Source organism: Nycticebus coucang, chromosome 9, assembly GCF_027406575.1.
Source record: "Nycticebus coucang isolate mNycCou1 chromosome 9, mNycCou1.pri, whole genome shotgun sequence".
NCBI classification, from domain to species: Eukaryota; Metazoa; Chordata; class Mammalia; order Primates; family Lorisidae; genus Nycticebus; species Nycticebus coucang.
Genome location: NC_069788.1, coordinates 30,525,256 through 30,597,344, shown reverse-complemented (window position 1 = coordinate 30,597,344; position 72,089 = coordinate 30,525,256). Strand labels below are relative to the sequence as shown.

The 72,089-nt window shown below is 38.6% G+C and overlaps 2 protein-coding genes and 1 pseudogene across 6 annotated transcripts in view; 1 reads left to right on the top strand and 2 right to left on the bottom strand.

Moving 5' to 3' along the window:
• C9H6orf141 (chromosome 9 C6orf141 homolog) overlaps nucleotides 1-4,526 on the top strand; it is a 9,624-nt gene extending 5,098 nt beyond the window's left edge. For all 5 annotated transcript variants that reach the window (XM_053603489.1, XM_053603488.1, XM_053603486.1 and 2 more), the window contains one exon: nucleotides 1-4,526. This exon is cut by the window's left edge and continues 1,371 nt beyond it. The gene's annotated coding sequence lies outside the window, so the exon portion shown is untranslated.
• A 25,935-nt stretch (nucleotides 4,527-30,461) lies between these two features.
• On the bottom strand, nucleotides 30,462-33,488 carry LOC128594651 (ubiquitin-conjugating enzyme E2 variant 1-like; annotated as a pseudogene).
• A 12,916-nt stretch (nucleotides 33,489-46,404) lies between these two features.
• Nucleotides 46,405-70,563, bottom strand: RHAG (Rh associated glycoprotein). The gene is made up of 10 exons (XM_053602253.1): nucleotides 70,341-70,563; nucleotides 59,098-59,281; nucleotides 57,571-57,721; nucleotides 54,641-54,788; nucleotides 54,246-54,412; nucleotides 52,191-52,328; nucleotides 51,193-51,314; nucleotides 47,665-47,738; nucleotides 47,383-47,456; nucleotides 46,405-46,532 (listed from the first exon to the last, which is right to left on the bottom strand). The coding sequence occupies exons 1-10, from the start codon at nucleotides 70,501-70,503 to the stop codon at nucleotides 46,458-46,460; spliced, it is 1,296 nt and encodes a 431-aa protein (XP_053458228.1). The 5' UTR covers nucleotides 70,504-70,563; the 3' UTR covers nucleotides 46,405-46,457.
• Between the last annotated feature and the right edge of the window lie 1,526 nt (nucleotides 70,564-72,089).

The window sequence follows — 72,089 nt, the reverse complement described above, 5'->3', positions numbered from 1 at the left end:
TATAATCTACATTTAGTAGGTTTCATATGAACCCTTGTAAGATGCACTGTAAGGTCTTTTTTAAAAGCCTATTATTTTAAATATTTTTCTAGTAAACCATTGATTTGTTATTAGATTCCAAACTATTTTAGAAATAAGGTTCTTTCATTATCTAAGAATATAAAGTAATACACTCTCAGAAAACTCCCATCAGAGAGTCATTAACGTATTGCACAAGGTCAGCCCCTTGCAGGCTGAGTGCAGACTTGTCAGGCGCCTATAATGAATTGTGAGGGGGCGGGGAAGAAAGAGAATTCAAATCAACTGATTCAGATAAGGAAACAAAAGGCTGTGACTTTTGGACACCCTGACATCTCTGTAGCTGCAATCAGTACTTTGCTCTTTAATTAGGGAGAGCAAATATTTGTGAATTCACTTCTCTAGATGTAGATAAAGTCCAGAGTACTTTGGAGAAAGTAAAGGGTTATGATCAGTAGTTAAGGCACTGTGCAGCCAAGTAGTCACCAACAAAAGGTTAAGGCAAAGTGAGGAATTAACTGAAGTCAAACTCAGATTTTTAAGTGTAAAACAAAGTAAGAATACAGTGAAGGGACCACAGTCTTCATAAAAATAGAACAGAGGTGGCTCGACACCCATATCTCAGTGGTTAGGGCGCCGGCCACATGCAGCCGGGCTGGTGGGTTTGAACCCAGCCCTGCGCTGCTAAACAACAATAACAACAAAAACAACAAAATAGCCCGGCATTGTGGTGGGCGCTTGTAGTCCCAGCTAGGCTGAGGCAAGAGAATTGCTTAAGCCCAACAGTTGGAGGTTGCTGTGAGCTATGGTAACAAGGTACTCTACCGAGGGCAGGGCGACATAATGAGATGCTGTCTCAAAAAAAAAAAAAATGTATATATATACATACACACGTACACACACAGACACACACAGAGGCTGTGGGTTCAGAGCTTGGAGTAAGGAAGCAAAGGCAAAAGAGTGCAATGGGAAAGTTTTATAGTGACCAAAATGATCTTAACATTTCCCTAGCTTGACTAAAGTTTAGATAGTCTCCTTTCTGACTATCCTGACCTCCCTTCTCTTTTGGAGCATTTACTCTCAGAAATGTGTAGTTGTAAATTCTTGATCTGTGCCTTTAAGATGTAAATCTTTCCCAAGCCTTTTGGTAATCTTAACAAGGTAGTAATGTCTGTGTTAAAGACCCAGAAGCCATCCCTTTGAAATGTAATCTTTTAGAAGGACAGGGCTTCCAAATCTTTGTGAGGGCACGAGCTCAACTTCTCTAAGTGTCAGTTAAATTTAGATGCCACAGTTATACACCAAAGTCCCCCAAACATTCTTCTCCAGTACTTTTCCACTAGCTCACCCCAGTACTTAAAACTTTCCCACCTCTTGTTTCGAAGGAGTTGAGTTCAATCTCTCTTCCATAATGCAGTATAGTCTGGAATAGTCTTCCTTGTTTACCCATGTCCCATGCAATATTTATTTGACAATAGTGAGAAGAGAAAGGCTTTAGAGCCTTTGATTGGAGCCTGTTGGCATGGGGAAGCTGGAGGCAGGCTATCAAGAAGGGTAGCTTCTTGCATGATTGGTTTAGAGCTTTCTCAGATGGTCCTGAGTTGGAAGGAGGGAAAGAGATGGAGAAGCCCAAAGTTCATTAACCAAGATCTTACCTCCTGAGCTGACTGCTACAGTGCTATGGTTTGGCTTCCCATGCTATAGGCACAGAAGCTGTAGGGGGGCATTCTGTAAGAAATAGAAATAGTGTCAACCACATAGGGGTTTTTTCCTAGAATTCAGCTAAATGAGAATTCTGAAATGTAATAAAAAATAAAAATTAGATATTATAATTAGTACTAGTAGTCATGGTTTGTTCTTCCTGTTTAGTTGTCTTTTCATCTTACCTGAGCTTTATTCTTGGTTTAATGACAAAGAACAAAGGCATATAAGACAAAGAAATGATATCAGATTCAAATCTGTGGTTTTTACTAAGATTCTTCTCAGTCTTTTTTCATATATTACCATCTATTGACATAGGAAACTGTCAGGCATTGTTTAGCTGAGTCAGGAAGTCTTGGACCTCTCTGATCAAAGTAGGATGGAGGACAGGACAAGTTCTAACTGGTTCCATCTGAGATGAGGGGGAGGAACGGACTGTTTCTTGACCTTGTAGCTTCATTATACCCTCATTACCACAAAAACTCTAAGGAAACCTCACACTCCCATCATGTACCTGATGCCAGGCCAGTTCCAGGTTGACTATATTTAGTCAAAAGGAGGGCTTCACCCTAATTCTGGGAAAACACTAGTCTTTTCCAAGAAATAACATGAATATTCCTCTTCTTGCTTAGCCTAGAATTAAGCCATTGCTTCCTTTTTATTTTAAGATTAATGTAAGGGTACATACAATTAAGTTGCGTTGTTTAAAGCCATTGCCTAAATAAAAGGACTCAAAGAACCATAAGGGCTGTTCTCTTCTGCAGGGAGAACTAACTAGCCTCTACTCTTGTCTGTGAAGAGATTTTCTATACTTCCTGAATAAAATTCATTTTCACCTCATCATGTCAGTTCAATCCTGTGTTCTTTCTCACATGAAAACCAAGGATGCACTTGCACTTGAAGGGATTTCTAGCATTGGGAATTACGTCCCTATAGGCAGTATGAGCATGGCCATTGTCCGTCGGTATATTAGCCCTTTCATTAGTGTTAGAGCAATCTTGAAGACAAAGTTAGGAACCAGAAGACCCAGCCACAGAATTCTTTTTTGGAGATACTGTATTACATTAGACTTACTTCTTAGAAACATCCAGATGCGGCATTGCAAGGAGTTTGTTTATGGGAGTGAAATACACATTGGCATAATTTAGTCCTGAATGTTGGCCCCCAAAATGCCATGTAATAGATTAGTGCTACCTTATTGAAAGCAAATTAAAGCCTACATAGAGTCCACCTATGCTTGGGGTGTTACCTAGTGGTCACTGAGGTTATAGGATACATGAGTCTAAGATTGCAAAACTTGCACCTAGCTCAAACCCCTGAGTGTTACAGCTGCTTTATGTGCCCATTGGATCATCCTTAGGCACATGTTCTACTTCCAGAAACTCTTGTGACTTTCCACTTATTTTGAAAGCCTCTGAGGTTCATGGGGAAATGAATACAATTGAATACCCCTAAGTCAAGTTGGTTGGGAGAGGATTAAGGAGGTATAAAGGGTCCCAGACACATATTTTGTTGTGTATAACACGTGCCTTTTATCCAAATTTTTGAGAGGAAAATAAGGATATGCATTATATATGAGTAGTTGGCTTGGAAACAGGGGAGTCCAGCAGACCTCCCAAGGTGGGTGCAGGGTTCCAGTTAGAAGGATCAGGATCTGGTGGACTGGCTGGAGTGGTCTTAGCTAAACAATGTGATGGGGGAGGGGGTGGTAGCAGGGCTAGTGAGTTAGACCATAGCCATGCAGGGCAAAGGCTGGGGCCCAGGGCCTGGCTGTGCAGAGGGGACCCTGAGTTCCACCCAAGCCCGAGGGACCCACCTGGCTGCCTGCAGAGTCGGTTCCCAGAGTCGGCAGCTGTGGGAGGGTGGTGTGATCTGCACATTTACTACGGGAATGTTAGCCCTCCCCAGATGTTTCTCTCCTTCTAAGAACCAGCCACTTCTTGAGGGGAATTTTCCCAAAAGTGTGGACAAAAAACATGGATGTGCATTATACATGGCAAAATGCAGTAATTTTCACCAAACTAGGACAACGTCTGTAAGGCCTTTCTCACCGTCGTCCACATGTCTCAGGGAAGCCCTAGCATTCTGTGCACTTCCCAAGCCAACCTCAGTGTCGACCCAGGTCCCTGAGGTTATGATGTTTAAGCCAGACAATCTTTTCATCCCAGCTAGGTAGAATCCAAATTTATAAATACAAAAGGTTTGAGACTTCTATAAACATATAAATTTTCCTTTCTTATCAGACTATCAAGAAAATAGACAATTTTTACCAACCCATGGATTTGGGAAACCAGAATGGCCTAGGTTAAAAAGTACAAATGTATATGAGTAAAAATATGTATGTAGTTACACGATATATAACTAGTAAAGACTTTGGAGTCACACTACAAAAGGGCCTTTTTTCACAGAATCATGAAACTTTGCCCATTGTATTGAGGCTAACACTCATGTATTTAATCCTGTGTTGCCCAGTCTTATGGGCATATTAAACTGCAACATCAAAATTAGACTTCCACTTTTTCAAACTACAGTAAACATTATTTTGGGGATATTAAGGAAAGAATGGGTAATTGTTACATTATAGGTGATTATTTGTAGTCTGTGTTAACATTTGAAAGCATTTGGTTCAAAAACACAAATGTGACTTAGATCCTTTAACTGATTTGCTTAAACCTTGGTGACCCAAAATTTGATGTGGCAATTGCTTATAGCTATTTACTAATTTGAGCATGTAAAACATGTAATTGTTCCTGCCTTCCAGTTAGCACAATCACATTTTTATAGTTAGAAATGTATTTTCTTGTCTAGTGTCATACCTAATTTTAGTTCTTGTTATTTGAAACACAATCAGCATTCTCCAGTTGTTAAACCAGTTGATAGATAAAATTGACTGCTATGACAATTTTCTATTTACTTTTCTGCTCAATATTTAAATATCCTGTAAAAGTGCCATCAAAATAATACTACACAGTAAAATTTAAATGGAAAAGAACAAAATCACACAAGTAACTATGGCATTGATATAAGATATTTATGGATTAGAATACAGTTTAGGAACATAATTGTAAAGATACAGCTTGATGTTATTTTATGCAAAAATGTTGGTAAATTTTAGTGATCATTTCTGAGATGCTTTCTCACCAAAAATCTGGGTTCTTAAATTTTTTTAAAAAACATTGATTTTCAGTGATTATTTCAAGCAACATTCTTGACAATCTCCAGCTAATTCTCCCATATGTCTCTTATAAGGAAAAGAAAGACACCAACCATGCACGCTTGTGGCCTAAGAATATTAATTTAAAACTACAAACATCTAACAATATACCTTTTAGTTTATTCATAGTTTTCTGGGTTTTTTTCCTTGAATTGGAAGATCTTTGACTATAAGAAATCACCGTGCTTACCAAAATCCAGGAAATTAGTACCAGGTGACACTAAGGAGATGTGAAAAACAGCGCTCATAAAGCAAGCAATCCCTGATTTGCTTTCTTAGAATAAAAGATTCTATCTTAGATAAGGCATTTCTACTTCTTATAAACGGATACAGATGATAATAGAATTCCATCTTCCAGATATCATTACAAATGCTTCTAGCATTTGATTAAGGGATCTTTAAGTCCCTCAGTTCTATTACAAAAGATTTGAGAAATAAAGAAGTTATGAAACAAGCCGCCAATTTCATGAAATTGTTCTGTGAACATGAAGTTGAATTGTATGCTTTTGTTTTTTGATTATAATTTCATGAATGAGTTTTAAGAGAAAATCAAAATTTGTCATAGTAGTTATGTAATATTGGAAGTCACTATCCTTTTAAACATTGTCAGAAATAGAACTTGTACTTTAAAAAATGTGGCATTGTTTAACATTCTAGATAAAGTTGTTTTTATTTGTATTGATAATAACTCTTTCCTTGTTAGTTAAAAAAAATCATATTCCTTATGTTAGGATAAAGTTGTTTATTCAAAAAAGTATTCAAAGTTCCAAATGAATTAATTTCTTTTTTTTTTTCTTTTATTTTTTGGAGACAGACTCTCACTCTGTCACCTTGGGTAGAGCGCTGTGGTGGTGTAACTCACAGCAACCTCAAACTCTTGGGCTCAAGTGATCCTCTTGCCTCAGCCTCTAACGTAGCTGGGAGTATAGGCACCTGCCACTACACCCAGCCAGTTTTTCTTTTTTAAAGTAGAGACATGGAATATTATGCAGCCTTAAAGAAAGATGGAGACTTTACCTCTTTCACATTTACATGGATGGAGCTGGAACATATTCTTCTTAGTAAAGTATCTCAAGAATGGAAGAGAAAGTACCCAATGTACTCAGCCCTACTATGAGACTAATTTAGGGTTTTCACATGAAAGCTATAACCCAGTTACAACCTAAGAATAGGGGGAAAGGGGAAAGGGAGGGGAGGGAGGGGGGAGGTGGGTAGAGGGAAGGGGATTGGTGGGATTACACCAGCTGTGCATCTTACAAGGGTATATGTGAAACTTGGTAAATGGTCTGTGAAGCTAGTGAATGATGCCCCATGATCATATCAATGTACACAGCTATGATTTAATAAAAAAAAAATAAAAATAAAAACCTACTCTGACACTTTCTGTCTTGCAATTGGTCAGATTAAAGTGATTGTTGATATCATGAAAAAAAATAAAGTAAATAAATAAATAAAAGAAAAAATAAATAAATAAATAAAGTAGAGACATGGTCTTGCTTTTGCTCAATCTGGTCTCCAACTCCAGAGCTTAAATGTTGCTCCCACCTTGGCCTCCCAGACTGCTAGAATTATAGGTGTGAGCAACAGTGCCCAACCCCAAATGAATTCATTCTTATAATCAAAATTGCTCCTATTCCTCCCCTGCTGGGATCACGTTGGCATGGAAGAAAGGAGATTGTGTGGTATATATGCTGTGGTCTGCCGAGGACTAGGTAGCGCATGGGGTTCACCCAAGACTGAACAATGAGCAGTGCACTGTCTTTACAGATTGTAAAACAGTGGAAAATCCAGACTAAAAGTTTATCTGCTATTTTTTATTGCCATGTCCTTAGTGACAAAATACACCTCTTTGAAAAAAATGTATTGTTAATCTAAATTAAGAAAAAAATCCCTGTGGTTACTATTTGAATTTTAATGAAACAGATGTAAACTTCAAATAAGCACACTTCTACCTTCTGATTGTTTATTTCTATTTTCTATTTCTATGTCCTGTTTTTTTTTCCCTTGTGGGGAAGATCATTTAAAAGACTCTCAGTGCTGCCCCCAATATCTCTCTCTCAGCCTGTCTGTCTCTACCATCTCTATTTTTCTTTGTCTCCTGTTTCTTTCTCTTTTGCTTCTCTGTTTCACACACATACACATGAAGACTGACCGACATGCATTAATTTTGAGACTGAATTCCTGAAGGTTCAGAATCTTTCAAGCTCATTTTGTGTGTACTTTGTGTCTGCAACCTCCACGTATTTCTTCATTTCAAGAGTGGATTGGATATAAACAATAGCACAGCAATTAGAGTGACTAAGGAAAAGATTTGGGTTACTTCATCCTTGACAGTATATGTCACTTACTATGTATAAAAGTTAAAATAGGAAATATAGCCATGTTTGTTTGATAAGTGCAAATGTACTTCACAGGTGACCTATGTTACTGGATTTGAATAACACCTTGAACATGAAATTTATTCTTTTTCATTGTTAATTTTTTAAGAAATGAATCAAGAAAATAAAACATTATATGAGTGATACAATTAAGTTATTGTCTTTTTTTTTTTTTTTTGAGACCAAGTTTCACTGTAGTGCCCAGACCTAGGGTGCCTTGGCATCACCCTAGCTCACAACAACGTCAGACTCCTGACTCAAGTGATCTTCCTGTTTCAGCCTTCCAAGTAGCTGGGACTGCAGGTGCCCATCACAACACACAGCTAAGTTTTCTATTTTTAGTAGAGATGGGTCTTGCTCTTGCTGAAGCTGGTCCAAATTCCTGAACTCAAGCCATCCTCCCACCTTGGCCTCCCAAAGTGTTAGGATTACAGGCATGAGCCAAGTTATTGCCTTAATCATTTCTTTGGTAGACTTTCAGGTTTATTAAGGTTTACCTATAATTTATATAAAATACTGTAATATCAGACTTAACTAAAGGATCAAAGCTTTATTTATTTTACTTTAGGATTATTACTAAATATCCTTTTGTCATGTTGGTATACAAATTGACTGCTTCTCATCATAAAGTCATAAAAATGGAAGACTGAAAGGGTTGGAGCTAAAACTCAGATTTCCTAATCTTTAATCAAAACTGTTTCTATTCCCTGTAAGAGAAAGAAGTTTAGTAATTAATTTTGACTTTGGATTCAAAATTAACTGCTTTATTATTTAATACCAATTATAAACTTAAGTGTAGCTTGGAAAATGCAACTACCCCATAATATGTTCAAACAATAAAGATTAATGGGTTCCACTTTTTTATCATTTAAAGATTAATGGTTCAACTGGGAAGTCAGAGAACCTGAGTATTTCCCAGTTGACTTATTCTAAAAAGGCTTTGTAGAAAACTTGTTGGGAAGATAAGGACAACTTAACATCCCTCTCAGCTTGACTAAACTTTAGACAAGTTTCTTTCTGACTTTAGGCCCAGATCTTCCTTTTAGAGCAGCAGTCCCCAACCTTTATGGCACCAGGGACCAGTTTGATGGTCCCTGTGGCAGGAGAGTTTTTCCATGGATTGGGGTGTGGGAATCAGTTAGATTCTTGTAAGGAGAGCACAATGTAGATCCTGTGCATGGGCAGTTTACAGTAGGGTTTGCGCTCCTATGAGAGAACAAAGCCACCACTAATGTGACAGGGGACGGAGCTCAGGCAGTGGGTGAGCAATGTGATATGAGTGATGGGGAATGGCTGTAAATACAGACGAAGCTTCACTTGCTCACCTGCCTCACCTCCTGCTGTGTGACCCAGGTCCTAACAGGCCAGTGACTAGACTGGTACCAGTCTTCCCCAGGGTTGGGACCATAGTTTTAGAGCATCTACTTGAGAAAACTTTCATTTGTAAATTCTTCCTCTGCCCCTTGGAGATGTAAAACTTGGAAAAGGATTTTTTTTTTTTTTTTTTTGCAGCTTTACCGCCCAGAAATGCCTTTCTCAGTAACTTAGGAGCCATCCCTTTGAAATACATTCATCAAGGTAGACTCCTACTTCATTTGGCAACAATTATCAAGCATAGATGGGTTGATCAAAAGGAAAATATCTGTAAATTCTGGGGCAACTCAATGTGCTGGATACATCCTATTGATCAGGTTCCCTCTAACCTCCTTTGGTTCTTTTCCATAACCCATCCTACCATTTAAAAACCTTTCAGACCTTTGTTTCAGCACAGTTGAGTGTACACTGAGTGCTGGACTCTCTTGCATATTGTAATAACCTTAAATAAAATCTTGCTTAACTTTGGCCAGCATAATTTTTTCTTTTACAGAAATTAAGAAAAAGCCAGGGAGAAGCATTTATGTTGATGAAGGGGAGAGACATGTGACTTCATAAAAGCCAAAGATGCTTCTGTCTCAGGGGAACTGATGATGATTGCTTATTTTGGACTGATAGCATCCCTTGCATATGCCTTGACTGAGATTTCAGAGCACGGAAGTCTCAGTGGTTGCCTGGGGTCTTCAAGTTCTGATTATGCTAGCAGCAGGAGCAAATACTTTCTGATCTCAGCAAGCTGACTTTACTCACAGCCAGTATCTGATTTTAACCAATGTTTTTTGGTCATTCACAGAATGAAACCAATGTCTCGTGTTTAGTGTGAGCATCACTTAAAAGTCAAATTTTCTTCATGCCAGTTTTTCTTCTTCTTCTCCTTCTCCTTCTTCTTCTTCTTTTTTTATTCCATTGTGGTGTTGAGAATGTCCATGATCCCAAGACAAAATGTTATACAGTATAGCCCACCCCACCCTCAAAGCACCATACAATTATAACTATCCATTGGTGATACTTAGATGTCTAATATACCTTGGAGGACCACAGCAGTTTCATGTTTGAAGGACAAAACCCCTAGATCTGAAGGTTCTATTTGTGTTATCTTGGAGAATGGCACTAGGAAGATTTGTACTATAACAGTTAGCATGGGAAATTCAGTCTGATGGGACGTGATAACTCTCTGCGAGGGTGTGGTTGCCTGGTGAAATAATCCTAAAATGCTTGCAAGAATATTGTACCTGCAAAATGCAGGAAGGGGGAACCTGAGCTAAGGACCACCAGGTAACATGGAACACTGGTGTACACACACAAAGCCTAGGCCCGAAGCAGAGCGCATATCTCATGTGGCATTGGTCGAGTGGTGAAGCCCATGTCTGGGGTTAGGTCCAGGTTCAGATGGCAGATTCCAGGGGGTGACTGGAAGGTGAACTTCTGCAAGAGGCTGGTGAAGAAGATGAAAAGCTCCATCTTGGCCAGTGATTCACCAGCACACATCCGGCGACCTGGAGAGATGGACATGTCAGAGGGTTAGAAGAAATATTGGCACAAAAATTTGAAAAAATATCTGGACAAAGACAAAAATAGTCCACATGTGATTTCTTCCACTTTGGACTGAGTCACTGAACCTCTTCTGAGCTTCACTAGCTCTGTCTCCCAGTATAAGCCCTGGAAGTAGGAAATTAATTAACAAATGTGAAATGTGAAAAATATTAACACAGGCAAATCTAAGTACAATAGAGGAGTATATAAAAAGCTACCTAATGTGGCTTAGAAGGTTAAAGAGGGATCATCCTTTGTACAAGAACTTTATATCTAGGCTCTTGTACAAAGGCCAAGAAAAATTAGCCACATAAATATGGGGAAGATGTGGAGGGGGTTGTGATGCATTTGAAAGCTGAAAGAAATTTGACTCAGGCTAGAGCAAAGCATGAGTAGGTTGTCTCAAACTTGAGGCCAGAGGAATAAGTAGGGATTCTTTTAATTGTTATTGTAGAGTTTTTAAGTTACTAGTGCATGTAATATTTTCTCAGGTGTCACATTCTCTCTCTCTCTTTTTCCTGGGGGTGGGGAGAGAGAATACATTAGGAGACTCTGTATCTCTGTGTTACTTGGTTATCAGTGGGTGGAGAAACCTATCCTTGGGGTGGCTACTGTTCACCTGTCACCCAGTGGGCATATGAAGCAACGTCTTAGCCGTTGTTTGTATAAGTAGAGGCCAAGATGACAAAGTGTCTGTGGTGCAGTTTGGGAAGTCTGCCAGGAACAGAGATCCAGACAGTTACGGAGTAAATTCTTTAGTTCTCTAATTTCAAAATTGACATTAGTGAAAAGCTTCTATTCCCACACCTCAAAGAAATCTTAAGAGAAGCTGTGGAATTTACACATATTAAAACAGCTTTCCTGGCTGGGGGAAGTAGACTGCCCATTGTCTCCCTGTTTAACTTTGTCCTCAAATTCCTGAGGCTCTACCCTAACCTCAGCCAAAAGGAAGCTTCATGGTTTCCCTCAGAAAATGCTGTTCCAGTGCCTCGTGTCCCACGGCTCTTTCCATTCTTCTACGCTCCTGAACTTACGTGCCCCATGAGAAAGTACCAAACCTCTAAGGCAGGGCCAGTCTCTCCAGAGTTTTCAAACCACATTTTCAAGTAAGAGACCTTACCCATTGAGAAGGGCATGAAAGCTTCCTTCTTGATAAACTTTCCCTCAGAGCTGAGGAAATGCTCAGGATTAAAAGCATCTGGTTTTTCCCACTGTGTTTGATCCCGGAGTACTGAGGTCAACAAGATGATGACCTCAGTGCCCTAGAAATAAAAACTTGATTAGTGATAGAGACTAAATTCCTGCCTAAAAAGGAAACCTCTCTAAAGATGTGCTGTGAATTTGGTTGGCAGTTCTTCAGAAGCAAGACTGGAAGGAAAAGAAATAGTGGGAAACAGCCAGGGCTTGGGACTCTGTGTGGACGATCCACGTACCCACGTTTTTATCCAGTACCTACTGAAAAGCATAAGCCTTGGACTCAGAACTGAGAACAAATTCTCAAGTGGTCCTGTAGTTGCTATGTGCCAACAGCTTGTTATTTAACTTTTGATAAACCCCACTTTCTAAATTTGCGTGATCAGAGTGAAGTGGCCTTCCTTTGGGAGGACAGTGAACCTCAGAGGAAAGGACACATACAAAAGACCCCGGCGCAGATCCTGACAGTTCTGTGGGCTTGGTGATGGTTTGCTGTGTTCTCTTCAGGGAGTATGGTGGTGGATGCTAAATCCAAGAAACCATCAGAAAAATTCCCCAAAATGAGCTTCCCTGCCTCCATAACTTGCCACATACTGTGTAATAATTTTCTTTCTTTCTTTTTTCCCCTTTCCCTCCCTCCCTCCCTTCTTTCTTTCTGTTTTTTTGAAACAGAGTCTCACTATGTCATCCTCGGTGGAGTGCTGTGGTGTCACAGTTCACAGCAACTTCAAACACTTGGGCTTCAGCAATTCTCTTGCCTCAGCCTCCCAAGTAGCTGGGACTATAAGTGCCCACCACAATGCCTGGCTATTTTTTAGAAACGGGGTCTCACTCTTGCTCAGACTGGTCTCAAACTCGTGAGCTCAGGCATTCCATCTTCCTCAGACTCCCAGGTGCTGGGATTACAGGTATGAGCCACTGTGTCCAGTGAAACCATTTTCTTAAAGGAAACAATAATTTTTAGTATGATATAGAAAAGGGTATTCTGAGGACTAAAATAATTAAAATAAAACAGTGATAAAAAAGAAACACCATCCCTAAAGTTTAGGATGATATTCATATTCACTACTTTATCTTGATTAATTGCAGATGCTCTATTTTTGTTGTTGTTTTTTTTCCCCCCTTTGACACAAGGTCTTGCTCTGTTACTAGGCTAGCATTCAGTAGCATCATCACAGCTCACAGCAACTGCAAATTCCTGGGCCCAGGCAATCCTCCTGCCCCAGCCTCTCGGGTAGCTGGGACTTATGGATGTGAGCCACCCACTGTATCAAGCCACAGTTGCCTCTTTGAGAAGGCTTTGTATTACTGTCTTCATGGTTAGTTGTTTTATCACATGAATCTGTATAGTTTTTGAGTCACTCAAGGCAAATGACTGTTTTAAAATAACCTATTTTAAAACTTTAGGCTGGGTGTGGTGGGGTTTGCCTATATTCCCAGTACTCTGTAGGCTGAGGCAGAAAGATGACTTAAGACCAGGAGTTTGAGACCAGCCTGGGCAACACATCAAGAACCTGTCTTTTAAAAAGATAATAATAAGGCCAGCCATGGTGGCTCAGGTCTAGCACTTTGGAAGGCCAAGACATGAGGCTTCTTTGAGCTCAAGGGTTTAAGATCAGGCTAAGCAAGAGTGAGACTCTGTCTCTACTAAAAACAGAAAAACTAGTTGGCTATGTGGAGGGCACCTGTAGTCCCAGCTACTCAGGAAGCTGAGGCAGGAGGATGGCTTGAGTCCAGGGGTTTGAGGTTGTGGTGAGCTAGGCTGATGCCATAGCACCCTAGCCTGGACAACAGAGGAATAATAGAATATATTATTCTGTCTAAAATTAAAAAAAAAGTCTTTGTTCATCTCTCTATCAATGAATAGTTATATGTACTTGAGCATCATACACAGAGTACCTCCTCCTCTTAGCAACTGCACTAGGTCATTTTCACTTCACAAGAGATGACTTGGCTTCAGTGCGACTGAGTGACCCAGGGCCCAGTAGCAGGTGGATCAGTTAGACCCCCTTTGCTTTCTAATGCACTGCTCTAATAGCAAGGTATGTGGCTGGAACTAAAATCCTGCCACTGTTACTTTCCTATGAGTCTCCTTTAAACAGCTTTTTTTTTTTTTTTTGACTAGTTTGTATTTGTTTTTCCACATCATTGCTAAACTGATTAATTTAGTCCAGCAGTGTATTTAATGTGTGCTGAGAAGAGAAACTCTAAAGATGAACATATTCTCCTTTCTCCCGCAGAATAAGAAGTGATAGTGTGGAGAGGGGTCTGCATAGCTGCCGGGGTCCCTCTCCAGGGGCAGAGTCCTTTAAGACCTGTGGTACTGTTAGGGATCCACTGAAGAAAAATAAAGTTCAAAGTGGCGAGAGATAAAGAGACAGGACATGCAGAAAAGAGTTTTCAAAGGTGGGAACACAGGAGAACATCCTCACTTTGGGGTTCCATTGAATGGCCCTCAGTGTTTTTGTTCCTCTCAGTTTTGATTGAAGTCTATTATCTCATGTAGCACAGAGGGTAAGCTGAGGAAGGGAATAAAAATGTCAGCAGTTTCTTTGAGTAAGCATGTTAGTTCTTATGCTATCTATAATCATTAACTTTAAAGGTCTGATCAGTCATGAGAAATCTGAAACCTGAGTCTTATGTGGGGGCAGCCTCCTGTCTGTGGTCACACACACAGATTCCTTGTGTGAGTGTGGGGGGGAGTTAATCCCCTTTGTCCACTGTGGAGTAGACACTTGCATCAGTCTCCTCTGAAGAATCAGTGGAGCAGAGGAATTTTCCTCTGATTTCCACCCCAGAGGCATCTTCCTCTGTTGTTTAGGGTATAAGTCCCCCTGCTCATATTTCAGGATTTGAGCTGTTCCCTTGATCTCTGCTCTGGCCATAATACAAATCCCCACAATGGGTGTTTGCTTTGACTATTGAATGGGCAGGGGAAGGCCTGGTTGATGTTCCTCCCCAGGGCTTGGATGCAGCTTTCTCTGTGGCCATTCTCTTTTTCAGAGTGTTGACAGACCCAGCAGGGGTGTTTGCAAGCTGTATCCTTTACAGGCCAGGCTTCTAGCAAAAGCAGGAACTGCTCAGATAAGTAATTTAGCTGCTGGTTTAAAAGTAAACTAGTAAATTCTTTTTATTCTGCCTTGCTCAGCTTATTTCTCTGTTTTTCTCTTTTTCTGGGGGTGTTTTCTCTTGCCAAGAATAGGGTCTTCGATCCCCTTTCTGCCTGCACATAACCAGTAGCCCTCTGGATTCATGCAAATATGGGCCTAGAAACAATGAACAGACTAGGTTTTCAGAAAAAGAATTAATGCCAGGAATTCATGCCAATTCCTGCATTCAGCTTATTTCCTCAGTTTACCAGTACAAATCATTTGGGTGTGTCTAGATTTGTCAATATTGGGAAACAGAGGGCATGAGCCCATTTTTTTATGAGGCCTGCCTGGGGAAGCACAGGGCTCTGATGGGGGGATACCTTACCTAGAATCTGGACTCCCTACTAACAACCTTGTATTCCTGACAAATGCTTAAACTCCCTGAGCCCTAGATTTTACAACTGTAACATAAAAATTAATGCTTTGTAAAGTTTCAGAGAAGAATTACCACCTGCCGCATACTCATCCATACGCAGACACTCACCTTTTGTCAAGCGGTAAGGAAGGAGGCAGAGAGAGGGAGAGGGGAAGAAAGGAAGCCAAGTGGAAAGGCAGGCCAGGCTTGTCTTTGACGGCTTATCTCAGTGTTTCTGCCACTGTAAGCATCTGAAGTTCCCTCCCCACAAATCCCCTTCTTAAACCCTTACCTTTGGAATATAGTAATTTTTAAATATAACATCTGTGGTTGTTGCCCGGGGCAAACCTGTGGGCAGAATGTTGGCAAATCTCTGTATTTCATGAAGGACGGCATCTGTGTATGGCATTTGAGTTCGGTGTGCGATTCGAGGCTGGGCAGCTCCAACAACTTTGGTGATCTCGTCACGAACCTTTTCTGGATAAAACAGCAATAGAGTGCTTAGAGTCTGGGCTGGGAGTGGGTGTTGGAACAGTCTTTCCTATTCCCTCTTGATGTGGAAGTCAAACCCAAGTGTTCTCCCAACTGTGACTCCTTCTTCCCTGAACTATTTCCACCCGCCTCCGTCTCTATTCCAGAGGCTCCTCTTGGATGGCTCAGTGCCTTCAGCCCATCTCAGGATCCATAAAGAACAAAATCTACTTTGTCATATTGAAGGGAAACTAATGATACAAAGTACAGGTACAAATGACAGGTGCCCTATGTGGTTTGTGAAATTCTGCATTGTCCAGTCCACGAGGTTCCTTGTTTCTGTCCTGCAGGCAATGCTCTGGCTCTCAGGAGACTTACTCTGGATCTCAGGATATCGCATCATGAGCAGAATTCCCCAGCGCAGCGTGGAGGCTGTGGTCTCTGTACCTGCCGCCAACAGATTAGTAACAAGTGCCACCAAATTTTCATCACTAAAATGGTCAGTAAATGTGTCTTTCTCCTGAAAGAGTAAAATGAATCAGTGATAAATAATTTTATAACGAATGATTATAACAAATAACTTCACATGGAATTTAGAAATAGAATGTTGCTTTCTTCCTTCAATGGAATGGAATTTCTTTTTTATTATACAAGTGTCATGGAGAATTTTAGAATAATGTGTATCCCAGCTGTAATAATGATAAATAATTCTAAAAATGCTGTTTGCCATTTTGGAAATTAGTTTTCATTATTAGACTATTCCCAGCACTGTTTCTTTAATAAAGATGAATTAAATAATGTCTTGGGTTTGCCAATTGAAACACATTTCTCAAGATATTGAAAAAACAAATAAAAAATTTAACACATGTGAAATCTTTTATATATCTTAATTTTTAAAATAGTGATATAAAATATGATGGGAAATATTTGAGAATACAAATGTCATAAATAACATTATTCAGAATGTAGATATTTACCATTAACTTGAGTCCAGTTGTCTTTCTTCTTTGAAAGGAATGTTTTTCTTCCCAACACTGTTCATCCAACTAAATGATAGGCAATAATTTAAGGAAATTTCTAAAGAAAAAGCTATTACCTCCTGCTGTCTGATCAAAAAGGCATCAATAAAACTTCGTGGGTCATTCTTGTCAAGTGTATGACGGTGATGTAGGAAGGTCATCCTTACAAAAGAAAATAATTCATCTCTATTTCTGAGTACTGTCTTATGGCTTTTTAGGAGGAAACCCAAAACAGGAAACATATTGAAAAGCTAGAAGAATAATAAAAAAGTAAATTAAATTTATGTGTGTACTGTGTGTGATAATGCAAATGACACCATTTGTAAAAGCATTATAGAAACAGTACCTTGAATTTTACCTCAACTAATAGTGGCAGACTGAAGTAGATGAGATATCCTCATTAACTGGAATTAAGTCACTTACACTGAATATTGATATGCCTTACAATAAGTTTTATATACTCAGAGTATTTTGTGTGTTATGCTTGTGCTTATAGCAGTAGATCTACTTAGAGTTTACATGAGACATGAAAATAATATTGGATTAGTGGTTGGGGCTATGAACCAAAGTTTATCTTACAAAATCCTTGATGATTCCAGGTAATTAATCAAACTTCTTTTTTTTTTTTCCTTTTTCAGAGACAGGTGCCGCGGACCGCCCTGCCGGTGGGCTTCAGTTTGAGGGAAAGCAGGGAGAAGGAACGAGGAAAGTTGAAAGGTCGACGCAGGAAAATGACAGTCTGCCACACAGCACTTGGTGAAGGAAGCAGCTGCAAAATTTACTGAGAGTATATGTTGGTATTTATACATTTTCTTTCCAAGGTTCAAACAATGCAATCTTTATTTTGCTTATGCTTATAAATTATCTTTGTGTCTGCATATGCGGTTTATCATGCATTACATGTTTTCAAGGTTTTTGCTTTCCGGAGGGAGGTGATTTATCAGTAACACCTGCTTACTCCTTTTTTTCTCAGGAATGTCAAGGTTTGCAACTTCTCTCAGTTCTGTAATTCTTTTCAGTTTCTTATGATCTTATTTTTAAAATAGTTGGACATATTCTTTTATGTATAATGCTTGACTACTTTTATATATATTTTTTATATATTTTTACTCTTATTAGTAATTATACTTTGATTCATAATTGATTGTTTGTTAAACATTAAACTACTCTATTGATTTGTATTACATATGAAAATTAGTGAAGCAAGATGTTTTTCTAAGTAAAGTTTTACTGCAGGTGGTGATAGTGCATGTCGTGTTGGAACATCTTGTTTAAACGTCTTGTTTGCTGTGCCTGCATTGTCTTAGCTCACTGACATTCATGGTGGGAACATGCTGTTGTGCAGGCTTACTTGGAGCCACTGAGTCTGGCACAGTCATACTTTTTGTGCTATATCTGGATCAGTAAACTATTGTGTTCCTTATTGCTTACTTTATCAGGACAAACAGACATTCAGCACGACATGAAGGTCTTTCTTAACGAAAAAGCCATACCCTTTGAGTTTTTGCGACAAAAACAGCATGCTAGGCAACATTTCTGTTGCTGTGCACACTGGGGGTGCTGGGGGCTTCGCTCCGGGGAGCACAGACCTCCTTTCCTTCGTTTTACAACGCGGACAGCACCACCTCGCTGCGGCATGGTGCCGAGGGTGCGGCAGACAGGGTCACTCTCTTGCCAAGGCTGGAGTACAGTGGTTAACCAGTGTTCTCTAGATCCTTCCAATTCTTGGGCTCAAGTGATCCTCTTGCCTTAGCCTTCTGGGACTACAGGAGTACACCACCATAGCTGGATAATTTTTTCTTTTCTTTTCTTTCTTTCTTTTTTCTTTTTTTTTTTTTTCTTTTGGAGATGGATCTCACTATGTTGCCTCACCTGGTCTCAACCTCTGGCCTTACCTTAACTGATTCTCTTGCCTTGGCCTCCCAAAGCACTGGGATTAGGGGTGTGAACCAGCTGAAAGTGGGACTATTTTACATAGCACAAGAAATGTACCACAACTGTTTTCCGTAGGATCACAGTAATTTTAAAATTTACAATAGCCTTACAGTCTGCAGGTGCTATAGAGCAGCAACACTTAACCTAATATTCACCAATCCTGAAAAAGTTAACAAAGGTTACCATTCCTAAATTTTGAGTTTGTTAGTATGTGGGTCATTACAAAAGTTTTGTGATACACAAAAATCAAGAAACATAAAATCCACATGAGTGGAAACAGATGAAGCCCTCCCAGCAACAGCAATAAGCCAAGCAAGGTGAAACTTGCCTGGGTGAATCAGAAAGGATGCTGTCAACTGTGTTTCCTGGAAGTGAAATAATGGACCATAACACAGTCTGTATCAAAACTTTTGTAGTGACCTACATATATTTATTTGGGGGCATAAGGGTCTGTATAATTAGTATATATCCTTAAAGGGGTTAATGACCCCTCAAATGTCTTAATAAATAAATAAACAGCAGAGATAAAAGGTCACACCCAAAATTAGATAGTATAATTACCTGTTCCAGTGTTCTTAAACCAACTCTATTTAGAGTAAAACTATATTTATAGTAACAGAGCCTAAATGATTCCAGAGTGAAATAATATGGCTGTCAGTGGTGCTACTGAAGATGAAAACTATTTGAAAAAGTTCTTTTTTTTCTAGATTCTATAAGATAGGGACTTTATAACTCACAATAAGAATTACCAGATATACTATCCAAGCAAGTTTGTCCAGAATGTTCCAGAAGTGTACATTTTTTGAAATAGCAGTTCTCTAATAAATACTTTTTCATGCTCTCTGAACAATCATATGTACTCCAGAACAATTAAAAGTGCATGGGAAAAAGATACAGTTACCGTTATTCGAGGACTGCCAAGGAGTTTCAGATTTTCACCAATCAAGCTTAAGAGTCGTAGGAACTGAGCATCATGGTAATCAAACCTTTTCCCAAGCAACACTGACACGATGACGTTAGCAACAGAAGCATTCAGAATCGTTTGGATCTCCATGGGTTTTCCTACAAGATAATTCATTAGCCAGGTTAGGGTTATTCATGTACACAGAATTAAACCAGTTCTGGACAGGCTGTGACAGATGATCAAGTAAAGGGTTTCATATACAAAAGGGGATTATTGGTGTCCATGCCTTCAAGGAAAGGTAAGACTTGAACAGGGCTTGAAATATATCCAGAATGTGTCCAAAAGATTACCACAAGCAACACGGAAAGTGTATGCCAAAGAAATGCTGCATTTGGTTTAGTTAAAGAAATAAAAAGGTGGCAAGCGAGGGGCACTGCAATGCCTGTGTTTGTGTGTGTTTGCAGCGTGTGCACAGGGGAGGGGGAATACATACTAGCTGGGAAAATAGCACTTAGACCTAACAGACCTCATTCAAGTTTAAAACAGGACATATGAGGGCTGTCCAGAAAGCTATGTAATATGAAACATAGAGACAAACGTGGCTGGATACTTTCTAGACAGCTCTTGTATAGCTGGTTTAAATCAGCGGTTCTCAACCTGTGGGAACTGTATTAAAGGGCTGTGGCATTAGGAAGGTTGAGAACCACTGGTTTAAGTGATTTCACTCTAAAGAACTTCATCCAGGGCATTCCTTATTTCACTCTCTTCTGCTGCTGCAACCTGTTTTTCTCAGTATGATCGACGATTACTTGGATTATTAAACATGTGCCAATGGATGGGCATTCATTTTTAAGTGATGAGCATTCTAGTGGCTGAAGTTCACTCTTAAAATCAGCATCTATGTTAAATGTGGAGGCTGAAAGCCTAGGGAATTCTAATGGAGAATATTTTTTTTCTTCAAAACAAATGGGAGACATTGGAGGGTGCTGTGTACAAAAAGCTGGGAGAAATTAGCTTGTATTAGGAACTTAATACTCAGAGAGGAATAATATTAAAGTTACTTTTAAAAAAAAAAGAAAGAATGAGCTCAGTTTAATAAAAAGTAAGACTTGATATGAAAATGAAGTTTCCTACATATTGATAAAAATAATATGTAGTTCTTTTTTTCATTCATTCTTTCTTTTTTTTTTTCTTTTTTAAACAGAGTCTCACTCTTTCACCTGGGCTCATAGGCTTGGCTTAGCTTACCACAATCTCAAACTCCTGGGCTCAAGAAATCCTCCTGCCTCAGCCTCTCCAGTGCTTGGGACTACAGGCACATGCCCCCACATTTGAACATTTTTTCTGATTTTTAGTAGAGATGGGGTCTTGCTTTGCTCAGGTTGGTCTGGAACTCCTGAGCTCAAACAATCTTCTGCTGTTGGCCAGAATGCTAGCATTATAGGTGTGAGCTGAGCCATAATACGGAATTCTAATGCAAGGGATCAGAAACACATTCATTACTAAGGAACTGTTCTATGAACTGCCTTGGTCCTGCCTTGAGCAATTGCCCTACTTAGGAAGAAGGACACAGGCAGCTCCACTTGGTCTTGGTGCTACACCACCTTAACCATGTCCTGAGAAACTCCCACACCTGGGGAAAGGAGGCAAGCCTATAAATCTGCAAAAGAATCAGGAACCCTCTCAGTCCAGAAGGCCAGGCAGCCTGGGAGCAATAGGATTTTCAAAGTGACCTAGAGTAACCTAAAGCTAATTATCCTGTAGTTAATGGTCCATCAAAGTAGTGCCACGGTAACATCCGAGCCAGGAGGAGCACTCAGTCCAGACAGTGTAAATCAGGACAAGAACCCAGACAACTACCAGAGCCTCTTTGTAGCTATAAGGGGTCATGTCTGTGGCAAACCTTATCTTGCTCTTATCCTGTAAACCTGTATCTTGCTCTTGCTCTGTGAACCTCTTTCTCTTTCTCAATAAACATTATTTCATGCTTGCCTTGTTTTTGGTGGGTCTGGTCACTCTTCAGTAAAGAGCACATCAAGAACTGAGAATGCAGACAACTGCCTGAACCTGACAATACTATGTCAATATGAATTTCCTCATTTTTAAAAATTCTCCTGTGTTGGGGCTGGGCACGGTGGCTCACACCTGTGATACTAGCACTCTGGGAGGCCAAGGCAGGTGGATTGCCCGAGCTCAGAGGTTCAAGACCAGCCTGAGCAACAGCGAGACACCATCTCTACTAAAAATAGAAAAAAGTGTGGGCAATTGCCAGGTGTTGTGGCAGGGCCCATAGTCCCAGCTACTCAAGAGGCTGAGGCAAGAGGATCTCTTGAGCCCCAGAGTTTGAGGTTGCTGTGAGCTATAATGACACAGCACTTTAGCCGGGGCAAGAAAGTGAGACACACTCTCTCTCAAAAAAAAAAATTCTATTGTGTTTATGTAAAAGAATGGTTTTGCTTTTTGTAAAGAAATAATGAAGCATTTAAGAGCACAGGTTGTCTGCAAAGTACTATCAAAAAATAATTTATATACCAACAGATAAATACAGAGAAAGCAAGACACAGAGTGTGCACATGAGTATATGTAACATTACTGACACGGAGAATCTTAGAAATAAGTAGAAGGGTGTTGGGGATTATTCTTGGGACTTTTCTACGAGTCTGAAATTAGGTCAAAATAAACAATTGGAAATATGTCTATTTTTGACTTCTTTCTCATGAAAAAAAAGGTAATGGATTTATTTATTCTACACACCTCTATGAAACTCCAAGTTGTGTATGAGATGCTGGCATTCCTCTACAATTCTATCTTCTATGACCCTCTTGCCCATTCCAAAATTCCTCAAGGTGGTCAAGCTGAATCTTCTCATAGTTTTCCAGGTTTCGCCATGAGAGAAGACAATTCCTTGTAATGAAGAAAATGTCCTTAAATGATTACCTCCAAGCTTTTAAAATTTAATTTCCAGGGACAAATAAAAGGTTTAATTCTCCCTATTGACAATAAAAAGAAAAACTTATTCCTCCTCTTTTTCTTAAAAAAAACTTTGCAAGAATTTTCTCCTCTCTTGGAAATGTACAAAAGTCTCCTTGAAAACTAGATAGTCTTTTTGTCAGCTCTATGACCCAGGAAAGTCTTTTTTTAGGGAACTGGGAGCACCCTAAAAAATAGAAATGAAAGCACCCAGGGAGATAGCACCCTTATCTCTCAGCATGGGTAAGATGGAGGCCACGTTCAGCGGGCACTTCTCCAAGTTGCAAATCTACCTCCAACATGAACATAACGATGAATTCATTTTTCCTTTGTATAAAGCCAATTAACACGGATGGTCACCCCCAATTACCAGACTAATCTAGGATGACTACTTACTGCTACTTAAGGACTAATGACTGTCATTCTTGAGAATGCCTATGTAATGCAGCCCAACTGTTTGGTTATATAAAAGGGTGAGATTTCTTTCTTCTTTTTCAATCATTTAGTGTATCATGATGCACATCATTCTTATTTAATGCTTATTCAATGATAAAGGTGTTGTTTTTTGTTTTTTTTTTTCTTCTATTAGCCTTGCAGAAAGAATTTCTGGGTTGGGGAAGATTTTTGTTTTCAATTATGCTTCCTCATAAACTCAGTAGGCAATTCTTGACTACCTACTATCAGCTTATATCATGGGAGGTGCAGTTAAGGGGCTGTGACCATTGTAAACAAAGTCTCTTGCCAGGGAATTCCCAGAAAAAGAAATGTTCCAAAGACTAATACCTGTTTAAAACTAATGTGAACAAAGTTAAACAAGGTTTTGGTGTTCTTCTGAGGCTTTAACATGTGAATGAACACAGGAGAGAGCAAAGAGAGGCCTATGATATCCACTATTTGCCAAATTCACTTCACTGATACCACTTTTTTTCATAGAACATCTACTAATATCTGTGGAACTAGATGTGGGAGGATAATAGTGTGGGCAATGGTTGTTACAAACATCATTGAAACAATAAAATTGCCTGGTGATACTTACTGCAAGCCTATATGGGTTTACTAAAAATAATGGTAATGTAAAAGTATTTCCACTTTTAAAGACCTATTCACCAAGATATTTAACAAAGACTCATGATCAACATGCCCCTTGAGAGGCAGGGAACCTGTGGCCTTCTGATTTCAAGATCCTTCCTTTTTAAGCACCAAAGGAGACAAGAAAAGCTTCATCTTTCTCTGTTGCACCCCTTTTAATAAAAATATTTGTTATGTAAAATTTGAATTCAGTCAAAATATTGCACTTCCTCACCCTGCCCCAGAAGCTCTATATCTTTTGTCTTTGCATTTTTTTGGCATCTAACATTGTATTTTTTTCTACTAAGTGGGTAATAATTATTTGTTTAATAGAAGCAATTATATAAAATAAAAATAAAACCACAACTTAAACATTTTCTCTTTGGTAATTGCTATTGGTGTAATATATATTGATGGATAAATGTTAAACCACAAAAGGAATTATGCGAGAGGGTAGAGTCTAACTGATTTAATAGTTTTGATCACAGGGATATATTTTAAGTGTAGAGTTCATTACCTTTTCCTTCAAAAAGTCTTTCAAATATAGGAACTTGAGATCGTTCCCCAAATTGATCACCATAATTAATGAGGGCGTCTTTCACTGTCTCATGGCCAGAGAGCACCACCACCTTCTTTGGTCCCATGTGTATGCTATAAATGGAGCCATATTTCTGAGAGAGCTTAGGTGTAAAACAAAAAGAGAAGTAATTAGAATATCATGCTATAGTTAAAATTAAACTGGATCTTGATCTTTGGTAATTCAGTTAATTTCAAGAAACTAATGAGTTTTATGATCGTAGGAACTAATTTTGGGCTGGTTCACTATGGATACTTCTGTAATTGTTACACCTGTTAGAGCCATTATATGATCACCGTTGATTACCCTTATGCTCTGTTTTGTTTCTAATTTTATAGTAACAATGCTCTGAAATTATGAAATCAACCCTTAGTTTTTCCCTATTATATTTTTGTTTGGTCTCAGAAAATGCCCACCCAGGACTCCAGGAGACAAAGCACTTACCGACTACCAAACTCACCACCTAAACACCTTATCCCTTGTGGGGTACTGTGACCATAGCTGGCCCGAATTAATTCTACATTACTGTATGACACTAAAAAAAAAAATTCCATTTTCTTTGATACCTGAAAAATAACAAGAATCAACATGTATTGCCTCCTAACTATATTCCCAGCTCCATCTCCTTCGATGTACAATATAAACCAGTGAATTAGATATTATCATTTCTTATATAGGCAAAATACTGGGACTTCCAAAAGTCACACAACTAGAAAGGGGGGATGCTCAGCAAGGCCTACACATTCTGTAGCTCCTTGGTTAGAGGGACTGTGGTCTGAACGCATCTGAGTTTAGGTAAACAATGAGATGGCAACTTCCAGTGCTCCCGTAATCCTAGCACTCTGGGAGGCCAAGGCCAGGAGGGAGAATCCCTCAAGCTCAGAAGTTTGAGGAAATTAGCCTGAGCAAGAGTGAGACCCTGTCTTTACTAAAATTAGAAAGACTATCCAGGTGTTGTGGCAGGGGCCTATAATCCTAGCTGCTCAGGAGGCTGAGGCAGGAGGATCAGTTAAACCTAGGAGTTTGAGGTTACTATGAGGTAGGCTGACACCATGGCATTCTAGCCTGGTTAACACAGTGAGACTCTGTTTCAAAAAACAAACAAATAGAAACAAAAAACAAACAAACAAAAAACTTGACTTTAGAAAATAACATTCAAATTGCAACAGAAATCTGAGAAGGGCTCAAAAGTTTAGGAAGATAATATAGTTAAAATTAATACTATAGGGCAGTGAAAATGAAAGTGGGAATTTGAGGCTGTGAGAACATTCTCTCAGGTGAGAATAATGTTGTTTTATATACAAAGTGGATAGGGCATGTGTCAGGCAAAAAGAAAAATTTAGGGAAGTAAATTAAAGAAAAAAATGGTAGGGCGGCGCCTGTGGTTCAAAGGGGAACGGCACCGGTCCCATATGCCGGAGGTGGCGGGTTCAAACCCAGCCCCGGCCAAAAACCACACACACACACACACACACACAAATAAATAAATTAATTAAATTAAATTAAATTAAAAAAAAGAAAAAATGGTAGACAGAAGCTGGGTGGGGAAGAGGACAATGGCCATTTTATAGATGGAATTAGTTTAGATCAATGGCAGAGGTGGAAATGAGAAAAAAATAAAAGACTAAATTGGAAAGAGATTAGGCTGGTTAATATGTAAGCAAAAGATGGGAATGTTTAATAATGAGCATATGAAGTTGGGAGAACAGAATTAGATGCAGGACTTCATTGAAGGAAGATCTTGTTCTTCTGGGAAATTAACCTGTCGTGTGACCTTTGTATGTAGGAGAAAGAGCCATAAATCGGATGAGAAGATCAGTAGTTCTGTTTTTTTAGTTACTAAAAAAAAATCAATGTCTTTGAGTCAAACTTATCTGTAAAAGGAACATAAAATATCGTCCCTGTTTTTCCTCTAGGGTAGGTGTGAGGGAAAGTGAAATCCTTGCAGCACTTTATAAAATAAAAAGTGCAATACAAGTGTAAGCCATTTTTACTGTCATGTTGTTAAAATGACAGTCTTCTCTTTAATTAAGTAGGTGAGGTGAAGGCTAGGCTAACCAGTTTGATGCAAGCATTCCAAATGTACATCTCCCCTCAGGAGTTTGAAACTTAAAAGTTATAGAATATATCAGAATTCAATTTAAATTATCAGCACTTAGATCTCCATGTATCTTCGAATTAGGCTGAATTTGCCTGTTGGGTCTGGAATATACCATTTTCCCCAAACATCCATATATGAAGCAGTCCTTCCCCATGGCTTAAAGTGTCCATTCCAGTGGAGTAACTTGGCAGCCTTTATAAACTGGGGTGAATATCGTTTTCCAGCACTGGAACCTTATAATTCAGATAAAAAGAGCCAAATGATTGTACCAGTCAGACACAGCACAGTGCTGTGCCAAATTGTGCAGAAAACTTAAAAGGAAACGTTTTCTGCTTACCAAGGTGGCGGACATTCCACATAGGGTCAATGGTGGAATGCTGTTGATAAAATACGATAAGTAGAGGAGGTGTTGTAATGCTGCCAGCCAGTGATCTGCTGTACAATCCCTCTCTTTGTGGGACAGATAATAAATGTTAGTGAAGAATAAAAAAAAAAAAATAGAAATTAAAAACTAAAATGCATGGCCAAAAGATAATTCTATAAATATTAATATCATCTCTTTCTATATCTGCCTATCTACCCATCTGTCTTATCCCATAATCAATAAGTATAGGACCTTTGAATTGAAAAATTAGAGAAATTTGGTGTAGTACTTGGTCCAGCTCTGTGAATTTACAAAAGACAGAGGTTAAATTCACACGACAAATTAATGGTAGACCCAGAACCAAATTCTGGGTTTCAGTTTCTGGGAACATGCTCTTGACCATGCCTTTTGTACAGTGTTTTGAGCCCTTAATTTGAAATCTCTTGAGTAAGACTATTGTTACAATTCGATTTCTTTATAGTAGGGTACCTATGAAAAATGTAGGTCAAAAAGTTTGAGATAAAGGTTATGAGTCATAACTTTAGGATAAAAATACCACTTGAAGTCATAGAATCATTATTATTACCATTTTATATATGAAAATTTAAAGGCAACCAAATATCCATTTAAAGCAGCTCTATTACTTTTGAATAATAATCACCTCATTATACATGTAAGAAGCAGTCCTTAATACATGTGTGCTAATATATGTGTGTTAATAAATGCATCCCTGAGGGCAAGAATGATTTAGAAAATTGTAAGTGCATATGAAATGAACAATTATCGTTATTTTTTTTACCTCTAGCATGGTTTGATATGGCCTCTTCAGGTTGAGGATGTGCAGATTTCCAACAATTGGCAAAGGTCTGGGTCCTGGAGGAGAATGTTGCTTGGAAGCTTTAGCCATGGAGATTTTAATACTTAGAATAAAAATAAGAATTAGGACCAGAATTGGAAATAAGGCAGAAGAATCAATCCCACTCATGATTGTTAAGATGAAGTAATTATGAATGCAATAGAGATATTTGTGATTGCAACCAGATAAAATTAGCAGCTTCCAAAGCAACCTGATGGCATGAAGGTGTTACTTATAATCTTTGCTCTACCCTAATAGTCAATCTATTTTATAATTGAAATAAACTAAGCCCTACACTGTATCCTTGCCTTTTTTGAGCTCCTTTCCTCTTTCTCCCTTCTCACTTCTCATTTCCACCTGTTTTATAAAGGCCAGAAGGATTTTCTTTTCATGCAAAATAAGGATTAGTCTTAAAATTTCAGAGAAAATAACACAATGTGTTTAAGCTTCAATGTGAAATTTAAGCTTTCATAATATACAGTTAATTATATTATTTGCCAAGGTACACTATGATCTGTGTGTGATTGGTTAAACAACAAAATTGCGCCAGGGGTTTTAAGCTTTTCATGCAATAATGAGTTCATACGATTCCACCTCTTAAAAAGAGCCTCACAGAAACTCTTGAGGTCATAGAAAGACACTGTTTTTGTTAATGAGGGGTGTTCCCACTGATTACCCATATTGCAAGGGTACATGTCAAATCTATTAAGTGTAGAGTATAAATGTTTTAACACAGTAATTAAGTAGGTGAGGTGAAAGCTATGTTAACAAGTTTGATGTAAGCATTCCAAATTGTATATAAAATAAGCACATTGTACCCCATAAGTGCATTACTGTACAGAGTTATGAATTAATTAAAAAAAAGGAAATTAATGAGGGGAGGGCATAGATCCTAGCAAAGACCTTCAACAAGGTACTCAAGGTCTTTGAGCATTAGTTTCTTCAGATCATACCGAAGAAAATAACAATACATAAATGGATGAATTGTTAAGATGACTAAATAATTTAAGACACATACAACTCCTTGTATGTATTTAAAATTCAATACTTGGCATTCTTCATTTCTTTTTCCTTTTCATTCGGGGATAAGCTTTCTCACCTATGTTTGTTTTTCTTTCTAGATGGGGGAATTTTCTGACTTTTCTCTCATCAAATTTTTCATCATTCTATGCTCCTGATGTTTAACCGTGTATCTGGGAAACAGCTCATTCTAGTTGACTTGTTCAAAGAAGAAATGTATATTATTTTGTGTTGGAATGACTGTGAATAAAAACAGACACAATTGAACAATTGTGTATACATCTCTTTCTTTATATCAATTTTTCCTCAAGTCTTCACTAGTTGCTATGTGTAAAAAGATGGTCACAAAAGTTTCTTTATTGCTCTGCTTTCAGTGTGTTAAGATAATTGATATGGTTACCCTTATTTTCTAGGATATGAGTTAAGAAAGCTGGAAATTTTATGGCTTGGCGCCCATAGTCCCAGCTACTTGGGAGGCTGAGGCAAGAGAATCGCTTGAGCCCAAGAGTTTGAGGTTGCTGTGAGCTGTGATGCCACAGCACTCTACTGAGGGCAGTATAGTGAAATTGTGTCTTGAAAAAAGAAAAGAAAAAGCTGGAAATGTTCTGTCTACTATTACTTATTGGGAAGGGAGTAATGAAATCTTTGATCTGACTGTGGTTTCCGATTTACCCGTTTCTCTTGGCAGTTCTCTCCATTTTCGATTTCATGTATTTTGAAGCTCTGCCATCAGAAAAATAAATAACTAGGATTATTTTTAACTGTTTTAGTATGAATTACCTTTTTGTACTTGGTTATGCTTTAAAGTTTACTTGCTCTAATGCTACTATAACTTTTCTAGCTTTTTTATGACTAATATAAACATGGCACAAGTTTTTATCATCCCTTTACTTTTAACCTATTTTTGTTCTTATTGAATATATTTAAAGTGCATTTCTTTTTTGTTTTTAACACAATAAATTGCTTTAATTTCTGTATGCCTCCACACTTCAGCATTTACTGGTCCTGAACAGAACGTGAAAAAACACAGCAATTTGCAGGGAAGTCATGCCCGCCAATTTTGGGGATCAGCTGTGTGCACAGTTCTTTCTGGATTCTCACTGAGGATTGGATCATGAGAAACAGCAGCACCAAAACCACAGTATGCACTGAATTCAAGGTTTTTTTTGTTCCAGTTGTCAAACTCCAACCTGACCCTAATAGATTGCAAGGATGACCAAGTGATGGACCTGTTTACAACTTTTTCGATCTTTGAAAGCAATTACAGGAAAAGAAAACCATTTAGAGGACTCGTGTGTGTTTTCAAGTGTTCTCATGTGGGCTTTCTCCAGGTTTAACCACCAAGGACTCTGAGAGCTGGCAGATCTGAGTGACCCTGCTGACTGTTCTTTTCATCTTATCAAAACATGAGCTAAAAAAATCATCAGCTGATGATGACAGCAGATGTGGCAGGGCCGAGGATCCAATTCATTTCCCAGGCTGGGTGAATGAATACATACAATTCCAAAACTAAATGAGGGAGGTCAGAGACTCTTTCAGAACTTACGTGATGGCCTCTGGCCAAAGCAAGGAAGTGTCATGGAGTGTTGGGTGGTGACAGTCAGGTGGGGGAAAGAAGATGAGAAAGCCTGAATTCCTCACTAAATCCCAACTTCAGAGGGGAGCAGAAGGGTTACAATTTATGCTTTGGCCAAGGGCAGGCGTGGAGGAGAATGGGAAGGGGATGATAGCTTGGAAGGGGGCATAATTTAAGACGTAAAGAAGTCAGAGGTGCAAACAAAGCACCCCACACTCCCAGCAGTAGTCCCACAAGCTGTGACCTGAAACCTTCTAGTCTAACAAGCTAAAGGGCTGCTGCAGGGAGGGGAGGAGACAGGGGCAGGTAAAAGGAGAGAAGGCAGAGACCCCAGGCCTGTAATCAGCAGCAAGGTGAATGTGTGCTGGGTCTTTTCTCAGTTGTGTTAGATGCGCCCACCAGTTATGATGGGAACCGATTTAAATATACTTTCTTGATCGGAGAAGTTCAGCTATGTGGACAGTGGTTACACTAGATGTGATGATCTGTTACAGCACAACTTATATATTTCAAATGGACAATAATTAGTATCATTTACAGTATCTTAAGCCTTTGAATGGGAGCTTCCTTTCCAGTACTTTGAGGTCTACAAGATATATCTAGAAAATTTACTACTGTGGAAAATGAGGTCTGTTTAAATTGAATGGGGGGGGAGGGGAAGGCCTGTGATTTTCCTTTTGATTAATTACTGTAACACTGTCCTGCAGGTGGCTGAGGGACTTTCATATTTTCTTTAGACATCATTAGGTACCAAAGCTCTTGCAGGACAACTTTGATGCTGTATGAATTCTACCATTTTGCTAGCACTGATATGGCACTTGGGTCCACCACTCCATTAGAACTATTAACTGCATTCATATTAATTTTTGTTACAAATCCTACAAAGGGGGTGCTTCCGGGTATTTAGGTCCACATTCCATTTTAAGGCTATATATTTGGTTTTCATAAATTGTATTTGGAGGCTCAATTATCATCCCTATCCATCTTGCGTCGTGTCTTCATCGTCTTCTAGACCCCAGCTAACTGATGAATTGATTAGTGTCTGACAGTCAGTCCCTAGGTAGCTTCAGGAGGGGGGTTGGTCACAGGAAAGACCAAGGGATAATTAGAAGGTTGAGCCTTTTAGCCCCACATCTGATCTCTGGGGAGAGGAGGAAGGCTGAAGGTTACTTTGATTACCAAAGGCCAATGACTTAATCAATTATGCCTACTTATAATGAAGCCCAAATGAGCTGAGCTGAGCTTCTAGATAGCTGAGCACACAGAGCTTCCTGGAGCTGGGACACCCAGAGAGTCATGGAAGGTTCCACTTTCTACACCTTATCTTATACCTCACCCTGCACATATCTTCATCAGTATCCTTTGTAATATCCTTTATAATAAGTCCATGGTGTCAGGTTTGAATCAGCCTACTTGTGCTAACTCAGACTCTGTGCTGGGAGGTTTCATGATGATTCCGTGGCCAACAATACGCTTTCAAATTCATCCTTTATTGTGAGGCTTTCACACACAATCATGCAGATATATTCACACACAAGCAGTAATAAGATAGAGGGGGAACAAACCATAGTGAACAGCTGAAGAGACCAGCACCTTGACAGGTGAACCTGGTGGGTCCAGAATTTCCTCAAAATGCTGATCAGGCTGGCGGTGGGCAGCAATACTCTTCTTAGGCACAGCTTCCAGTGGCCAGGCTACTGTTAGCCCAGAGGCCTCAGAATTCTCGTGGGCAGAGCTTCCGCAGGTGTGTCGGCCATGGCTGTTCTCTTTGCTGTCTTTATGGACACCGTAGACGTGTCAAAGATCATTATCTTGACTGCCTTTTGGCTTCACGTTCTTGGTTCTTGTCAGGTCTCCTGGGTCCCAGGTGCCTGGCCACAGGTGGTGTCATCTCATCCCCACAGTCCATTATATATATGTTTTTCATTTTGAGGGGTCAGCAGTTTCACTGTGGGCTGAGTCACTTGTTATAAGTGCCTCCATGCTGAGCATTTAGAATCATAAAACACTATTTAACACAAACCACTAAACAAAAGTAAGTATTTCTTAGAGTTCTATCAGCTTCTATAGCAAATTAATTAAACTCAAGAAGGGGGTCATATTAACCCTACTTTATTTAGCAACTTGATGGTTGACATTTCACATGAGGGGGCAGTTTTTTGGGATTGAACCCTCAATCAATGTGATCTGTTGCCATCTTCAGGTAGATAGTGCTAGAATTGAGTTGAATATGACAAGCAGCTGGTGCCTGCTACAGAATTACTGAGTGACTGCTGATGGGGAGAGATGCCCCTATATATTTTTATGTGACCAAAGGTCATAGAAGTCTTCTGTGTTGAGACTATTGTGGTATGAAAGCAGAGAAAAAAGTTTGTTTTTCCTATTCAGCAGAACTCTCTTAAGTTGTACAATATTGGGTTAAATATTGGTAAAGCAAAGATTGGTAAAGCATGAAAACATCTCAATTTTCACCCAACTGGCTATAACTATAGCCCATAATTATAAACTAATCTCTCAGATTTAATGGGAATCAAAAATAATACAGAAATCGGTCATCTGAGTAGAGTCTGAGATTTTTAATGAAATTGTGCAATCAATCCGAATAGTATTATATACTACTTTAAGTGATTTTGAAATAGGTAATGCACTGTTAACAGAAAAGACCAAACTCTGTAAAATAATTTAAAGAGATTTATTCTTTAGACAAATATGTGCAACCAGAGTCCAGAGAGGCAAGCTCAAGAAGTCTTGAGCAAGTGGTCTCACCACGGTTGGATGATAGTTTGATTTTTTCAACATCTTAGAGAGAATGGAATTGCATGCAAAATCGTAACTCAATATATAGTAGACATATAATGGTTTGGCATCAAAAGGCAGGACATCTGAAGTGAGAACTTAGAGGTTACAGGTGGGTTTACAGATTCTTTGGTTTGCATTTGGTTAAAGAAATGAAGCTTTGTCTAAAGGCTTGGAATGTTTTAATTTAAGGTTAAAAAAAAAGAAACTCTGCTAAGCAGGACAAGTCACCTCAAGTGATCTGTTTAGTAAATTGATAATCCACATATGTAGTACAACTTTGTTTTACTTACATGGTTTTAGGTCCTGTTAATGGTTTAGTGTCTTATTGTTATAAAGAGTAACTCTGGAGACAGGGTGCATAACTAGCTGTGTCTGACCTTCCTTCTCCTGTTGGCTAGCAGCTCAGCTTTAAGATGTTTTAGGAGTTCCCTTGGCCAAGAGGGGTACATTACAAAAGTTTACAAAGAGGTAGCCAACACATAGAGAATATTTTGTAAATATTTCGTAAGATTTTGTAATGAATATTTTGTAAACAAGGGTACATTTATCTACAATTTCCCATTTTTCTATGTATGATGACTTATGGGTGACTTTTGGGACACCTGTATATTTTCCTCTTTGTCCAAGATCTGCCAGGAACAGCATCAAAAGCAAAACTTTTACTTTGTACTTTGTCCCATCTTTGTCAGGTAGTGTGGCTCCCTAGCCTGGGTCCGTAGGTCCTTAGCAAGATCCTGAGACCAAGGAACTTGGAGCCAAAAGGCTTATAGCTAATGAAACGTTCTAGACTTGATGGCAGTGGAGGTGGACAGGTACTTTTAACCTTTGGGGGGACATAAGAGCAATACTCAAAATGTTGACAGCAAGGTTATGAAGTTACCTTACCAATAAGCTTTGAACTGTTATCATCTTGGATTTAATTATAGAAATTTGTTATATAAAACAAAAGTATTGTTAAACATCCAAGCTAAGGAATTTAGAGACTTTTGTTATACAGTAATATTTTAAGTCTATGGGAAGCAGGAATTGTTTATCAATTTTTATCAATTGTTTATCAAAGGGATGCTTGACCACATAGCCCCCAAAGTCAAAATGTCTCATTTTGCCCAGTATTTAGGCATCTATGTGTCTGTCTTTGATGTAGAGGGTCTGAACTAATTTTGTTCCTTTTAATTGGCCCTTACAAATTCATAGGCCCCTGTCTTCTGTTATAGTCCTTGGGGCTAGAGGGAGGATGTTTGTATTTTAAGTAGAAGGGAGTTGGCAATGGAGAATAGATTGGGGCTAGTGGGATTAAATACTTTGCAAATTCTGGAGATATTAGGTAAAGTTTCCTATGTACTTAATATTTATCTTGACTCTGGAAAACAAAGCATAATGAATCAGTAATATTTTTTTAAAAGTTTATAAAAAATATTTTAGCTCTTTTGATGACTTTTTTAAAAGAAGCAAATCTTATATTGTAACTGATTACAAACTGTTGTTTGAGAAAAATCAAAATAAAATAATAATTGTGAATAATAAGAGTCTTAGAATAGGCTTGGCTCCCGTAGCTTAGTGGTTAGGGCACCATCCACATACACCGGGGCCGGTGGGTTCAAACCCGGCCTGAGCCTGCCAAACAATAATGACAACTACAACAACACCAACAACAAAATAGCTGGGTATTGTGGCAGGCACCTGTAGTACCAGCTACTTGGAAGGCTGAGACAAAAGAATCACTTAAGCCCAAGAGTTTGAGGTTGCTGTGAGCTGTGATGCCACAGCACTCTACCAAGGGTGACACAGTGAGACTCCGTCTCAAAAAAAAAAAAAAAAAAAGTCTTAGAATAGCAATGGTTAAAGATAGAGATTTGATTATTTCTGTGGAGCATCACAAAGTAGCATAATAATTATACTTATTATTGATAACATATTCTAAGATCAGGATTTTAGGAATCTCATAATTCCAGCATAAATATTTATAATATATTTATAAAAACATAACCTAAAGAAAGCTAAACACCATTTCATATTTGACAATGTTTCCTGTATGGTTTTAACGTACCAAATAAATCTGATATGTTTTTGTTCAACTTTCAGTAGCTCTAGTATTAAAAAGTTACTTTGAGGTAAAAAAAGATTGAATTTAGAATTGTTTTACTTTTTTATTATTTACTTTTTATTCTTTTTTGTTTGTTTGTTTTTTTGCAGTTTTGGCTGGGGCCGGGTTTGAACCCACCACCCCCCGTATATGGGGCCAGTGCCCTACTCCTTGAGCCACAGGCACCACCCTTATTCTTTTTTAAATTTAGAATTTTGCTTTTGGAAAGTTTGTTAAATAATTTTGAAATGTTTGTTCAAAAAGAGAATCACGAGTTATTGCAAAATGACGATCATTTATTTAATCAAGAGCAATAGTTATAAAGATATTTTAAAGGCAATGTAAGAAGTTACCTGGATATAAAACCTTCACTCTTAAAGTTTAGTTTTCTTAGTCAGTGAAAAATCTAGTAGAAACAACATAGGGATTGGTTTGATAAAGTAGAAGATCTTTGCTTCTTTTATAAGCTAGTTCTCCAAAAGGTGAAGAAAAACCTTCTTTCGTGTGATTGTTCTGTTTGTTTTTAATGGAAAGTACATTTAGACGATTTAGAAGTTAAATCTGATGAAAATAGTATTTGAGTTAATCAGTAACAACAGGAATGCATCCAGGGTCATGAGGGTACAGTATATGAATTATAAAAACTAGTATCTTGACTAGGGGAACAGATGACTCTTAGCAATAGCACAAGACGTTTTCTGACTATATTAAATAATTTAGATGCACCGAGAAAAGGCAAGGGTATAAAATCAAGTTACATTGGAAGAAAACGTTGCTTTTCTAAATCTTTAAGAAAAAATATTCTAACATTAGCCCATAACAATAGACTTAGAACCAAAGGGGGCAAAATATTACAGGAGACAATGAAAAGTTGAAGGTGAGGGTTATCATCCCAGCATTTCTAAGGGGAGAAAAAGCTGAAGGCAGCAAGACATTCAATAAGGTGAACTTTTAAGATAGGAGTCTGACAAGTGTTTTTCCCCCCAAGAAATATGTTATAGAATCAATACATTTTTGTAATTTCATTAAGAGAAAATTAATATTTTAATTATAACCAACATTTTCTTTCTTAATTATAGCTGACTAGATCGCATAAGAAATTATTTCATAAATTTCCTTCTGTGTGCTTTCTCTCCACTTGCACAGCCATCTACAACATGTGTAAGCTTTTGTTTTGTCTTAAATTTCTCTTTTCTTAGATAACTAGTTACGTTTTATTTAAAGACAAAAAATTACCATATAAGATCCTTTGTCTACAATATCATTCTCCTTTCTGTTTAACTTTTTATACACAAAATATACTTTTATATTCGTAGCTTTCTTTACATCTCTTTTTCCTACTTATGGATTCTTCTTTTTTTTTTTTTTTTTTTCCTTAATCTCCTTTTCGGTAAAATGGGTTATGGAAGGGGAAGTTCAGAGAGACCTTGAGCTTTCTTTAGGTAGTTCTTTAGGTAGTGTGTAAACATACCCTATTTTAAAATAATGAAAATTTTTCCATGATACATATCAGTGTTTTTTAGATCCGAGCCATTTTATAATTTTTAGACATGTGCTTTCCTGTAATTTTTTGTAAATTGGAAATGACCCAGATATTTAACATCTTTATTTAATTAAACAAAACTTTAAGGTTTTAAATTGCATGAAAATTTTATCTTTAAGCATTTATCCCACTTACATTTACCTAATTCATGTATTTATTTTAATATTTTACTTAGATACTAGTTATGATTTTAAGTTAATTTTTCACTATTTTTCTATTCACTCTGTGAATTAGATATATAACACAGACCAGGAAGTAAAATGCAGTTTTAATTACTACTTTTAAACTAAAAAAATCCTACCAAGTAAACAAAGTCTACAAATGTCAGTATTCTAAGATTTGCTGTTTTGAATAATGCATCATCTTTTCTAACTATTTTAAGTATGCAAGTTTTAGAGCATATCTTGTTTAAAAATGTTAACCAATTGGATCCTTCTAAAACACCTACATGCCCAAACATAATTTATTGCCTTTATAGGGATTAAAGGTCCCTGGCCACCCAAAGATTAGCTACTTTAAAGGTTTAAAGGGCCCTCTGTGTCCCCATAAATGTTTACTGAAAAATTATTGACATAAGGCAGACTACCAGGAGAAAAAATTACAGATTTATTTTAAAACATATACATGGAAATGTTTGAAATGAAACTCAAAGATGCAGAGGAAATTCTCAATTTTTATAGTTTGGTTCAACAAAGTATTAACCATGTAGAAATAGGATTGGACAAAATGATTAGGATCTAATGATAATGGGCTGACTTGGGGGAACCCCTCAGGCCTTTTTGTCTAGACACTCACCCCTCTCAGGCATGCATTCCTTCCTTCTGAGTGTGAGGGAGGGTCCTCCCTGGAGTGGGAGTCTCACAGTTCAACAAGTTAGGCCAGTTTATACGTGGAATAATTTTAGGTTTTAAGGCTGGCTTTCTGAAAAATGGGTTCTGGATTTAATAATCCACCCTGAAGAAAAGGGATTCTGGTTCCCAAGGCTAGCCTCAGGGAGGAATGGGACCAAGGGGCAGGAGAATGAGGGATGTTCAGAGCACGTTTGCTGCAGAGGCCTTCATTTTAGGGTAGTTTTCTGAGTCCCATCAAGATGATGTCACCTGAAGGTAGACGGAACAAACCTTCCACACCAGTCTTTGGCGTCTCAAACAATGACACAAAGTTGAAACATGTTTTGTTTTTTCCCCCCACATGAGAATCAAGACTAGGTATTTTAAAAACAATCTAAATAGTCTAAAAACTTTTCCAACTTGTGTGGGTAGCAGCTGTAGTGTCCGCTGGCATTCCAGAGGACTCCTGCGGAACGCCCAGGGTTGTCAAATGTTTAGCAGAGTAGGCAAGAAACTAGTCTGGGAAATGTCTAGATAGAAATCAGGAGTTTAGCAGAGACTGGATATCAATAAAGTAAAGCAACTGACAATTACCCCCAAGCTGTAGCTATCTAACCTGTAGGCTGTAACTCTCCCTCATTAAACCTCTATCATAATGTCCTTTGATCCATAATTTAGTACTTCCCTAACTTTCACCCTGATACCTCTCTATTCCTTAAACAAAATACCACCTGTTTAAGTCATGAGACTGTTAACTTCTCACTTTTTTACTTTGTATATACACGGCCCCCACCCCCTAAAGAAAGGGTCTTGAGAATTGGGTTCCAGGCTGTACCTATCTGCCTCCTACAGGCAAATAAGGTGTCAGTCTCTCCTGGTCTCTAGATAGAAACTTCGTGTGTGAATTTATCAGACCTTTCCTCCCTCTGTCTGCCAGACACTCCCCCATCCTAGCAGTCTGGAAGTTTCCTCTTGGGGAATTCTCAGTCAGCCATGTTTCGGCTCCCTCCCTAGCTGCAACAAACTTGAATATAAACTTGGGTACAAGTAATACGTTCAGAGAGTAAGATTGCTTTGAGCTTTCCCTTAGATTCTAAGAGCAACCACCTTGTTCATGTTAGAGATTCATTTCACATTTTTGTATGTGGCGGGCTTTGCTGCGAGGGTACACAGCAGTCAGCAGGCAAAGAACCTAGGAAGTCCAGAGGGGCTGGAGCAAAAAGAAAAATGAAGCTTGAGTTTGATTTAAGCTCTTGTGAATACAGCTCCTAGGGCAGCTTTAAATCTCTCAGTATTACTAATATCACATGATGAAAAGGATGGGTCAGAAACAGACTTTGCATGTACCTTTCCACAGGCATTGAAATTGGTGGAAGAAACTTCTCAACAACTAAGATTAAGAGACCAGAACAGCTTTTGGATTTTCTCTGGGAGGAGGCCAATGTGCAACCTTCCTGGGTGTTCCTGATTGAGGGTTCATCGGAAACCAGCTTCCTCCACCACACGCCCAAGTTTGACCCCAAGAGGACCAAAGTTGAGTACGAGTACCTGACGTGTGCTAGTCTAGTGGCAAAGTCCAGTCCATGGTTGGTGATGACATCACCTAGGCCACCAGTGACTGGCTGGGTCTGAGGATTACAGTGAAACTGACTATTCAGAACAGATAGGCCTAGGTTGAAGTGGTACCTCCTGCCTCTGCTCTGATCATCAAAGTCCTCAAGCAACCACCAAGAGACAGAAAGAAAGAGAAACATTAAACACAATAGAAAATAACTTTTTTTTTTTTAAGACAGAATCTCTCTTGGTCGCCCTGGTGGAATGTCGTGGTGTCATTTCACTTATGGGCTCAAATGATCCTCCTGCCTCAGTTTTTCTACTTTAGTAGAGATGAGGGGGGGTCTATTTCTTGCTCAGGGTGGTCTTGAACTCCTGAGCTCAAGCAATCCACCTGTAGGACATCCTCAAGTGGAGGTTTACAGGTTATAGGTGCATTAAAGTTTCTTTGATTTGCAATTGGTTAATAAAATGAAGTTTTGCCCAAAGGTATGGAATGTTTTGAGTTAAGATAAGGCAGTCTGTTAATGAGAAACAAGCCACAGGACACATACGAAGACTCAGGTGATCCAAAAAGTAAGTTGGTGACCTGCAGGTGTGGTTTAACCTGTAGATTACACAGCTGTGGTCTGTTAATGTTTAGTATCTCACCGTTACAAAGTGTAATTCTAGAGGGGGCATAACCAGGTGAGTCTGACCTCCCTTTTCCTTATGGGGTGGCAACTCAGCTTTAAGGTTTATTTGGGGTCCCATTGGCCAAGAGTGAGTACATTTAGTCAGCTGGGGGGCATAAGCTTTATTTAAGTTTATAGCACATACATACCAAAAACACTCTTTCAGTGCCTCAGAGTTGGGCCAGGCCTCAGGGCTCTCCCTTAGGGAGAGACGCTTCTTGGTGTTTTGTGCCCAAACTTGAGACTACAGGGGTGTGGAAAGTATGAGATGGGGGGCTGGGAGGAGTGGCATTTTGCTGGGAGCCTGGTAGTAAGTGAAAAAAAAAAAAAAATCAGGAGAGAAGAAACCGGAAAATGACTTTTAGTGAGAAGAAACCGGAAAATGACTTTTAGTGCAATAAAAGTGGAAAAACACTAAAAGAAAAGAAGCATGTTAGAAAAAAATGAGAAGAGACATAAGGAAAGAAATAAAAACTAGTCTCGGTCACGGATAGCCATATTTTAAATATATATGTATATAATATTTTCAGGTTCATGAATGTTTACACACAAACCTACACACACACAGACTAACGTACACAGCCTAAATCCAGTCTTTCAAGCAAGTGAGTGGGCGTCCCTTTCTCTATTTTTACATTTACCCTTGAATTTTACCCTATTTTCTTGCACTATTCTCCCTTAGTGTGAATATTAACCTAAATTTATATAAACGTATCCCATAATCTACATAGCCAAAATTCCAAGAAGAAACAAACCAATATAGTAGGAAGAAATTGTAATCCCAAAGGATTTTTGCCAGGGAAGGAAAGGGACTATTGCATTGTAGGTGGAGGGACTCTTGAAATAGGAAGCCTGCTATGATCCTAGGTCTACAAGCCCCTTAAGAGCGCAGAGGGGAATAAACAAGGCTAGAAAGAGCTGGTGTGGGAAGTAGAATGAAGGGGCAGCACGATCAATCGCATAGATGAGAGAATATTTAATCATGGGCCAGCTTATCCTCGGGAAGGGTTGTGTTCTGGCTCAGGCTGAGGGTGTGCCAAAGCTCAGCAGCCTGGGGGAAGGAAAGAAGCTTAACTAGTTTGGTTAACATGCCTTTTTGCTATGATTGATCCGGGAACAAGTAGTTCAGCTAATCATTTGTGAGGAATTTGGAGGAACTTGTGTTTGGAGAAGTTGTGCTTGGCCTTGTCACAGGTAAACACGGGGCCTCCTAAGTCTAAGTCTCGCCTAAGCCATGTATTTCCTTTCTCTTGTCACAGTAAACCATTTTCCAGAGCATACAGGGGTGTATGTGAATAATGAGGATTCCTCTAACCTCCACTATTTCCCAGGAGCACAGGGCTCAGGTCAAATTCAACATTGTCACATCTCTGCTATTTAATGTTTGGCGTGTTAATTGAAAATCTTGTTTAAAAGTTATAAACGGAATTAGAGGATAAAGATCCCCATGTGTACATTTATTCATCAACCTTGGGTTGTAAAACAAGGGGCCTTCCTTTGAATCTGCTACTGAAATTTTCTCTCCTCTTATGTCATAAACTACACAGAAAGTGCTTTGTCTAAGCTGCTCAGTTTAGTTTCTTTAAAGAACATAAAGAAACCTGAGAAACAATTGGAGTGAAGATTCTCTCTCTGTTTGCATCTTTCCAGTCTTTTACTGTTGCCTTGCTTATATCGAAGGCAGAAGCAGCAAGTTTTATTAACTTCTTTTTTATTGTCATTTTTAAAGTAACTTGTCATTATAGTATTTCTAATATATTTAGCATAAAATTACCACTCTTATTAAGTACACTTATAAAACATAATTTCACTGTGAATTGGATGTTTTAGAAATGCTCAATAAAATCAAGATGTTTAAATTGCCTCTTTCAAACAGTGTTAAGAAAGCTGGTAACATAATTGTTTGAGATCTGGCCTTTGCTCTCAGCTTCTAGGACTTAACCCCTAAGCACTTGAAATAAAGAGATTTTTTTTTTTTTTTTTTTTTTTAACCTGGAGGCCATGGATCATGCTGGACAGTCTGTCTTAACAATGTGACTTAACGGTGTGAGTTTTGGGCCATGTGGTATCAGCTTGACCTCTGGAGGGGTAAGAGATTAAGGTCAGCTATGTCAACTATTGCGAGCTGTCGACCATGTTTGCATACCCAAGCCCCAGTTAAGACTCTCGACACTAAGTATCAGGTGAATGTCCCTCATTGGCAATATTCCATGTGTTTTGCCACATAGCATTGCCAGAGGTAAGCCCTGTTTACTAGACCTCACTGGGAGAGGACAGCTGCAGGCTTGTGTGTGGAGTTCTCCTGGGCTCAACTCTATGCACCTCTTCCCTTGCTTGATTTTAATCTGTATCCTTTTATGATAATAAACCATGACCATTAGTGTAATGTTATTTTTATGAATACTGTGAATCTTTCTAAGACATTTTTGAATTTGAGGATGGTCTTGGGGACTGCTGAACTTTGCACTATCTAGTATAGTCAGCATAGAAATTGCTCTTTTTGTTAAGTACACTCATGAAATGAAAGAGAGCATAAAATTAGATGTTTTAGAAAGGCAAGTAGCTAAAATTTCATCATTCAAACAAGTAGTAAGTAAACTAGTAACATGTAATTGAATTATATGATTACAGGAACATGTATGATAGGTATAAACAGATAACAGTGAACACAGGAGAAAACTTATCACTTAAACGAGGGAGCATCATGTTGTGAGAGTTTTCAGCTTGTGAGCCTCTTGGTGTGTTTTCCAAAGAACTGGAGAGCTTTGCTTAATTCCATGAGTCCAGTAAAGTGGATGTGAGTAAAGGAAACTTACATTGCATGTTGGTTAAGAAAATGATGAGCAGACAATTTTGCCTGATTTTTCTCACTTCAGACCCATGAATTTTTAACTAATCATTATGTATGGATATTTAATGATATCCTTAAAAGGTTCCTTTACCCAGGACTTTTTGAAGATGTCAAAATGGCTTGTATAGAATGAACCAACAAGTTGCAATGCAAAATATTTTCTATTTACTCTGTATGGTTGATAAATTCAAAGGGATGTATTACGGCATCTAATATGAAGCTAACTTCTATTTTATTCAAGAACTGGTGATTGAAAAAGAGTGCTTCTAAGAGAATAGTTTTGACTGAACTAGATTCGTCTTAGATCAGATCCTAGAAATACTCCTGTGGCTCCTAATGGCCTCAGATTTCAGGATTTTGCTTTCAGATTCGTCACTGTGAGATTTTAAATTTAGCACATGCACTTATTCAGGGAAGTAGGGATGGGTTAGTCAATTGGTTTCCATTTGTTTTTCTCTATTATGAACTGAATGCTGGCTGGCTGTTGGGACAGCCCAGGCTGGCAGTGTCGTGATGCAGCTCATTGCTTGTGTGCTCTGGTCCCTGTGGACCTGCCCTCTCCCTTCTTGGTCACACTTTGCAAGAGAACTGTATACCATGCAGAGCTCACATGGATTTAAAAAAATCATTTTATTCTTGGAATCAGGCATAAACTGATTTCCTTAATGTACAATATGTTAAATAACCACCACACATTGAACCAGCAGCTTATGGAACAATATTTTGCAATTACTTCTTGTACCATTTTTTTCATATTGCGCTAGAATTTTGGGAGAAGGGTGGCTAGTATTGTTCTGGTTCAATGTAGATGTAATCCTTTGCTCCTTCAATAAGATTAAAAGATTTTCAAAGGGAGAAAAAAAGCTAAATTTATAATGCAAATCCAGAAGATAGAGTTATCCCAGGGTGACAGGTCACTACTCTTTATTCCACTGCCAAAATTTTTAACTTTTCTTTCTCTTCCCCTTCTCATTTCTTCTTTTAATGAACAGGGCAGTTATGTAGCCAATGGGTTAAGCAGAGCAAGATAGGTGTCCACACCTGGTGGTGAATTTGACGTGATAGATCAGAACGTGCTGAGGGAGCCTGAGCAGTGTAGGGAAGAGGGCTGCTCACTGGGGACAGTAAGAGCCAAGAGAGAAAGGAAGATGACCACAAGAAGAATGGTTTGATATGTTGTCATAGCCTGGTGCAGGCCTCCACCCAGGGGGAGTTCTGGTGATGGAAAGAAGTTGTAGTGAGTATGGGTTAGCAGTAGTGAGGGAGGCTGGTTATTTCTAAGAGCTTGGCCTAGTAAGACATTGTGATAAGGACAATAGGTGTCAAGTTTATCACTGGTGGACAAGGGGGCTCCAAATACTAGAATGAATTGTGGGCATTGTGTTAAAATTAGACATGTTTGTGTGAATTTAAATTTGGAATCAAGTCATTTCTTTTATATTACTTAAATCTAGTGTGCCATGAAGAATCATGCAATAAAATTCACAGAGCTTATGGGAAAATGATGTTGAACACAAAACTTAGACATTTTATCAGTGAAACGCGCATACACACACACAGACACACACAATATTGCACCTAATAAAAATGTAAGTGCAGTTTACATATGTTAAATGAATAAGAAATAGATAAGTCCTTTGTGAAATATGCCACTTGACCTCGAAAAGAACCCAAAGTTTGCTTGTGGAAGTAGACTTCAGAAGAACTGCAACTTGGAGTTATTATGAAATGGTGGAAGGTGGGTTATTTGAATCAGACAGAAAGTTGTGACACCAGATGTGTGCATCTCATAGCACTGAGGCAGCAGGTAGATGTTATGAGTTGGTGTGTGCATGTGTACACGTGTGTCACGTGTGTGCACACATGCATGTTTCATGTACAGACGTGATTCAGCCAGGTGCAATTTTCCGTGTTCATTTTGTGTTTCTTGCAAACAAATCATGCATAAGCAAATACAAAATCTACGGTCTGCACAATTTGTTTCTTAATATGCTACATTTTCTAAACAAATATTATAGCAGAACTCATTGTACATAAAAATATATAGATACAGAAATAATTATAGATGCAAATATATGCAATTGCATACATATTTATAATCCCTAACTCTCATAGCTAAAAGGATTGGGGAAAGGCACCACCTCGATTAGAAATTAGATGTCAATCCAGGAGAATATTATTTTGGCATTTGGCAAATATCTGATTCATGCAGCCAGACATTGCTGTGCCTCCCTGTGTTTTCAGAATTGTCATTCAAGTTACCCCAGCAGCTGGAATTTAACTCCCAGGGAATAGTGAAAGAAACAGGCAGTCTACCTAGTGGGGTTCCAGCACTCAAAGTGAAGAGAATCAAGAAAAAACACAAAATAAATGACTTCTAACAAAATAGAGCAATTGGAAAAGTACACCACATCCCTCAATAGATCCTTAGAGTTCTCCTACCTTGTGTGATAAACAGGTTAAAGACTATGGAAACAAGGGCAGAAGCTTAAAGATCTCAGCTTTCACCAAACTGTCTGAAATTGCATTTAATAATAATGGGCCAATCTTCTAGATTTACATAAGAATAAAGAATGACAAAAACTTCCTGAAAATAGTCATCTAAGTAGAGCTTGAGATTTTTAATCAAACTGACTAAACATCATAAATAGTATGATTTAACATCTTAAATATTTTCTTTTTGGAAACAGACAAGGTATAAATAGTGCTATTTGTGTTGACAAAGCAGGGTTAGATTTTGAACTGGAACAAAAATAGCACCCCCTCCATAAACAAAATCATAATGGTAATTAAAGGCATCAAACACAGCACATGTATATGCACACATATCCTCAAATACACACAACACACACAAAAGAATTTGCCCAATCTACAAAAATAAACTACATGTGCTTGCTTCGGCAGCACATATACCAAAATATTTTATACTATGATTTAGAAACAAACAAAAATGAAGGAATGGATGAATGGAACCACAAAAGTAAAGATAGGGAAGAAAATAGATTTGGATAACAGATCTAGCACACTTTCCGTGTGAACACAGGAGTGGTAAAAAAGAAAAATGAACAGATGGAGAAGAGGAAGTTACTAACACTGGGAGGAAATTTATCTGAACAAAGACTCAAGTCTTAAGATTAAAATGCTTTATTAAAGTCCAGCCATGATAGATAAAAAAGGCAATGTACAGCTGTGATAAAAAGACCACAAACTTCTTATTTAAAAGAAGATGCATGTCTGAAAGAAGTCACCTATGACTAATAACATAATTAGGATATAAAAATAAATTATATTAGTTTTCCGAAGAATAAAATATTAAATAATCCATTGGTAGTTGTACTTTTTAAGTCCTAGCATTCAAAAACTGAAGCTCCGTTAATTATGGTGGCGCCGATTTCCTTATTTATACCTAGGCATATCCACGTAAGATTTCAGGACTCAAGAGAAAGAAGAAAATTATTAAAAGCTTCCAGATAGAAAACAAATTTACTCGATTTTCTTTAAAATGATTTTATATGACTATACTGGTTACCTTTTCCCTTCATTCCTTTATAACTTATTCTATGAGACATTAACTTGATTTTTTATAGCAAATACATCATAAGTAATAGAATATATTTTGATTATCCACAAAATACGAAGAACGTGTGTGTGTGTGCGCGCGCGCGCAACTAAAATGAATTCCATCAACCAAAGAGGAAAGTAAAAGATTAATGCTTTATTTTACAACATTTAATTCTTGGAAATTTTATACAAAATGGACTTTGGTAAGATAGCATTTGAACTCTTGTTACAATAGTAAACATGTAAAAGAAATTAGGAATATGGAATATTCAAGTGAAGGTATAACACTACTAATTAGACCATTTTAAAATAAAAGAACACTACCTAAAAACAATTACTCTTTTACATATATGCATTTCTTTCATTATTTTCATATATATTTCTTACATATGTTGTTGTTTCATTGGTTTCTGTTTTATAATCTTTTGTCTACATTTAGAAACTGACATTATTAGAAAATGTTGACTTTTATGTAAATCAACCTCTATTGAGAAAAATTATGGAACATACATCGAATGTTCACTCTGAACCTACCCACTGGCAAAAGCACTCTGTGAATTCTGGAGAGAATTTATTTGAACCTCTGTTTTAAGAGTCACATTTCCTCCATTAAACACTCACTGAATTATTAAGAGAGAGGACCAGACAGAACGGCATGTTTACCCTGGACATTTGGTGCCTTTGACCTATTCAGTTTGGTCCATATTCTCTTTGGATACTGCCTGTGTATTTAAACTTGATTCTAGATAATGGGAAAGGATGAGACAGGGCAGGAATGGTATTTAGACTTCAAGTTCCAGCTGCCTGTGGTCATCACGTTCATGGAAGCCACTGCCATGTTCTCTCTCCTTAGGAACCTTTGAAGAAAACAAGAGTGGGTCACTTAATAGTTTCTTTCACTGGACTTATTAAAAGTTAGTATTGGGAAAAGAAAGGTGTTTTTGGTAATTATTCTCTAAGCTCAGAGAGAACCAGGAATGAAAATTGTTTGAGCTGGTGAAAAACAAAAGAGCAAAATTCACCTCACCCAGCCTGACTACATTATTCCCTCTTTTCCAAACCCATTCTCCCTGAAATCCTTATGAAAACACCCATGCATCTATCCCTCTGAAGCTTTGCAGGAAATAATTTGGGAGAAAATGTCATCAGAGTAAAGAGGTAGAAACCGAAGAACAGAAAGAATCATGTTTTTAAAGCACAGAACCTCTTAATGTGTATTCACTCAAATTCTGCAAACTTACGTATTCCTACATATTCCTGCTTTTGCTTACTTTTACGTAGGGTATTTAATTTCACATTTTCCCGCAGAATTCTTATAATTCTTTTTTTTTTTTTTTTTTTTGCAGTTTGGCCGGGGCTGGGTTTGAACCTGCCACCTCCAGCATATGGGGCCGGTGCCCTACTTCTGAGCCACAGGCATCGCCCAATTCTTATTATTCTTAAGAATAGCTTTTTTGTTGCTGTCAGAGAGGTTAATGGACATTTGACAATTAAACTCTATCTTTTCTTCATTTAATGTCTGCTTTGGGAGATATCATCACTTCTGATTTTATCTGTCTGGACACACAATCTCAGTTTCTCTCTATAAATACAGAGTTCACCCAATTTCATCACTCATATGCCACACAGACGTCTAAGTTTGAAGTGAGCAAAACTTTCACTAGTGAAGTCATCATTCGCATTCTTATTTGGAATATTATACAGTACCTCCCAATAAACAGAATCATCATAGCAGTTCTTATCCAATGGCTGTCCCCAGATAGGTAGCTTTAGAATTAAACCTGTGAAGATGGAGGGGAAATAAGTCATGTTATGATGCTAATGAGAAAAATCTACTTGCATAGTAGTTAAAATGCTGTTATAAAATCACTCTCTTGAGCAAACATAATTACTTTGCTGCCAGAAGTTTAGAACATTTTTGATTTTATCAATTGAGTTGCTTATTAAAAGAGTGTAAAGTACAGGGATGTCTTCTCTTTGTATGCTGACCTGTAATCAGACCTCCAACAACTGCTGTTCCGATGGAAGAACCCAGCGCAGCTGCCTGCATGGCTACAGTAGTCCTAGGAAGCCAAATGAAAAGAATCATGTTTTTCTGGACGTGAGGTAACAAATCTCGCCTACTGAGAGCGTGCACATCTGCCATCTTCAGGCCAGAGGACAGCACTGCACACCAGCAAACGCCTGAACCTTTGTTGCAAAAATATTTTTTTGTCATTTTTTTTTTTGCAGTTTTTGGCCAGGGCTAGGTTTGAACCCACCACCTCCAGCATATGGGGCCAGCGCCCTACCACTTTGAGCCACAGGTGCCTCATAAGAAGTGTTAGAAAATTCTTAGACATGGTTAAATAAGAATGTCATTTTCATGTACCTTCGGAAATAATACAGCCTTTCTTAAAAAGGGATTAGCCCTCAAAAATTTGATCCTTGATGTGATTCATTCAATAAATACTTATTGAGTACCCACTCCATGACTGCTTCTCATCTAGGCACTGAGGGTAGAGTGATGTATAAAATGACCTGGCTAGCACCTCACTTAACCTCATCCTGGAGAAACAGTTAAGACAAAATTAGAAAATCTATCAACAAGATCAGAAAATGTCAGCATGTATTGCAGAGATAACTCACTGAAGGTATTTAAGTCCATTTCTTTCTTTTTTTTTTTTTTTTTTTGTGGAGACAGAGTCTCACTTTCTGGCCCTCAGTAGAGTGCCGTGGCCTCACACAGCTCATAGCAACCTCCAACTCCTGGGCTTAAGCGATCCTCTTGCCTCAGCCTCCTGAGTAGCTAGGACTAAGGCACCCGCCACAATGCCCGGCTATTTCTTTTTTTTTTTTTTTTGTAGAGACAGAGTCTCACTGTACTGCCCTCGGTAGAGTGCCGTGGCGTCACACAGCTCACAGCAACCTCCAGCTCTTGGGCTTACGTGATTCTCTTGCCTCAGCCTCCCAAGCAGCTGGGACTACAGGTGCCCACCACAACGCCCGGCTATTTTTTTTGTTGCAGTTTGGCCAGGGCTGGGCTTGAACCCGCCACCCTCAGCATATGGGGCCGGCGCCCTACTCACTGAGCCACAGGCGCCGCCCTTAAGTCCATTTCTATATGTCATTTTAGAAGACATTAGCTTAAAAGTGGTGAGAAATGTCTTAGAATTTTGGGAATGAAAAATATGATGAAAGGCTATTGAATGAATTATGATTTTACATGAGTGACAAATAACCTAGGACTGTGGTAATCTTCTTAGCATAGCACCTCACTCATAGCAATTATTAAAAAGTGGTTGAAAGATTGAATGAGTGATTTCAGTAGATCAGTTGAAAAATGAGGGTTTATTGGTATTCCAGCCTCCTTTTTTTTAATGATTAAAGTGTTTAAATTTTTCTACTGTATAAAAAAATTGCATAAATATTAGAATTGCAAATAATAAAAGAGAAAAAGTTTAATATCTCCCCAATCCTATCAGAATAAAAATATAACACATATTTTTCTAAAGTTCAATCATGCTATGCTATATATTTTACCATTAAATATATCTTAACTGCTTTTTTTATGTCAGTAAATGTAGATCTTGAGAAAGATACTCTATGATCAAATAGGCTTGGAAAACACTGAGTTAAACAAAAAGTGATAGCATTATTAGAGTTAGGCTGCCATAATTTGCAAAAGTGTCCCTTAAGAACATTAGTTTTCCCTTGTTCTATGCTTACAAAAACCTGCTTTGCATTTTAATTCTTAACAGACACAGGTGAGTAATCCTGGCTCTCAGACAAGGTATTTTAGTTGGTGTGAGATGTGAATTTTACCCAGGTGAATGGGCCTTCAAGGCTTGTTCCCCTCCCCTTATCTGGTCTTTCCTCTCTTCCTCCCTTTCTAACAAAGAGATGATTTTAAACTAGCAGATTTAAGGACTAAACCCTCAACCATGAGACTAACTCAATGTCTGGCTTCCCAGGGGGCTGTTAGTGAGCCCAGCCTGAGAGCCAAATAGACTTGTTTTGCTATTTCTGTAGCACTGGTCTAGACATGCCGCTCAGGAACTCCCAGGCAGGAGGCACCTTGTAATGTGCACACTCTAACTCTTAGGAGTGGAGCTCATCGACAAACGCTTCTCTCATGCTTGATTTGCCTTAAAATATTTTAGTGTTTGGTCTCAACAGTCTGTGAGGGCCTGGAGAGCACTGCAAAAATTGTAGCATTTTCTGGGCTGTCCTCCAGATTTACAAAAGGGGGGAAAAAAGAAAACATAGATGAAATGGGTCACATAGATGAAATATACACATGAAGGAGGAAGCAAAAAGTTTCTATTCAGTAGAAAATGTCATTAAATGGGTCCTTCAAATATTTATTTTATTTTTATTTGTCTCCGCAGTGTTAATTTTTTTTTTTGCCTGATTAATTTTATCACAATTGAACATATGATCTTCCTTATCATCAATACAATTTGTTTATTTGGGTTCATCAAAGAGCCTTTCTTTTTTTCTTTTTTTTTTTTTTTTTGTGCAGTTTTTGGCCGGGGCCTGGGTTTGAACCCACCACCTCTGGCATATGGGGCCGGCGCCCTACTCCTTGAGCCACAGGCACCACCCCCGCAGTGTTAAATTTTAATCTGCTAAAATTTAAAAGAAGATTTTTCTTTTCAAATTATGCAACTCTCATTAGTGGTCATCCTAAAACATTGCTAGACAGACTTTCACTTCTTCTACTTTTAATTAGATTAAAAATTGAGCATTCTGGGCGGTGCCTGTGGCTCAAAGGAGTAGGGCGCCGGCCCCATATACTGGAGGTGGCGGGTTCAACCTCCCCCCTCCCCAAAATTGAACATTCTGATTTCTGTTTTCTTCCTCTGGGTAATTTGGACTCTGTGATCTTCCTAGCTGTTTTGCATGGAGAATATGCATATCAAATTGTTCCAATCTTGTATAAAAGAGACAACTGATGGTTTATAGCATCACTTCCATTCTCCTTGGTTTGACTGATAGTTTTCTTGTTTCTATTTGTTTAAATAAACATGCATGCCCACTTCAGGGAAGAATCCAGGCTTGCTTGAGCTAGCAGAGATTTTAGACAACAGTCCCTGATCTTATTTTACAGAAAAGGAAATGGGAACCAGAGAGGTGAGTGACACCTTCTTTGTGTAGATTGCAAAGAAATGACCATTCAATTAATTACTTTGTGTCCCTTCGTACATTTTAGAGAGACAAAAAAAAAAAAAAGCAAATCTACAGTAATTTGATCGTGATTATCAAATTGCCCTGTCATCAAAGAGACAGTTGTCTATAGCAGAAACATTTCAATTAATAACGCTAATTAAAAAATGAACAGTTAAAATACATTTTTAATAAAATTTTATTCTAATTCTCTTTTCTCAGCTGTGTCTCTTTGGTTCTTATAAAGACAATACTTACAGACTGTGGCATGAACTGCTAAAAAGAAAACGTTTTCCCATCACTGGAGATCTCAGAGAGTCTGAGAAAATACCATGGGACGGAGCAGGGAAAATCCATCCATGTACTCACGTGGTAGATGCTCCCAGGCCTGCTGCCACGATGCCTGCCAGGCCGCCTACCACCCCTGGGAGGCCGTGCAGGTTATGGACCCCACATGTATCTTGGATCCTCAGTTTAGTAGCAAAAAGTGGCTAAAATTATAAAAGGAGAAAGCCTTGTTACTTTGTTAGTTATACTGAGCTCTGTAACTGAAGTAAATAACCGGGAATAATTTTTATAAGTACATTTCATTGTGATATACGTAGTATTTAAGGATGTGACATGATGTTATGACATAGATATACACAGTAAAAAAAAACTCTGTCATGAAACAAACGAGCATCTCCATCATCTCACACAATTGCCCCCTTTTTTTTTGTGGCAAGATCAATTACAATCTACTTATTTAGATAAAGCCTATGTACATTACAATTTTATTACCTATAATGCTCATTTGTACACTAGATCTCTGGACTTGTTCATCTTACCAATATGATACTTTGTATTCTGTCCCATTTTCTTCCCTGCCCAGAAGAAAAAAAATTATAGCTCAGTTTGCCATCTGTTTCTGAAGTTCACGTAAGTCCGAGTTTTGAACATACTGGTGGCAAACTGCACATTTAAGTCTTTAGTGAAGGGATTTAAAGGATCCGATGTGAAGTTCTACTCCGTACATCCTAACCCACTCAAAAGAGTGCAGAGTCCTTAAATAGACAAAAGAATAACATCAACAACTTTAGTAAAACTGCCCCGGTGGATAACACGCAAAACACTTAACGTGTAATTCATAGAAAATTGAAAATAACTGATATAATGTATTAGTTTCTCTCTTGCTCTCTGAAGTCAGGAAAGAGCATAACCATTGGACCACTGAAATGTAAGTGGTGCTTATGAGAAGAAGGCAAATGGACCCCAACAAGGAAAAGTGCTTGTGAAGGAAAACTTTTAGGCTTTTTTATCTGCTAGTGGAATGTGAAGAGAAAGTGGTGTAGACTGAAAGTTTGACTCAGAACATCTGTTTTACTTACAGTCAGGAATTTGTATCCGAACACAGAGACCATTCCTGCAATGCCCCCAATGATCATTGAACCATATGGCTGAATCTTCATGTCTGCACAAGTGCCCACAGCAACTCCTCCAGCAAGGGTGGCATTCTGGATGTGCACCTGAGTTGGGGGAGGGCAGAGACGTGAGTGAGCCGAGATGAACCAGGCAGAGTTCACAAGGAACTCTGGAGTTCAGTGGACCAGGACACATTCTTCAGGTGAAAGGACTGCTGCGTATTTTCATAAAAGAAGGTTCTTTGTCATCATAGAAGGCCCTTCTTCCAAGCAGTTGACTTTTGCTATCTTTCTTGCCAGGGTCCCTTGGTAGTGGATGAGCAACCATGTTAATGAAACCATTGGTAGGAGGCATAGGAGAAAATCAAACAAGTTGTAGTGGAAAGGTGGGAGGCCTGTTTCTATTTAGAACACATCTGTGGCACCATGACCCCAAAGAGAACCAAGACTACCCTGTGCTTTGTGGTCTAGGATATTCCAATATTCAAAGACGAAAATGTAGAGATACTGATAGAGATTACATATGAAAAGCATCGTGTTTTGCAAGTGTCACTGTCCTGAGAACATTTGAAGACAGGAAAGAAGAATCAATTTCTGTGTACCAGAATTCCTCAGAAAAATTACATCTGGCTGTTCTGCCTGAGGAACAGAGTTTATCAGTTCTTTTAAAAGAGAACTATTGAACGGCACATGTATACTTTTTCTTTAAAATGTTTTCAATGATCTCTCATGAGATGATTCATGGAGTATTGAAACGTGTCCACAGTCATGCTAAAAGAATACATTACAATATCTCCTTCCTCCCCCAGGTTAGAGAAGTAGAGGACTCATCTGAAGGTTACTTCCTTTTTTGCAGTTTTTGGCTGGGGCCGGGTTTGACCCTGGTATTTGGGACTGGCATCCTACATCCTACTCCTTGAGCCACAGGTGCCGCCCTGAAGGTTTCTTTCTTCTCCTTCTTCCTTCTTCCTTCTTCCTTCTTCCTTCTTCCTTCTTCTTCTTCTTCTTCTTCTTCTCCTCCTTCTTCTCCTCCTCCTTCTCCTCCTCCTCCTTCTCCTCCTTCTCATCCTTATCCTCCTCCTCCTCCTCCCATGGTCCTTGGGTGATCCTCTTGCCTCAGCCTCCTGAGTAGCTGGGACTACAGGCTCCTGCCACAACGCCCAGCTATGTTTTGGTTGCGGTTTGGCCAGGGCCGGGTTTGAACCCACCAGTATATGGGGCCGGTGCCCTACTCACTGAAGGTTACTTCTTTATTGATATTTCAATAAAGCGCTGGCCCCTGAAGGTCACTTCTTTATTGATATTTCTCTGGAACACATTTAGAGGGATTTAAAATAATGTTTTATTTTAAATGCTTTATTTTAAATATTATTTGATAAATATTTAATAAAATATTTGAAATAATATTTTATTTTAAATGAATTTTAGACACGTAAAAGTTGTAGAAATACTACAGAGAGTTTCCCTTACCCAGTTTCCCCCAAATGTTAACATCTTGCATTGGCCATAGAAAGGAAAATAATATTGATAGAATACTATGAATGACCTTATTTGAATTTTAGCATTATTTCCCTTAATAACTTTTTTCTTTTCTAATATCCTATTGAGGAGCCCACATTGAATTTAGTTGTTATTTATTTGAGAGGAACATTTGCATTTGGGAAAATAGAATCAATGTGTCCTAGCCCACTCTCTTTCTCTGCTCTGACAAGTCTTGTTTCTAAGAAGATTTTCAAAGAAGTTGGGAGCAGCTCTATCATTGAAGTTCTATCTATATGAAGCCGTATACCTCAAATCTTTGATTTTTACATGACTACATTCATTCCCTATGAGACTGTAAATTTCTTGAGAACATATTTTTAATTTGCTGAGTACAAATGACTTGCCAGCAGATTTAAACGTTCTCTAAGGTCTGCATTTTGTGATTCATCCTGGTAGCGCAGTAGAAACAATCTATTACTTATCCAAACAGTTGTCCGACTTGTTAAATGAAATGTGCCTGGGGGATAATATGGTACTTACCATATCGAACTTGCCTTGATGCTCCACTAGGCTGGAGAATGCATAGGCTATGAGAACGCAGGCAGCCAGAGAGAGGTACGTGTTCACGATGGCCCTGTACTGTTTGTCTCCAGCTTCAGCAATGGCTGAATTAAAGCTGGGCCAGAACAGCCATAGAAAAAGAGTCCCTGCAGTAAATACAAGAAGGGAGATTAGTTCTGAGTATAGATGATAGTCCAGGAGAGACAGTTTGCTTTGGGCACTGACAATGTCTCTTCCTTTTAGGCTTGATGATCTAAGAGTTAGGAGGAAAGAGGAGCATTGAGCTAGTACAAACAAAGTAATTTTCAAAGGATGTTCTTTTTCAGTATCCCAGAACAAAGAGACAGGAAGCAGGCAAGTTCATCTGCACTCACCAATCATTGCAAATAAGTCTGAGTGGTACACAGACTCGTCATTCTGATGCCCCTTTCTTAGGCCAGATCGGTACAAGATGAGCGCTACAGCCAAGCCAAAGTAGGCTCCAAAGGCGTGGATAGTCATGGACGCTCCAATATCAGAAGCCTGGGGAGACAAAAGGCATTCGCATAAACAGAGGGGAGCCGGAATCTCCTTCCAGAAGGACAGCCAATGAAAGAACTGTTTCATTAGTTAAGAAAAAGAGAGAGAGAGAATGAATGTGTCAGGGAAAGGTAGATCAACCAGGGTAGTAAAACAGAAAAAGTACTAGCTTTGGAGTCACTCAGAACCGATTTTCAATTCTCCACGAGGTATTTCCTTTCAATGTGACTTTAGACAGACGACTAACTTCTCTGAATATGTTTCTATAAAATGGGACTGTTATTACCCACCTAACAAAGTTGTGGGAGATCAGATGAGGTAGTGTTTCTGTGGACTAGGTCTTGAGTAAGCAGGCAATACTTTCTAGGGTACTTTCTCCAGGTGATGGAGAAACTCAGGAGATTCTTCACAAAACTAAGATGATTTGCATTCACTTGACACTGCAGGTAAAGTTAATTTAGTTGCTACTTAAGACCTGAAGGTTCAAAAGTCCAGAGTTTTCCCCCATAGCTTTTTCAAATCTATCCTGGGTCATGTAGCAAGACCCCATCTGTAAAATTAACAGAGACAGGCTGACAGACTCACATCCTATTTGTTGAATCCAACCATGATTAATCACTGCCTCCCATCATCCTGAACCCACATGGTGAAACAAGGCAAGATTTCCCAGCTGGGTGAAGACTCAGTGTTGCTGGGTGATGGGCTGAAAGGCTGAGGCCCAAGATTTATTTGGAGCAATATATTTTTGATCCCTGTTTAGGACATGGGAAGGATTTGGCCCACTTTTCTACATTTCCTTCCTCTAAAGTTCACAGTGCCAAACTCTAGACATGTCTCTTTACTTATAGGCAGGAAAAGGATACTAACTTACTAATTTAAGATTTTAAAATTAGCTCAAATTGAAGTAAAAAGGGTCCCCTGGTTGTTGCTCCTTTGACTAGATGCAGACAGACCCAGCCTCCTAGGTTGGAATGAGTCCCAGTGTCCTCCAAACAGATCTGATCTTTCTTAGCAACCTTTAGCCTTCCAACAATATTTAGTTCTCTCCCAGCTGGAAAATCTTGCCTTGCATCCTTGTGCTTTCAGGACCGTGGGAGGCAGCATTTAAACATGCTTGGGTTTAACAAGTAGAACCTGAGTCTGTCTGTCTCTCCCTTTTAATTTTCCAGATGGGGGCTTGCTATTTTACCTAGGGTGGATTTGAACTCCTGGCCTCAAGCGATCCTCTAGCTTCCACCTCCTGAGTAGCTTGGACTACAGACATGTGTCACAGTTCCCAGCTTATTCCTCTCTTTAAATGGTCACATATTTGTAAGCAAAAGAACTTGTCCTTTTTCTTCCCCTGGAGCCATGCAATTAGTCTGTACCCTGCCAACACGCATAGTTTACAGATCTTTGTCAATCTGACCTCCTTCCCTTGGTGGCTCCATTTTGTACAAGTCAACTCCTGATACCTTGCTCCAAGGAAAGGTTTTCATTTAGTTCTTATTACCAAATAAAGACTATGTGTTTGCTGTTACCTTGGATTAAAGTGCATTTCTACCCTTCAGTTGCTCCAGAAACTCATGGGTGCCTTTCAGGTTTGGCCTAATTACTACTTCTTCAGAGAATTCCTCCTTGATTCTACAATCTAAATCAGGTCTTCAGTTGCACTTCCTCATAGCTACACCCTACTTCCCCACATATTTTTGATAGCATGCATTGCGATTTATAATAGTGTTTGTGTATATGTGTTTATGTCTTTGGGTGGGTGGGTGGGTGCTTGTATAATTAATTGTTTGATTTCTATCTCCTCCACTAGATCATAAGTTGGATAAAGACAGCAACTTTCACTATCATGTTTGTCACTGAGTCACCAATACCCAGGAAGTTGTCAAAAATATTTGCTGTTGAATTAAACATTAATATTTTATAGAAGTCTAAACAAAATAGCAAAATACTAGACAGTGCCCAGAAATATTCTTTTGTTATCTGAAGAAATTGATGAAAGTTTCATAGAGGGAAAGAAATTTGACCTAGGCTTCACTAAAAGGCTGTATAGTATTATATTCACCAATAGTTGAAATATAAATACCCCATTTCCCCAAAAATAAGACATCCTCTGAAAATAAGACCTACTTACGGGAAAGATAAGGCGTCCCCTGAAAATAAGACCTAGCGCATCTCTGGGACCACACCTTAAAATAAGACACTGTCTTATTTTCAGGGAAACTGGGTAGGAATTGATAATTGATAGACTTTCAGGGGTCCTCAAACTCTTTAAACAGGGGGCAGTTCACTGTCCCTCAGACACTGGAGGGCCGGACTATAGTTAAAAAAAAAACAACTGTGAACAAACTCCTATGCACACTGCGCATATCTTATTTTGAAGTAAAAAAACAAAATGGAAACAAATACAGTCAAGTCACACCGGCCCATATGGCCTGCAGGCTGTAGTTTGAGGACCCTTTATGTTATAATACAAAAGAGTTGTAGAGTTAGAAAAATCAGGGGGGGGATTCAGACTCAGGTAAGTCATTTAGCATCTGTGAACATCAGTTTTATTGTGTATTAATGGTAATAATAATACTTGCCACACAATATCATTGGGAAAATGAAATGAGATAATGTTCATATAACAAAACTCCTAGTTGATAATAGGCATTCAGTAAATGATGACTATTCATACTGTCTGCTATGGTATCACTCTCAGTAAGGCTTGCTCCTGTGTAGAGTGGGCACCTGTTACGTCTGGTGGCCAGAAGAGATGCCCAGAGCTGGGTAAGTATTAATTGTCGACCCTTACCTTGAATATCTCGCCAACCACATACTCATTTCCAGCAAAGGCAGCAATTTCTACAATTGTCATGATCAGCATTTGGACTGGACTCGTTTTCCCCAGGACTGCTCCAAAAGATATCAGAACTGTGGCTGTACTGAAGTCTGCATTTATCATGCTGAGGAGAAAAGAAAAAACAAACTGAAGAATAATACAAAGAAAAATAAAACCATGAGACCCGCCTGAGCAAGAGTGAGACCCCGTCTCTAAAAATAGCCAAGGATTTTGGTGGGTGCCAGTAGTCCCAGCCACTCAGGAGGCTGAGGCAAGAGGATTACTTAAGCCCATGAGTTTGAGGTTGCCGGGAGTTATGACACTCAGGCACTCTACCTCAGGTGACAAAGTAAGACTGTGTCTCAAAAAAACAATACAAAAAATTCCCTGTGAGCTGTGATGAGCTGTATCCAAGGTGCTGGCCCCTTGCCCACCAGGCCCATCCAGTGCCACTCTCAGGCCTCCCATCCTCTCCCACTTCCTCATCTCCCTTTTCTTCTTTTCACCAGATAAGATGAGTTGCTCTATTTTCTTTTTTTTTTTGTGTGTGTGGTTTTTGGCCAGGGCTGGGTTTGAACCCACCACCTCTGGCATATGGGACTGGCACCCTACTCCTTGAGCCACAGGTGCCGCCCGAGTTGCTCTATTTTCTTAAAAAAATCTTTGCTTGCCAATATTTTATATCATTTAGAATTTTTCTTTATTTTCATTGATGGGACAGGTGAATTATTTCCTACAGTGTTTGTTTACAACAATAAGAACACATGTATGCATCTGGAAAACAATCTTCAAAAAAGTAACTAAATTTTTGCTCCCTGTAGCTGAGAAAGAAGGAGTAATAATTTTATAAAAGGGGATTTCTTGTACCATTGAAGAGTGAAACCAGAGAAGTTACGGACATGAATGTATGATCCAGCTCAGTAGAGCAAGGCATTGAAACGAACTGTTGGATTTCAACAATCTTCTGTTGCCTCAGGGAGAAAATCTGCTAGGCAGTTTGGAGTTTGAATGACAATGGACTTGCAGAAAAATTATCTAATAACACGATGGTTGATAATAGGAAAATGTCTTGTTTTGTTTGGGATGCTGTAACAGAATACCATAGACTGGGTAGTTTATAAGCAGCCAAAATTTATTTCTTCCATTTCTGGAGGCTGGGAATTCTGAGATCAAGATGCTGACAGATTTGGTGTTTGGCGGGGGGCTGCCTTTCTGGTTCATGGAGTTTGCATTCTAGCTATGCCCTCATGTGGGGGAGGGTTCAGGAGTCACTTTAGGCCTCTTATATAAGGGCATTAATCCTATTTATGAGCTATGCACCTTCATGCTCTAATCACCTCCCAAAGCCTCTGCCTCTAAATATCATCCCTTTGAAAAAAAAAAATATATATATATATATATCATCCCTTTGGAGACCAGGAATTTAACATCTTAACAATTTAACATAATTTGAGGGTGGGGAGGTGTCACAAACATTCAGACTGCAGCAACAGTGCTCACTTTTTTATTCCAATGTGGATTTTCTGCCCATGGCTGTGCAGGACCCCTTGTACAATAGTGCCCCACTGGAGGCCCAGAGCGGCGATGAGCAGGTTGATGCCCACACTGCTGAAGCCGTATTTCTTCAGGAAGGTCATGAGAAAGCCAAACCCAACAAATATCATAACGTGCACATCTTGGAATACTGAAAAAGAGCAGAGGAAAAACAAATCTCCATTAGGGGAGGAAGACACCAGTGTTACTTCCTAGTATAGGATAGAATCAGGTGTACCTGCCCAAATAAACTTGTCCCTCCCAGGCAGTCAGGTTCATGGCCTGCCCAGGAAAGGCCAGACTTATGTCCCTCCCAGGAAATAGGAATGCCTCCATTCTGGCTGCCCTAACACTTTAAATCTGCCTGCCATAGCCCATGTGGATTTTTCCCCAGTCAGGAATCTCATCCCACCTGCACTCCAAGTGGAATAAAAGCCACCTTAATTGCACGAATTGGATCTCCATCTGCCTTTTGTCTCACGTCTCAGAATGATTTATCCTTGGGTCCCACTATACCCTTCTATTAAATGCTACCAACTTTATATCAAGTTCTGCACAAGGAGAGCCTTCCCTGGGAAGCAGAAAGTTGGTTCCAATGCCAGGCTGGCTACTCACCAGCCACAAGACCTTCAGTTATTCAGTATTTGAGCCTTTTGGGGGGAAAACTATGCACTGTCATACCAGGGTGCCTTTCATCCCTTCTCTGAGGAAATCTTCATGATTTTCTACCCTGTGAGATACCTGCAGAGCACACGGTGGGCATCGCCCCCTTTTCAGACTTTCCTAATACTCCCAGGGAAAAGAGCACTTCCTTTTTCCATGTGTGCAGCTTTCTGTGTACATCTCAGCTTTATCGTTTATTATGTAGGATTAGCATTTATTTAGCTGCATGACATTGTAATAGTCAATTAGTCGATGAGGTGTCCATTTCATGACTTGGATTGGGACTTTCTTGGTTGAAGGGGTTAGGACACATTTTCCTGTTGTTCTCCTGAACTTGGCATGATAGCCTGTATGTAGGAGAAGAAGCAACACATACTTGATGGATGAATGAACAAATCAATGTGCTATAGTCTCTATTAATCATGTATGGGTATAGTAGCATCAGCCCTAAAAATCTTCCCAGATCATTATTTGAGTCATATGAGAGAATGTCTTCATAGCACTTTATAAACCATGAAGCACTAAACAAACATAAAAGCTGTATCCTCTGGATGGACAAATATATACTCAAGTTGGTGCCCAGGGAAATGGGCTCAGGTTCCCCAACATAATTCCATGACTGTGTGGCCTCGAGTGAGCTTCAAGTGTTTTCATATGCAAGATTGAAACTACCCTACTTCTCCCTTGATTACTCCGAGTAATATAATAACCTGCGTGGGAGAATTTGCATGCAGTAAAGTACCTTGCAAATAAAATGTAATCTACTGTTTTTGAAGTGTGCAGCAATCTACTCATTTAAAAAAAGTTTCATCTACTTTTGTAATGTCTTGTACAGGGAATAATTATTCTGTAGATTTAATCTCCCTCATCTTTTAGTGGAAAACCAGATATTTTATATAGTTGGGGAGAGGAATTTCATATATTAATTGTTCTTCAATTTTTCCCCTCTTTCTTGTTCTAATGCTTGTTACTGCTTTTTGCCACAAGGGGGCTTCAGAGCCTAGTCTATTATTGAAGTTGCTGAAGACAGTTTACACAGTCGTGAAGGCTGTGCAGAGAGAGAGCTTGACTCTGTGTAAAATGTATGCATAAAAATGCTTATCAATGTTTGCAAAGAGCTATGTATTTTATTTCATCTTGCTTTAAGTGTTTGTGGGTGGAGACCAGGAAGAGGGTTACACGTTTAGTTTTGTGGTGCAACTCTGTCATTAAAAGAATAAATTGTCCACTTTGTAGAGAAAAAAAAATAATAATTTTTTATTTTAAGGGGGTTTACACTCTGGGAAAGTCTCCCAATAGGTTTTAAGGATTGTCAAGACTTGTCTAAATCAGTGATTCTCAACAAAGGTGATTTTGGCCCCCAGAGTACTCTGGACAAAGTCTGGAGGTGTTTTTGGTTGTTGCAACTTGAGGGGCTGGGCTGGTGCTGGGGTGGGGCTGGTGCTGGGGTGCTGCTGCTGACATCCTGAGAGGAGGGAAGAGGGAGGCTGTGAAACACCCTGCGAGGGCACAGGGCAGCTTCCCACAAGAAATCATCCGGTTCACAGTATCGACAGTGCTGCTGTTGAGAAACCACAATCTAGATTAACCTATGCTTTTCAGGATTCAGAGTACTTTTCCTTTTCCTTAAACATTTTGGATAAAAGGAGAAAATGCTGGCGTGACATACTTAGTAATTCCTGCCTGGTAGCACAACACAGTCACACTCTGAGCAAGAGAGTGGGGGATGGAGCCAGGTTCCTAGCTCCTCCTTTCTCTCTTCTCCCATTTCTTGCTGTCTCCCGAGATCATAGTAACACTGTTTTTATTTCACATATTTTCCTTAAGAGAACATAAATGGGGAAACTGAAAAATATAAAAGCAGAGAAATCTGAAGCTGTTAGAATCCTCCAATGTTCTTAGAATTCTTGGGCTAAGGGAAAGTTGTGTCCTCAAGGGAAGCATCACAAAAATCAAGAACACTGTTAAATCTGTGAAGGCCAACTAGCTGTGTGCCCTTTGGATAACCCACAAATCTCTCTGAGCCTCAGTTTCCTCATCTGTAAAATGGGAGGAATTCTACTTCATTAGGCTCCATGAGGGTATGAACTTTGTCTCGTTTACTTCCTCATGTCCCCAGTACCTGGAGCAGAATACATACAAATAAATACAGAATAAACGCATACAACTCTGGAGTACACGCAACACTCAGTGCTTTTATGTTTCAGTACTGATGCGTATTAAAAAGATTATCACATTCAAGATCCATTTTCTTTTTCTCGTTTTTTTTTTTTTTGTTTGTTTCAGATGGAGTTTTACTCTATTGGTCTGGGAAGAGTGCAGTGGCATCATCACAGCTCACTGCAACCTTAAACTCCTGGGCTCAGCCTTCCAAGTAGGTAGATCTACAGGTGAGCACCACCACACCTGCCTGGCTATTTTTATCTGATTTTGCAATGAGGCCAGTCTCAACTCCTGACTTCAAGCATTAGAATCCTTCTTTAGGGACACCACAACATTTAGCCATTTTCAAATAGCCAAACCTGTTTCTTTGCCTAGTAGTTGATGACATACGTGAAAAACTCCATTTTATCAGCTGTGCAGAAAAAGTTTATTTATAATAGTTTAGGCTCACAGTACTTTGGCAATCTTCAGCAGTTACTTTGAACTCTGCGATTTGTTCAGAACACAGCATTATGATCATTCACCTTTTTGTTTTCACCGAGTAAACATGTTATCTCACAAAATATATTCTGGCCCTTTAAAAGTTGGCTGGTATTAGTGGAAACCAAAAAGTATTACATTTTGACAAAGCTGTTGGCCATGATAGGTTCAGGAAGACAGATGCAGCCTACATTCCTTCCTGATAAACAACACCGCTCATATAATATAGCCATTAAAGCACACATTTTAGAGCAGACAACCCAGGGTTGGAATTTGAGAAGCTCTTTCATTTACTCAGTAGTTGGCTTTGGGCAAATTGCTTTATCTCTCTAAACCCCAACTTTATTATAGGTTCTTCTTCTTAACATGTATGTTTTTATGTATGTTTTAAGGGTTGTTATGAGGATCAGAAAATGAATGCAAAGTTAGCACAATGCCTATAACAAATTAGCATTATTATAATTAGTGATTTTATCATAATGTAAAATTTGTGCTATTATACTTTGCCACTAAAAAGAGATTTGAATTTCTTGGAAATCAGAACCTGCAGGATACACTTATCACTATCATTATCCCTTTCATTAGCATAGGTAAAGTTTAAATTATCTTGTTATATTTTACTTCTACATTTAGCTTGTAATAGGCTATCTTGCAAGCCCTGATAACGTATTTAAAACTCAACTGATTATCCTAACTCACCCTGTGCCACCAAAAACAAACAAAACTAAAATCAAACAAACTCCTCCTTTTTCTCTATTTCCTAGATAGCACCACCTCTGCCTAGAATGTCCTCTTTATTCCAGACCTAACACTTCTTTCCTGGCAAATTTCTGGACACTTTAACCATCGTATCTTCTGCACATGCTCCTGGACATAGGTGTTAGGTCACACATATTCCTTATTTTATTCCATTGATGTGTTTGTCTGTTTTGTTTCTTTGCGTGTTCACTTATCATTTATTCAAGCAGACTGGCGATGGAGCACGGCCAGTTAGTCAGTCCTTTAGGAAAAAGCGAATGCAAGTCTTAGGGTAGGAATCACCAGGTGGCTTGTTTCAGACAAACTCCAGCAGAGTCTGGCACCTGGAGTTTTTAAGGAACTGCCTCTGTTAGTCATGGATAAATGGACCACAGATGAGGGTCACTGAGAATTTGTCTAACTGGAACTACAAAGCTTCAGATCAGAAAAAAAAAATTGTGTTTTTAGACCAACTGGTGAAATTTACAAAGTTCACTCTCCAAATAGAGATTGCTTGGCTTTCTTGTTTTGTATTGTTTTGGTTTTTAATAGTTCAAGGCTGGGAGGGTAAGTTTGCTATACACGTGGCTTTGGCACCTTGATGAGTTCCACTCTTCTGAATTAGTAGGACAGTATTCTGAACTCATCTTTGCTTTCTTTCTTTCTTTTTTTTTGACACGGTCTTACTTTGTCACCCTCAGTAGAGTGCTGTGGTGTCACAGCTCACAGCAACCTCAAACTCTCGGGCACAAGTGATTCTCTTGCCTTAGCCTCCTGAGTAGCTGGGACTACAGGTGCCTGCCACTCAGCCTAGACTCATCTGTTGTGAGAGAATAGTATCCTTAGGGTGGCATCTTCCCTTCCTCTTCCAAGTGTTTTATTTTCACATATTTTGAAAAGCCAATACAATGAATACTTATGTACTATACACCTTGATTTATTGATTATTTTCATATTTGTTATCTCCCCATTTGTCTGTGAGTATATGTGTGCATGTACATACACATGTTACACATAGTTTACCTGCACACACATATATATACACGCACACACTTATACACACTACTAAACCATTTGAACATCAGTTTGCCTCAAACTACGTTAACAAGAATCTGTTAAGTAAAAGGACATTTTGAACAACTACGATATCATTACATTCAAAAAAGGCAAATAAAAAAATGCAAATCAATGCCATAATAGTACCTAATATGGAATTGCATTCAAATTACTCCGATTCTTAAACTGTCCTTTTACAGAATTTTTTAATTCATTATCCAGTTAAGCTTCATACATCTTTCTTTGTTAGTTTTGGACTCCTTTCTTTTAGATTAGCTCTCCTTCATCTCTCTTTCTTTTTCTTTTCTCTTCTTTTTTTTTTCTTTTCTTTTGAGGCAGAGTCTCACTTTCTTGTCCCGGTTAGAGTGCCGTAGTGTCACAGTTCACAGCAACCTCAAACTCTTGGGCTTAAATAATTCTCTTGCCTCAGCCTCCCAAGTGGCTTGGACTACAGGTGCCCACCACAGCACCTGACTATTTTTAGAGACCAGCTCAGGCTGGTCTAGACCTGTGAATTCAGCAATCTATCCACCTCAGCCTCCCAGAATACTGGGATTACAGGCGTGAGCCACTGCGCCCAGCCTCCCTCATACTTAATTAGTGGTCTTGCTTTGTCTTCTATACAGAATGCCTGACAATTTGGATTTGTTTATTTCACCATGATTCAAATCAGACTAAATATGTACAGATAGTTTCATGTACATCATTGAATCATACCTGGAGGCACGTACTTTGTTGTTCTTATTACTGGTAATGGCAAGTTTGATTACTTGGTTAAGACTGTGCTGCTAGATCTCTCCATTATAAATGCACTTTTTACCCTGTAAGTGAAAAGTAATCTTTGGGAGAATTATTTCAGACCATGCGAATGTGATGTTGTTCAATAACTTTTCACTCAATAGTTTTTGCATCCTTGGATAAACTTTGCTGTAGTGCATTATTACACTGATAATTTCAAAATTGTAATTTCCTGTATCTATCGCTGTACTGTTTTATTTATTAGTAGGTGTCCTTCTGTAAAGAAGAGCTTCCCCCATCCCCTTTTGTGGAATGTTTCTATGGGTTATTGACTCCATTTTTCTTTATTTCACTTTCTATTACAATCATAACATTATTATTTGTAATGCTCCATTTATTACTAAGCTAGGCAACTGGTGCCCCAACATGCAGGATTCCATGTTCTTTCAACACAGTCCCATTAGTCTTTCCCATGGCACTTTCTTTTTCCAGACCTGGAATCAGCAATTTCTCCAATGAGCCCCTGAGTGGGAGATTTGGGTCCTGGTTATGCCCATTGCTTCCACTGTCTTTTAAATAGACAGTATGTACCTTGAACTATTTGATTCAAAGGCAGTTTATGAGTTCTGCTAGAGATGGTATCTTACTCTTAGGTTGTACATTACAGACAGTATGGTTGTTAATTCAGGAATCATAACAAGTCCAGGTAACAAAATTGCAGTGATCGATTTCCTAGCAATTGTTTATACTTCACAAATCAGTCACCCTTTGCCCATCATGTGAAGATTTGCCAAATCTTTTAGCAAAAAATAAGCTGAATGCATGCATATAAGGAAAGATTCTTATATATATATAGTTTTAAAATAAGTTATTGTGCTTAATTCATTTCTAGTATGGAGTGTCATAAAGTCATTTTGAGTTCTCTGTAGATCCTTTGCCAATTTACCTGTATCTTCATTACAAAAGTGGGATCCAGAAACATCTGGGTTTCTTGGAAACACTTTCAAGGAGTCTGAGGGTTTAAAACTATTTCCATGATGATTCTGTTTTTTTTTTCCCCCACCCATGATGACATTTACATGGATCATAAGAAATAATGGTGCGTAAAACTGCTGGCACTTTGAGTGTAATAAAAGCAGCAGCATCAACTTTAATAGTTGTGGTTCTTCAGCACCACAAACATTCAGGAGAAAAAGCCCGTTTTACACAAGAAATCCTAGGTGAAGCTATACAAACTGTTAATTTTATCAACTATTGACCCTCTTATGCATGTTTTTTCAATATGTATGAATCAGAATGTTGAAATGCACACACATGCGAAGCACTGCTGGAAAGTGATGGCTTCTAAGGAAAAAAAAGTCCTTTATGATTGATTGAGTTGAAAACGGAGCAAGCAACTTATTAGTGAAATTCTATGTTGCTTGACAGAAAGACTGCCATATACAAGTCATTTCTCAGGCAAGGCATTTGTCAAATATTTTCTGAAACTATGCCTGAAATGAGGAATCATCTCAATTTAAAAAACTGACAGTGTTTATTACCATGATCTATTGTGAGTTTTTAAATATTTAAATTTTAGTACATTTGTGTCTGCCACAAGCTTAGCAACTTTCTGGTACATCACAAGGGCTTTCTGGCAAGACTGTTGGCAATATTAACAAATATCCTTTTCTGATATTTTGTAATGAAATGTGTCAACATTTGGAAGATCTGTATAACTCAATGATGCAATATTTTCCAAATGAACAATATATAATATTACAAAATTATGTATGGGTAAACAATCCATTCAAATTGCAAGACAGACTAAAGGATTTCAGTGTCACAGAGTACAAAAAGATATTGTTTTAGTCTCCCTTAGATATCAAAGACTATTTATCTGTAAATAGTCCTCAGAGGTCATTCTCTTGCAATTGTCATTTTCTCCAGTTGTCTGCATGTTAGTAAGGATTAGCTGACAGTCATGGTCAAGCTTCAGTCCTTGTCAAATTATTTGCCTCGACAGAACGACTGACAATTTGTTGGGTGTCATGAAAGCTCCAAACTATAGACAATAGCTGGTTTCTCAAATGAATATCTCAGGTTCATTCATGACATGAGACATGAAATTCATGAATATGAGACACTCTGTGGTTGTGCCGAGGGGTGTGTGCAACTTCTTGAATATCTCAGGTTCATTCATGACATGAGACATGAAATTCATGAATATGAGACACTCTGTGGTTGTGCCGAGGCGTGTGTGCAACTTCTAAGGGCAGAGAAGCATCATTCCTTTCTCTACTATTCAAAAAAGCATAGCGAAACACAAGCGAGAGGGCTGGAGAATCAGCTTGGACCCTTTTTAATTTATCAAATATAAGTCCATATTCTACTTTCCATAGTTGTGAAAACCTCAACACTTTTCAACACATTGCAATTGAGAACCACTGTGATGCACCCTGCCTGACCTTAGGCGGGAATCCAGCCTTCCCTGTGTTTGAATCCCTGCATTTGCCACGGTGCGGCATCCAAAAGGTTGCCTTGACGTGAAGATTGTTTCCTAATAATGAACATTAACAATGTGTGCTCCAATAACTTACGCTGTTACACAAACTTTGTCTATGACAATTGTTTGAAATCTAGGGAAAAACATATATATAAAACCACTTTTGTGTAGTTTCTCAGGCTCTTCTACAAACTGTGTTTAACCAGGAATATTATGGCTGAACTGGAAGATTAAAACTAGCCAGAATTTAGGTCTTGAGAGCCACTCTTACATAAGAGAGAAGTTTTAACTGCCTGTAGCCTGGGTTATAGACTGACAGCATTTTGAATGAATGAAAACTGCCTTCCGAGTATCACTTCACTTCGTGGTGTTCTAGATCCACAAGGAAGAAAAGTTAACCAGCTGCATGCAGTGTCTGCCTTGTGCTGTCAGGAGTTAATTCTCTCACTTAACCCAGGTTGGGAAAGGTAGAAAGGAACATCACCCTTGTCCAGATGCGTTTATTTCCCTAATCGTGCTTCATTTATAGCCGTGGCATTGTATTACCGTCTAAATGTGTGTGTTCGTGTGTATCCATGCACACACACACACACATGCACACCCACATACACATCTCTTTGTCCTCTGTCTTCCTACGCTGGCATGTGAACGTCATGAGGATGTGAACTTTCACGTTTTGTCTGCTTTTTCCCCCTGACTAGAGCCTATACATTGAAGATTGCTTGACAAGAGTTGATAGCTTAATAAATGTTTTCTTAATAAATCGTAAAATGAATGAACATCTATGATTATTCTAAGTGGCATATAAGAGTGATGTGATTACTAGGCTCTATTTTTTCAACAGCCTTATTGAGATATCATTGACATAAAAATTATGTGTATTTTGGGTATACAGTTTAACATTTTGCTACACATAGTGAAATGATCACCACAGTCGAGCTAACACATCCATGAAATTCACACAGTTACCAGCGTGTGTATGTGTGTCTAGTGGGAGATTTAATTTAATGTCAGATTATATCTATACTATACGCTACTGTTAACTATTGTCAACATGCTGTACACTGAATCTCTAGAAATTATTCATCTATGGCTAGGCTATTGAAAAATGATCATATTTAGGAACATCCTTCCAACTCAGATTTTTATCTTCAATTCTGAATTGAAGTTTTCATTAGAAGTTAAAGTTCAACTTAGAAAGTACATCTTAAAATAATGCAAATTATTAACCTACTAAGGTCTTAGGATAATTTCATTTGAATCACATTACTCTTAGATCATATTTTTATCATTTTGTTTCTTTTACTGTATTTCATTTCTTCCTTTACAGGTATACCAGAAAGTGAAGTCTTAGAATAAAGGGACTGTATTTGTTTTACCTTTTAATAAATTTTCTGTAGGCTTGGTGCCTGTAGCTCAGCAGCTAGGGCACCTGCCACATACTCTGGAGCTGGCAGGTTTGAACATAGCCCCAGACCTGACAAAACAACAATGACAACTACAAAAACAATAACAACAAAAAGTCAGGCATTGTGGTGGGCGCCTGTAGTCCCAACTACGTGGGAGGCTGAGGCAAGAGAATCTCTTAAGCCCAAGAGTTTGAGGTTGCTGTGAGCAGTGACACTCTATTGAGGGAGACACAGTGAGACTGTCTCAAAAATAAAATAAAATAAAATAAATTTTCTGTAATAACATTATTTGGTACTCACTGAAAATATTTATTAAATGAATAAATGGATGAATTGAAAGTTATAAAATTATACTGAGTTGAACAGAATTCTGTTCTGTTTTATTGTTAACTTACAAATTATAAAATTTATTTAATGAAGAAATTTCACGGACATCTATACATTGTAAAGACAACTAGACTTGGAGTCTGAGTCTCCTACTTGTGAGGCTAACTCTGCCCTTAACTTTCGGTTTTGTATTTTTGCTAAGTCATCATTTCTTATGAAAATATTTCTATGAAAATAGCTTTATTACATTAACTTGTTCTAAAAATGTAAGACTAAAAAAACAAGTGTCAAATTGTTTTTAAAAACTTAGAATATGTCCTAGATGTAATAAACATTGCTGTTTAAAATAATTTTTATATTTTAAAAATTATTTGAGCCTTATTTAAGTAAAATAATCTATTTAATAATGATATATTCCCATCTCCCTTCCTGGTTAATGAGGGAGTGATATGTCTGCTCATAGTACGCACTCAGTAAATGCTTGTTATTATTGTTATATTGTTTTATAGCCTGTTCTGCCAAACCTGTAACTAAATTTCAGATTTCCCTCAGTCACTATGCTCAGGGAAGGATTTTGTTTTAAAAGAATTTCAGGTGCCCACACTTTTCTGTTCATCTGAAAGGAACAAAGTGACCTCTTTTCAGAATATTTTAAAACCCTGAATACACCTTTTTAGATTCAAACTCCATTATTATACCATCTTGAGCACCTGTTCTTATACATTAGGAATTCCTAAGGTATTCACATCTAGGCTCTCCTTCTTAATACTCAATTTTTAATTTCTGCACTCCCCTACATATTTACCTTTGGCTCTTTTGGTGGGTGGGGTGGGTGAGGAAGTTGTGAAACTTTTTTCTTGCAGAACTAGTGACAACTCAAGGAGAAATGAACTCATTTAGCAGCAGGCAAACAACACAGAAACTGATCAATTATTTTAATTTTCAGCTTTTTGTTCCCATATTTTAATAGACGCAGGTTCTGTCCGAACACCTTAATCACAGAGAAGACAACCAGATGCCTCAGCAGAAACATTCGTACTCACGAGTATCGTCTCATTCTGCAAGGAGCTCAAGAGCTTAAGTGTGCAAACATTTCACATTCTGAGGACCAAAAGAACCAAAAAAATGTATGAAAGTAGTTGCCTACTCACGTGGATACAGCTCAAGGAATCTGCCCGTGTCTGTTGGCTTGGTGGCGTTTTGCTTCTGGAGAATATTCTGATCCGTTTCATACTGAACAAATAATCCGAATAAAACAATCATGGCAATCTCCAGGCTTATGGCCACGAGAGGGAATTTGAACCTCATGTTCATGGTGGAGGACAGATGCACACTGAGGGCCTCACAGGCTGCGAGGTGTTGATAAGAACTGAGGACTGCTCTCTGTGTGGAATTAGGTTACCCTTTCAAGGCACCCCAAAGACATGGCAAGAATAAAAATTGACAAGGACTAATTATAATGCCACACCCATTGGAGAAAAAGCATGCTCTGTAATCTGATTGCTGTTCTAAATGCTAATTTGAAGAACATACAACATGATTGGGAGAAGCCACATGATGGAAATGATCTATTACACAGATATCTAGAATCCTCTCTAACTTAATTCAGTAGATACTTCTTGAGTGCTTATTGTATGACAGACACTGTGTTAGGCTCTATGGGAAACATAAATCTAAACACAATATAAAAATATCCATTAACTTTTTTAGGAAATTAAAAATCTAATTGGGAAAAGAGAAAGACAAGCAAAAATTATTGTATAAAAACAAGGTAATAGTGGTCATGGAAGTGCAGGAGAACATAACTACGGCAGCAGTATATGTTATATATACATATTCTGCCTGGGCCAAGAACATCGGCATGTGAAATCATGTAGACAAGGGAACTGAAAAATAAACAGACTTTCACCAGTTAAACAGATAGTGGGAACGGCATGAGGCCTGGAAGAACAGAGCATGTGCCGAGGAATAGCAATTACTTAAGTAAAGCTCTACTATAAAAGAGATGTGAAGAAATGAGGGATTGGCAAAGATAATTACAGTCCGACTGCAATGGCAGCTGGACTGGGTTGTAATACCCTCACATTCAACGTGAATGATGCTAGATGCTGAACATTATCCCACGGGCAATGGGAAATACTCAGCACTAAGGAGCAGTTTTGTTGATTTAGCATGTTTACCTTGCCTCCTCACTCTAATTTATACAAACATAATCATACTAGTACAGAAAATGCACTGGGATATATGTTTTAGTCTTTAAAAAGAAAAGAGTAAACATACAGAGGGACATAGCTATTCCACCATCCTGAGAGATAGCCAAGTGTAAAAAAAGTACTAAGCAATTCAATAGGACCATAGGGGTGGAGGAGTTCTGGCCCATCCTGGGGTTGTTCTTATAGTGGAGTAGACCTGCTTCTGAGAACATAGAGCCAGGAGTTAAAGAAAATTCCTTTCACTAAGACGCTTTTGCAAAAGCTTCTTTGCAAAATATAGAAGCAAGAGCAAGAGAGTTAAAGGATGACAGCCTGGGCACAGTCTATGTCACATGTTGATTTCAAAAAAAAGGCAGCAAGTTTTTTTTTTTTTTTTTTGGTTTTCTAATATGCTTTTCCACAGCAGACCATGATAAATGAGGACTAAATGATCTCTGGAATTTTATAAATATTCAACTCAAAGACTTTAAAAATGGTATTTCCATTGTTCCTTACAGCATGGCACAGCAGGACTGGTTCACACGTTTAGTATGGGAACACGTGTATACATCTTACACGTTGAGTTTTGGTTTTGCAGTGGTCTAAAGAGCATTTATGAGAACTCCAGCAACTTATAAGTGCAAAGTGTTTCTATTAATAACCTATACATAAGCTTGTGAAAGCCAAGGAACGAATTATACATTGCAA

Coding starts and splice junctions, on each gene's coding strand:
- RHAG (XM_053602253.1), bottom strand. CDS start 70,503: ATGAACATGAGGTTCAAATTCCCTCTCGTGGCCATAAGCCTGGAGATT. Junction 57,722..59,097: donor ATCCACATTGGAATAAAAAA/GTGAGCACTGTT, acceptor TTTTCTCCTCAG/CATGATAAATGCAGACTTCA. Junction 46,533..47,382: donor ATGATTCTGTTTATTGGGAG/GTACTGTATAAT, acceptor TTTTCTTCAAAG/GTTCCTAAGGAGAGAGAACA.